Here is a 71,735-nt window from a genome sequence, read left to right on the forward strand (position 1 = left end):
GTTGCACTGCTTCTCTGTCAACTGGGCATCGATGAATCAACACTTTCCAGATACATTTCACAGAAATGTGATTTTTTTTATCTCTTAGTTTCTATACAGCCGTGGTGGGAGGGATTGTCCGAAGACTCCAGTTTTGACATTGTGTTGATATCTCATTTGCAGTCTCTAAAAATTTAATAGAATATATATAAATGTTTTGGGAGTTATACGAAAATGAAGTTAGTTTCTGAAACATACTAATTCGACCTAGAAGCCCGACTTGTCAATTTCGGTAACATTTTGTCAGCTCTAAGGAAAACATAGACAGATAGAATGCAAACTAGCAGTCCGAACTTTTAAAGGGGTCATGTCAACTCTTTACTGTTGAAGCCTCCGAAACCAACAGGAACCATGAAATAACTAATGGAAACATGAAATAACCCCTAAGCTTGGATTCACTTGTGCATGTGGTGCCCTTTACTCCCGAAGACACCTACTGGTCAATGTTGGCATTTCAAGGTGTAACATCCCTCTCAAGGAAAATACAAGAGGAAACGAACTAAATATATACATTTAGCTTTGAATCCAAAGAACCTAGAGGCATTATAGCTATGAGAAGCCTGCTGCAGCTATGCTAGGCTACTGAGAACCAGGTGTTCTTCTATCAGTGATGAGAACGCTTAATCATCCGATCATGTTGGGTAAAGCACTTGAATGCAACCAAGTCTGCACCCCCATGATCGATTGCCCCCGGGGGCTTGACTCAATTGAAAGACGGTCCACATAAGCTGTGTCTTTCATGTCATTGGCGACTTTTACAGTTCCGTTCACTATCTGACTTCTAATATGTACCTAGACTGTCTTGAAAAACGGAGGCCTAATACAGATTCAAGTTCAGTCAAAGATTCCCCTCACTTACCACACTCCCTTCACCCCAGAGAAGACATGAACCCAGCATTTGCTGAATCTAGCGGAAGGCCATCGTTTCTTTGTGGGAGCTAAGTATTCAATTCCTATCTATTTCATACGAGAGTATTTGACCTTTATGGGGTTCCCTGTTGTTCACAGAGGATGAAGCTAGAGGAACTCTGATTCTAGGAGGGGCTTGCTCTTCTCTTACTGGCTCCATTGCAGCTCAGGTACTGATCCCTCAAAATGGATGCCTGAGTGGAGGGGAGGGAAGAGCAAGTGCTTGATAGCTAGGCCCAAACCTGGGAAAAGGCTTACCTGGGCTTGGTGCATTTTGATCTGAATGGCTTGGAATTGCCCCTTGGGTCGTGTGGATTATCTGACCTCTTTCAAGAACATGAGCGTTTTTATCATCTCTGCCATCTCTTCTCTTTAGACGTCAGAGATCTTGGACCCGTTCTTGGAGCAGAGAATTGAGGAACTTCCTCCAGTCCACGGTGGCCCTCCGTATGTTTCTGCTAGTATCAGCGAGGTTCAATATGTCTCATGAATGCCTTTCGAGCCTGCTATCCTCTACAGCTGTCTCCAGGCCAGTATTCTCTATTGTAGCAGAACATCTCTCATCAATGTGTTCGCATCTCTCCTCAATCCGTGCAGCCATATTTTCGGCCAGCTTCTCTTCGTGTCTCCCATAAAGTCGACTTCAACAGGACTGGGCAAGTCTGAAAGGACCTCGGAGCCTCTCCAGTAAGCTGAAGACAGGCAGATCTTCCACTGTCTGCCCTTTCAGGTTCTGGAAACTGACCCGTGAACTCAGGTCTTTGGGCAGCAGCAGTATCTCGAACTGACACAGCTTCCCGGACCAAAGACCTAAGCCAAGCTCCACAGAGGGCGGCAGCCCCTCCATCGCACTGATCCACCCACAGAACTCTGCCCGGTTACCTAGGATCCACCAGCCACAACAAGCCTCGCGGTACACACCAACATTCCACCTGGAATCCAACCGCTAACTGCCATCCCCAATGGCTGCTGCATCTTGTCAGTGTTGGGGGAGGGGCTGCATCCGACGAGAGGTTCCTAAGGTAAATGTGATTCTACCCACTAGCGTCCCATGGGCCTTTGTTCTTCCCTCTTTCCTTTTGTTCAGATCTGTATGCACTGTAGCAACGGAGGGAAGTGTGTCCATTTTCAGTTGAATGTTTCACACGTCTTTAAACTTTCTAACAGTTCACAGTACACAGAGACCCACTAAGGGAAACTATTGTTCCTGTAATATGGGCACACCCGCAATACATAGCCGTCGGTTGATTTCTGCTGAAACACCCGCATTCACGGGACATCTATCCATTTGTTTCAAGGGGGCTGAAATTCCTAGGAATGATACAATCCCCAATGTGCACTTTACTGCCTGTCTCTTTTGATCTTAGTACACTTTTGCGGAGCTACTTTTCCTTGTTATAGGCTTGTGCCATTTCTTCTCGACGTAGTGTAGAATATGGCATTCATTCATCCTGTTGGAAGACTTGCAAGTCTATATCACGGACTAGGAATCCATTGGATTCCTAATCGGCATTTGGGTTAGGTCACGATATGCTCATATGAAACAATATTTACGAATATAAATGCACGCCTCTGATTTCCGAATACAGGTGTGCTGAGTACATTCAAGCCGCGATACTGGGTCGACGCGTACTGAATGATCCTTGACATCACCTTGAGTAATTTCTTTTGAATATTCATGTTACCCTACCCTTTTTGTGTTGTTTGTTTGTTTGATTCTTTCTTGGTCTGCTTCTCGTTTGTTTTGCAAACACGTCAGGCCATGCATCTCTCCGTTTGCTTCCAACAGAGAGTCATATAAGCTGACTCCCTTAAGATAGTGCTTCCAATCCCCTATGATTTCCTGCTTCCCTCTCCCATCTTTAGGGTTTTGATGTCCTCCTTGCTTTCTTCTTGTTTCTTCTTTTCCACTCATGCTCTTCTTGCATTTCCAATAAGGGTTTTCTTCTTTCCATTTCATCTTGCTGCTTATCCCTTCAGGGGAGAATTCTCAACCTTTCTTTTAGGATAAGTTTCGAACTGCTGAATTCTTTTAAGATTTGCAGGTCTGTGGCATTCTCTAGCTCTGCTGTTATTAGAAATGGTGGTCATGTGGCATAGGCTACCCTAGATGGCAGCATTTTGCCATTCAAGCTATGGTCTATGTCCTGGCACTCCTCCCTGTCCTGCAATATTGCTGCTGAGATAGCAGCTGAAACCCCTCTGGAGGTTCTCTTGTGACTATGTTGCTTTCCTCCAGGCGCATTTGAAATCACTGGGATGCTCATGAACTTTGTTGATTTGGATCATACAGCTGCTGCTAAGTCTATTGGGATTCCACCTCTTTTGGACGCTGTGTACTTCCTGAATTCGCCTAGATGATTCTATCTTGGCTTTCAGCAAGTTTCAGTCTGATTTTTCTACACATAACTTTTCAAACATTGTTTGTTTCTTTATCTCTTGCTTTTCCATCTGGGACTCTTTCGAATTTTAGTCTTTCATGCCTTGTCTTAAACCAGGATTCAACAGCAATGTTTTCAATGGTTTGCACTTGCTTTCCTATGTGTGCTTCTGACCGAGGGATTTCTGTTCCCCTGTCTTCAAAAACTTTCACGCGTCCCTCTGCAATATCTAGTCTGCTTAGGACGGAATGTTAGCCCTGATATTTTCTCATCCACTGAGTTTTCTGATATTATTTGGCTCGTCTTTAGGCTTTCTCTTCCCCTTTTCTGGTATTCTGCCTTTTGTGATTCAGAGACACTGTTGTTCTTCAGTGTTTCCCTCACCTCCATTTTCAATACTTGCTCTGGAGAGCGTTTTGCAGTCTAGTTGTCTGAAAGCTTATCTTTAGGGCCTTCAATCTCTTTGGAACTGAAAATGGTACTTCATTTTCCTTTTACTGTATTTCTTCATCTCTACTGGTCAGGTAATTTCGGGTATCTAATGTAGACTTCTAGGGCTTGGTTAAGTGAAAACTTTAGACTCTTGGCTCTACACAATTGCATGGGATTTCTGTGAGGACAAATTTTCCTAGACATTGATGCCATGTCCTGTTCCTGTGTGTGTTGTCTGGTCTATCTCCAATTGCTGGTGTTGCCTTTGTTGTGATGAACCCCCCATACTATTTTGATTAGGATAACCTCATTTTGATTACGCTTATCTCACAAATCTGAAAGAGCACAGGACACTTCCTCTGGTGGAAATGGAGCTTCTAAAGGTTCTCAGCTCTGCATTCTACTCTATGTTATTTTGGAGTGTTTCCAGAAGAGCAGAGTGTGAGTGCGCTTGTGCTTTGGAGTGCCACGGGAATGTCCCACTGAAACCAGTTCTTCCAAGAGCTTCTCTGTCTACAGAAACACCAGTGGAAGCATATCTATGGATGTCACACATCAGGGCCTGCTGGAATGATCCCGCAGCCCGAACTTGGTGTCCTCGCTGCCGAACCGTGCCGGTGCCATCCAAAATGTAGCATCCGCTTTTGAGCGATAAACTGAAGGAAATCCTTCCTCTTCTCACGCTGTGGTCTTGGACCACACTTCCTTGTCCTCTCATCCTTGTGGTACGGGTGCACGAAGGCAACCACAGAGCTGTTGCACATCCTGTGCCTCAAACCAAACCATAATCACAGCCCAGGTTTTGAATGTAGCAGATCCTAAGGCTTTTCATTCTGAATTCAAACCCAAGGCCCCCTGGATCCCTCAGACCCGATGCACAATATCTCTGATTCAGCCCCACACATGCTCTATTGGCAAAATGCCAAATTGGTCTCTGGTCCTGCAGATGCACTGGGTGTGGCCATGGGACAGATCGATAATTTCAACTGCGTGCGCCAGGGTGGTTGCTTGCTCATTGGGGTCACAGGTCTGTTTGCTCTCTTGATAGGACCCACCACATCCCACAACGCACTCCAGATCCCTGAGACTCAGCGTGTGCCATCATCTGTAGCCCTATCCCTCCCTGAACGCTGCCTCTGCTACCTCAAATTTGGCAGCTCGGAGCTTGGTCTCAGAATCAACTGTGGGGATATTTTGCACTGGATTCTTTGCGTTCTGTCAGCCAAGCATCTGCTGTGCACTCTTCTAACACTCAGCGCATCACCTTCAATCCCATGTCTCCTGTCCGCTTGAGAGTGTGCGTCCAAGTTAAAGAGAGTTTCACCTTTACTGCTCCATCAACAGGGCTCAGACCATGCACTGGTATCCATTCCCTGCTTTTCCTTCTCCTGCTTCCAGGTGTTCTGAGGCCTCATCCTGTCTTTGGAAGTAACAGGCCTCTCTTCGGCAAGTGTCCTGTGCCAAGGGCTGGGTGAGTGGATGTTTCCATTGCTGTGTTCATGGGAGCGAGTGAGCGCAGGTTGCACTGCTTCTCTGTCAACTGGGCATCGATGAATCAACACTTTCCAGATACATTTCACAGAAATGTGATTTTTTTTATCTCTTAGTTTCTATACAGCCGTGGTGGGAGGGATTGTCCGAAGACTCCAGTTTTGACATTGTGTTGATATCTCATTTGCAGTCTCTAAAAATTTAATAGAATATATATAAATGTTTTGGGAGTTATACGAAAATGAAGTTAGTTTCTGAAACATACTAATTCGACCTAGAAGCCCGACTTGTCAATTTCGGTAACATTTTGTCAGCTCTAAGGAAAACATAGACAGATAGAATGCAAACTAGCAGTCCGAACTTTTAAAGGGGTCATGTCAACTCTTTACTGTTGAAGCCTCCGAAACCAACAGGAACCATGAAATAACTAATGGAAACATGAAATAACCCCTAAGCTTGGATTCACTTGTGCATGTGGTGCCCTTTACTCCCGAAGACACCTACTGGTCAATGTTGGCATTTCAAGGTGTAACATCCCTCTCAAGGAAAATACAAGAGGAAACGAACTAAATATATACATTTAGCTTTGAATCCAAAGAACCTAGAGGCATTATAGCTATGAGAAGCCTGCTGCAGCTATGCTAGGCTACTGAGAACCAGGTGTTCTTCTATCAGTGATGAGAACGCTTAATCATCCGATCATGTTGGGTAAAGCACTTGAATGCAACCAAGTCTGCACCCCCATGATCGATTGCCCCCGGGGGCTTGACTCAATTGAAAGACGGTCCACATAAGCTGTGTCTTTCATGTCATTGGCGACTTTTACAGTTCCGTTCACTATCTGACTTCTAATATGTACCTAGACTGTCTTGAAAAACGGAGGCCTAATACAGATTCAAGTTCAGTCAAAGATTCCCCTCACTTACCACACTCCCTTCACCCCAGAGAAGACATGAACCCAGCATTTGCTGAATCTAGCGGAAGGCCATCGTTTCTTTGTGGGAGCTAAGTATTCAATTCCTATCTATTTCATACGAGAGTATTTGACCTTTATGGGGTTCCCTGTTGTTCACAGAGGATGAAGCTAGAGGAACTCTGATTCTAGGAGGGGCTTGCTCTTCTCTTACTGGCTTCATTGCAGCTCAGGTACTGATCCCTCAAAATGGATGCCTGAGTGGAGGGGAGGGAAGAGCAAGTGCTTGATAGCTAGGCCCAAACCTGGGAAAAGGCTTACCTGGGCTTGGTGCACTTTGATCTGAATGGCTTGGAATTGCCCCTTGGGTCGTGTGGATTATCTGACCTCTTTCAAGAACATGAGCGTTTTTATCATCTCTGCCATCTCTTCTCTTTAGACGTCAGAGATCTTGGACCCGTTCTTGGAGCAGAGAATTGAGGAACTTCCTCCAGTCCACGGTGGCCCTCCGTATGTTTCTGCTAGTATCAGCGAGGTTCAATATGTCTCATGAATGCCTTTCGAGCCTGCTATCCTCTACAGCTGTCTCCAGGCCAGTATTCTCTATTGTAGCAGAACATCTCTCATCAATGTGTTCGCATCTCTCCTCAATCCGTGCAGCCATATTTTCGGCCAGCTTCTCTTCGTGTCTCCCATAAAGTCGACTTCAACAGGACTGGGCAAGTCTGAAAGGACCTCGGAGCCTCTCCAGTAAGCTGAAGACAGGCAGATCTTCCACTGTCTGCCCTTTCAGGTTCTGGAAACTGACCCGTGAACTCAGGTCTTTGGGCAGCAGCAGTATCTCGAACTGACACAGCTTCCCGGACCAAAGACCTAAGCCAAGCTCCACAGAGGGCGGCAGCCCCTCCATCGCACTGATCCACCCACAGAACTCTGCCCGGTTACCTAGGATCCACCAGCCACAACAAGCCTCGCGGTACACACCAACATTCCACCTGGAATCCAACCGCTAACTGCCATCCCCAATGGCTGCTGCATCTTGTCAGTGTTGGGGGAGGGGCTGCATCCGACGAGAGGTTCCTAAGGTAAATGTGATTCTACCCACTAGCGTCCCATGGGCCTTTGTTCTTCCCTCTTTCCTTTTGTTCAGATCTGTATGCACTGTAGCAACGGAGGGAAGTGTGTCCATTTTCAGTTGAATGTTTCACACGTCTTTAAACTTTCTAACAGTTCACAGTACACAGAGACCCACTAAGGGAAACTATTGTTCCTGTAATATGGGCACACCCGCAATACATAGCCGTCGGTTGATTTCTGCTGAAACACCCGCATTCACGGGACATCTATCCATTTGTTTCAAGGGGGCTGAAATTCCTAGGAATGATACAATCCCCAATGTGCACTTTACTGCCTGTCTCTTTTGATCTTAGTACACTTTTGCGGAGCTACTTTTCCTTGTTATAGGCTTGTGCCATTTCTTCTCGACGTAGTGTAGAATATGGCATTCATTCATCCTGTTGGAAGACTTGCAAGTCTATATCACGGACTAGGAATCCATTGGATTCCTAATCGGCATTTGGGTTAGGTCACGATATGCTCATATGAAACAATATTTACGAATATAAATGCACGCCTCTGATTTCCGAATACAGGTGTGCTGAGTACATTCAAGCCGCGATACTGGGTCGACGCGTACTGAATGATCCTTGACATCACCTTGAGTAATTTCTTTTGAATATTCATGTTACCCTACCCTTTTTGTGTTGTTTGTTTGTTTGATTCTTTCTTGGTCTGCTTCTCGTTTGTTTTGCAAACACGTCAGGCCATGCATCTCTCCGTTTGCTTCCAACAGAGAGTCATATAAGCTGACTCCCTTAAGATAGTGCTTCCAATCCCCTATGATTTCCTGCTTCCCTCTCCCATCTTTAGGGTTTTGATGTCCTCCTTGCTTTCTTCTTGTTTCTTCTTTTCCACTCATGCTCTTCTTGCATTTCCAATAAGGGTTTTCTTCTTTCCATTTCATCTTGCTGCTTATCCCTTCAGGGGAGAATTCTCAACCTTTCTTTTAGGATAAGTTTCGAACTGCTGAATTCTTTTAAGATTTGCAGGTCTGTGGCATTCTCTAGCTCTGCTGTTATTAGAAATGGTGGTCATGTGGCATAGGCTACCCTAGATGGCAGCATTTTGCCATTCAAGCTATGGTCTATGTCCTGGCACTCCTCCCTGTCCTGCAATATTGCTGCTGAGATAGCAGCTGAAACCCCTCTGGAGGTTCTCTTGTGACTATGTTGCTTTCCTCCAGGTGCATTTGAAATCACTGGGATGCTCATGAACTTTGTTGATTTGGATCATACAGCTGCTGCTAAGTCTATTGGGATTCCACCTCTTTTGGACGCTGTGTACTTCCTGAATTCGCCTAGATGATTCTATCTTGGCTTTCAGCAAGTTTCAGTCTGATTTTTCTACACATAACTTTTCAAACATTGTTTGTTTCTTTATCTCTTGCTTTTCCATCTGGGACTCTTTCGAATTTTAGTCTTTCATGCCTTGCCTTAAACCAGGATTCAACAGCAATGTTTTCATTGGTTTGAACTTGCTTTCCTATGTGTGCTTCTGACCGAGGGATTTCTGTTCCCCTGTCTTCAAAAAATTTCACGCGTCCCTCTGCAATATCTAGTCTGCTTAGGACGGAATGTTAGCCCTGATATTTTCTCATCCACTGAGTTTTCTGATATTATTTAGCTCGTCTTTAGGCTTTCTCTTCCCCTTTTCTGGTATTCTGCCTTTTGTGATTCTGAGACACTGTTGTTCTTCAGTGTTTCCCTCACCTCCATTTTCAACACTTGCTCTGGAGAGCGTTTTGCAGTCTAGTTGTCTGAAAGCTTATCTTTAGGGCCTTCAATCTCTTTGGAACTGAAAATGGTACTTCCTTTTCCTTTCACTGTATTTCTTCATCTCTACTGGTCAGTTAATATCGGGTATCTAATGTAGACTTCTATGGCTTGGTTAAGTGAAAACTTAAGACTCTTATCTCTACACAATTGCATGGGATTTCTGTGAGGACAAATTTTCCTAGACATTGATGCCATGTCCTTTTCCTGTGTGTGTTGTCTGGTCTATCTCCAATTGCTGGTGTTGCCTTTGTTGTGATGAACCCCCCATACTATTTCGATTAGGATAACCTCATTTTGATTACGCTTATCTCACAAATCTGAAAGAGCACAGGACACTTCCTCTGGTGGAAATGGAGCTTCTAAAGGTTCTCAGCTCTGCATTCTACTCTATGTTATTTTGGAGTGTTTCCAGAAGAACAGACTGTGAGTGCGCTTGTGCTTTGTAGTGCCACGGGAATGTCCCACAGAAACCAGTTCTTCCAAGAGCTTCTCTGTCTAAAGAAACACCAGTGGAAGCATATCCATGGATGTCACACATCAGGGCCTGCTGGAATGATCCCGCAGCCCGAACTTGGTGTCCTCGCTGCCGAACTGTGCCGGTGCCTTTCAAAATGTAGCATCCGCTTTTGAGCGATAAACTGAAGGAAATCCTTCCTCTTCTCACGCTGTGGTCTTGGACCACACTTCCTTGTCCTCTCATCCTTGTGGCACGGGTTCACGAAGGCAACCACAGAGCTGTTGCCCATCCTGTGCCTCAAACCAAACCATAATCACAGCCCAGGTTATGAATGTAGCAGATCCTAAGGCTTTTCATTCTGAATTCAAACCCAAGGCCCCCTGGATCCCTCAGACCCGATGCACAATATCTCTGATTCAGCCCCACACATGCTCTATTGGCAAAATGCCAAATTGGTCTCTGGTCCTGCAGATGCACTGGGTGTGGCCATGGGACAGATCGATAATTTCAACTGCGTGCGCCAGGGTGGTTGCTTGCTCATTGGGGTCACAGGTCGGTTTGCTCTCTTGATAGGAACCACCACATCCCACAGCGCACTCCAGATCCCTGAGACTCAGCGTGTGCCATCATCCGTAGCCCTATCCCTCCCTGAACGCTGCCTCTGCTACCTCAAATTTGGCAGCTCGGAGCTTGGTCTCAGAATCAACTGTGGGGATATTTTGCACTGGATTCTTTGCGTTCTGTCAGCCAAGCATCTGCTGTGCACTCTTCTAACACTCAGCGCATCACCTTCAATCCCATGTCTCCTGTCCGCTTGAGAGTGTGCGTCCAAGTTAAAGAGAGTTTCACCTTTACTGCTCCATCAACAGGGCTCAGACCATGCACTGGTATCCATTCCCTGCTTTTCCTTCTCCTGCTTCCAGGTGTTCTGAGGCCTCATCCTGTCTTTGGAAGTAACAGGCCTCTCTTCGGCAAGTGTCCTGTGCCAAGGGCTGGGTGAGTGGATGTTTCCATTGCTGTGTTCATGGGAGCGAGTGAGCGCAGGTTGCACTGCTTCTCTGTCAACTGGGCATCGATGAATCAACACTTTCCAGATACATTTCACAGAAATGTGATTTTTTTTTATCTCTTTGTTTCTATACAGCCGTGGTGGGAGGGATTGTCCGAAGACTCCAGTTTTGACATTGTGTTGATATCTCATTTGCAGTCTCTAAAAATTTAATAGAATATATATAAATGTTTTGGGAGTTATACGAAAATGAAGTTAGTTTCTGAAACATACTAATTCGACCTAGAAGCCCGACTTGTCAATTTCGGTAACATTTTGTCAGCTCTAAGGAAAACATAGACAGATAGAATGCAAACTAGCAGTCCGAACTTTTAAAGGGGTCATGTCAACTCTTTACTGTTGAAGCCTCCGAAACCAACAGGAACCATGAAATAACTAATGGAAACATGAAATAACCCCCAAGCTTGGATTCACTTGTGCATGTGGTGCCCTTTACTCCCGATGACACCTACTGGTCAATGTTGGCATTTCAAGGTGTAACATCCCTCTCAAGGAAAATACAAGAGGAAACGAACTAAATATATACATTTAGCTTTGAATCCAAAGAACCTAGAGGCATTATAGCTATGAGAAGCCTGCTGCAGCTATGCTAGGCTACTGAGAACCAGGTGTTCTTCTATCAGTGATGAGAACGCTTAATCATCCGATCATGTTGGGTAAAGCACTTGAATGCAACCAAGTCTGCACCCCCATGATCGATTGCCCCCGGGGGCTTGACTCAATTGAAAGACGGTCCACATAAGCTGTGTCTTTCATGTCATTGGCGACTTTTACAGTTCCGTTCACTATCTGACTTCTAATATGTACCTAGACTGTCTTGAAAAACGGAGGCCTAATACAGATTCAAGTTCAGTCAAAGATTCCCCTCACTTACCACACTCCCTTCACCCCAGAGAAGACATGAACCCAGCATTTGCTGAATCTAGCGGAAGGCCATCGTTTCTTTGTGGGAGCTAAGTATTCAATTCCTATCTATTTCATACGAGAGTATTTGACCTTTATGGGGTTCCCTGTTGTTCACAGAGGATGAAGCTAGAGGAACTCTGATTCTAGGAGGGGCTTGCTCTTCTCTTACTGGCTCCATTGCAGCTCAGGTACTGATCCCTCAAAATGGATGCCTGAGTGGAGGGGAGGGAAGAGCAAGTGCTTGATAGCTAGGCCCAAACCTGGGAAAAGGCTTACCTGGGCTTGGTGCACTTTGATCTGAATGGCTTGGAATTGCCCCTTGGGTCGTGTGGATTATCTGACCTCTTTCAAGAACATGAGCGTTTTTATCATCTCTGCCATCTCTTCTCTTTAGACGTCAGAGATCTTGGACCCGTTCTTGGAGCAGAGAATTGAGGAACTTCCTCCAGTCCACGGTGGCCCTCCGTATGTTTCTGCTAGTATCAGCGAGGTTCAATATGTCTCATGAATGCCTTTCGAGCCTGCTATCCTCTACAGCTGTCTCCAGGCCAGTATTCTCTATTGTAGCAGAACATCTCTCATCAATGTGTTCGCATCTCTCCTCAATCCGTGCAGCCATATTTTCGGCCAGCTTCTCTTCGTGTCTCCCATAAAGTCGACTTCAACAGGACTGGGCAAGTCTGAAAGGACCTCGGAGCCTCTCCAGTAAGCTGAAGACAGGCAGATCTTCCACTGTCTGCCCTTTCAGGTTCTGGAAACTGACCCGTGAACTCAGGTCTTTGGGCAGCAGCAGTATCTCGAACTGACACAGCTTCCCGGACCAAAGACCTAAGCCAAGCTCCACAGAGGGCGGCAGCCCCTCCATCGCACTGATCCACCCACAGAACTCTGCCCGGTTACCTAGGATCCACCAGCCACAACAAGCCTCGCGGTACACACCAACATTCCACCTGGAATCCAACCGCTAACTGCCATCCCCAATGGCTGCTGCATCTTGTCAGTGTTGGGGGAGGGGCTGCATCCGACGAGAGGTTCCTAAGGTAAATGTGATTCTACCCACTAGCGTCCCATGGGCCTTTGTTCTTCCCTCTTTCCTTTTGTTCAGATCTGTATGCACTGTAGCAACGGAGGGAAGTGTGTCCATTTTCAGTTGAATGTTTCACACGTCTTTAAACTTTCTAACAGTTCACAGTACACAGAGACCCACTAAGGGAAACTATTGTTCCTGTAATATGGGCACACCTGCAATACATAGCCGTCGGTTGATTTCTGCTGAAACACCCGCATTCACGGGACATCTATCCATTTGTTTCAAGGGGGCTGAAATTCCTAGGAATGATACAATCCCCAATGTGCACTTTACTGCCTGTCTCTTTTGATCTTAGTACACTTTTGCGGAGCTACTTTTCCTTGTTATAGGCTTGTGCCATTTCTTCTCGACGTAGTGTAGAATATGGCATTCATTCATCCTGTTGGAAGACTTGCAAGTCTATATCACGGACTAGGAATCCATTGGATTCCAAATCGGCATTTGGGTTAGGTCACGATATGCTCATATGAATCAATATTTACGAATATAAATGCACGCCTCTGATTTCCGAATACAGGTGTGCTGAGTACATTGAAGCCGCGATACTGGGTCGATGCGTACTGAATGATCCTTGACATCACCTTGAGTAATTTCTTTTGAATATTCATGTTACCCTACCCTTTTTGTGTTGTTTGTTTGTTTGATTCTTTCTTGGTCTGCTTCTCGTTTGTTTTGCAAACACGTAAGGCCATGCATCTCTCCGTTTGCTTCCAACAGAGAGTCATATAAGCTGACTCCCTTAAGATAGTGCTTCCAATCCCCTATGATTTCCTGCTTCCCTCTCCCATCTTTAGGGTTTTGATGTCCTCCTTGCTTTCTTCTTGTTTCTTCTTTTCCACTCATGCTCTTCTTGCATTTCCAATAAGGGTTTTCTTCTTTCCATTTCATCTTGCTGCTTATCCCTTCAGGGGAGAATTCTCAACCTTTCTTTTAGGATAAGTTTCGAACTGCTGAATTCTTTTAAGATTTGCAGGTCTGTGGCATTCTCTAGCTCTGCTGTTATTAGAAATGGTGGTCATGTGGCATAGGCTACCCTAGATGGCAGCATTTTGCCATTCAAGCTATGGTCTATGTCCTGGCACTCCTCCCTGTCCTGCAATATTGCTGCTGAGATAGCAGCTGAAACCCCTCTGGAGGTTCTCTTGTGACTATGTTGCTTTCCTCCAGGTGCATTTGAAATCACTGGGATGCTCATGAACTTTGTTGATTTGGATCATACAGCTGCTGCTAAGTCTATTGGGATTCCACCTCTTTTGGACGCTGTGTACTTCCTGAATTCGCCTAGATGATTCTATCTTGGCTTTCAGCAAGTTTCAGTCTGATTTTTCTACACATAACTTTTCAAACATTGTTTGTTTCTTTATCTCTTGCTTTTCCATCTGGGACTCTTTCGAATTTTAGTCTTTCATGCCTTGCCTTAAACCAGGATTCAACAGCAATGTTTTCATTGGTTTGAACTTGCTTTCCTATGTGTGCTTCTGACCGAGGGATTTCTGTTCCCCTGTCTTCAAAAAATTTCACGCGTCCCTCTGCAATATCTAGTCTGCTTAGGACGGAATGTTAGCCCTGATATTTTCTCATCCACTGAGTTTTCTGATATTATTTAGCTCGTCTTTAGGCTTTCTCTTCCCCTTTTCTGGTATTCTGCCTTTTGTGATTCTGAGACACTGTTGTTCTTCAGTGTTTCCCTCACCTCCATTTTCAACACTTGCTCTGGAGAGCGTTTTGCAGTCTAGTTGTCTGAAAGCTTATCTTTAGGGCCTTCAATCTCTTTGGAACTGAAAATGGTACTTCCTTTTCCTTTTACTGTATTTCTTCATCTCTACTGGTCAGTTAATATCGGGTATCTAATGTAGACTTCTATGGCTTGGTTAAGTGAAAACTTAAGACTCTTATCTCTACACAATTGCATGGGATTTCTGTGAGGACAAATTTTCCTAGACATTGATGCCATGTCCTTTTCCTGTGTGTGTTGTCTGGTCTATCTCCAATTGCTGGTGTTGCCTTTGTTGTGATGAACCCCCCATACTATTTCGATTAGGATAACCTCATTTTGATTACGCTTATCTCACAAATCTGAAAGAGCACAGGACACTTCCTCTGGTGGAAATGGAGCTTCTAAAGGTTCTCAGCTCTGCATTCTACTCTATGTTATTTTGGAGTGTTTCCAGAAGAGCAGACTGTGAGTGCGCTTGTGCTTTGTAGTGCCACGGGAATGTCCCACAGAAACCAGTTCTTCCAAGAGCTTCTCTGTCTACAGAAACACCAGTGGAAGCATATCTATGGATGTCACACATCAGGGCCTGCTGGAATGATCCCGCAGCCCGAACTTGGTGTCCTCGCTGCCGAACCGTGCCGGTGCCTTTCAAAATGTAGCATCCGCTTTTGAGCGATAAACTGAAGGAAATCCTTCCTCTTCTCACGCTGTGGTCTTGGACCACACTTCCTTGTCCTCTCATCCTTGTGGTACGGGTGCACGAAGGCAACCACAGAGCTGTTGCACATCCTGTGCCTCAAACCAAACCATAATCACAGCCCAGGTTTTGAATGTAGCAGATCCTAAGGCTTTTCATTCTGAATTCAAACCCAAGGCCCCCTGGATCCCTCAGACCCGATGCACAATATCTCTGATTCAGCCCCACACATGCTCTATTGGCAAAATGCCAAATTGGTCTCTGGTCCTGCAGATGCACTGGGTGTGGCCATGGGACAGATCGATAATTTCAACTGCGTGCGCCAGGGTGGTTGCTTGCTCATTGGGGTCACAGGTCGGTTTGCTCTCTTGATAGGACCCACCACATCCCACAACGCACTCCAGATCCCTGAGACTCAGCGTGTGCCATCATCCGTAGCCCTATCCCTCCCTGAACGCTGCCTCTGCTACCTCAAATTTGGCAGCTCGGAGCTTGGTCTCAGAATCAACTGTGGGGATATTTTGCACTGGATTCTTTGCGTTCTGTCAGCCAAGCATCTGCTGTGCACTCTTCTAACACTCAGCGCATCACCTTCAATCCCATGTCTCCTGTCCGCTTGAGAGTGTGCGTCCAAGTTAAAGAGAGTTTCACCTTTACTGCTCCATCAACAGGGCTCAGACCATGCACTGGTATCCATTCCCTGCTTTTCCTTCTCCTGCTTCCAGGTGTTCTGAGGCCTCATCCTGTCTTTGGAAGTAACAGGCCTCTCTTCGGCAAGTGTCCTGTGCCAAGGGCTGGGTGAGTGGATGTTTCCATTGCTGTGTTCATGGGAGCGAGTGAGCGCAGGTTGCACTGCTTCTCTGTCAACTGGGCATCGATGAATCAACACTTTCCAGATACATTTCACAGAAATGTGATTTTTTTTTATCTCTTTGTTTCTATACAGCCGTGGTGGGAGGGATTGTCCGAAGACTCCAGTTTTGACATTGTGTTGATATCTCATTTGCAGTCTCTAAAAATTTAATAGAATATATATAAATGTTTTGGGAGTTATACGAAAATGAAGTTAGTTTCTGAAACATACTAATTCGACCTAGAAGCCCGACTTGTCAATTTCGGTAACATTTTGTCAGCTCTAAGGAAAACATAGACAGATAGAATGCAAACTAGCAGTCCGAACTTTTAAAGGGGTCATGTCAACTCTTTACTGTTGAAGCCTCCGAAACCAACAGGAACCATGAAATAACTAATGGAAACATGAAATAACCCCCAAGCTTGGATTCACTTGTGCATGTGGTGCCCTTTACTCCCGATGACACCTACTGGTCAATGTTGGCATTTCAAGGTGTAACATCCCTCTCAAGGAAAATACAAGAGGAAACGAACTAAATATATACATTTAGCTTTGAATCCAAAGAACCTAGAGGCATTATAGCTATGAGAAGCCTGCTGCAGCTATGCTAGGCTACTGAGAACCAGGTGTTCTTCTATCAGTGATGAGAACACTTAATCATCCGATCATGTTGGGTAAAGCACTTGAATGCAACCAAGTCTGCACCCCCATGATCGATTGCCCCCGGGGGCTTGACTCAATTGAAAGACGGTCCACATAAGCTGTGTCTTTCATGTCATTGGCGACTTTTACAGTTCCGTTCACTATCTGACTTCTAATATGTACCTAGACTGTCTTGAAAAACGGAGGCCTAATACAGATTCAAGTTCAGTCAAAGATTCCCCTCACTTACCACACTCCCTTCACCCCAGAGAAGACATGAACCCAGCATTTGCTGAATCTAGCGGAAGGCCATCGTTTCTATGTGGGAGCTAAGTATTCAATTCCTATCTATTTCATACGAGAGTATTTGACCTTTATGGGGTTCCCTGTTGTTCACAGAGGATGAAGCTAGAGGAACTCTGATTCTAGGAGGGGCTTGCTCTTCTCTTACTGGCTTCATTGCAGCTCAGGTACTGATCCCTCAAAATGGATGCCTGAGTGGAGGGGAGGGAAGAGCAAGTGCTTGATAGCTAGGCCCAAACCTGGGAAAAGGCTTACCTGGGCTTGGTGCACTTTGATCTGAATGGCTTGGAATTGCCCCTTGGGTCGTGTGGATTATCTGACCTCTTTCAAGAACATGAGCGTTTTTATCATCTCTGCCATCTCTTCTCTTTAGACGTCAGAGATCTTGGACCCGTTCTTGGAGCAGAGAATTGAGGAACTTCCTCCAGTCCACGGTGGCCCTCCGTATGTTTCTGCTAGTATCAGCGAGGTTCAATATGTCTCATGAATGCCTTTCGAGCCTGCTATCCTCTACAGCTGTCTCCAGGCCAGTATTCTCTATTGTAGCAGAACATCTCTCATCAATGTGTTCGCATCTCTCCTCAATCCGTGCAGCCATATTTTCGGCCAGCTTCTCTTCGTGTCTCCCATAAAGTCGACTTCAACAGGACTGGGCAAGTCTGAAAGGACCTCGGAGCCTCTCCAGTAAGCTGAAGACAGGCAGATCTTCCACTGTCTGCCCTTTCAGGTTCTGGAAACTGACCCGTGAACTCAGGTCTTTGGGCAGCAGCAGTATCTCAAACTGACACAGCTTCCTGGACCAAAGACCTAAGCCAAGCTCCACAGAGGGCGGCAGCCCCTCCATCGCACTGATCCACCCACAGAACTCTGCCCGGTTACCTAGGATCCACCAGCCACAACAAGCCTCGCGGTACACATCAACATTCCACCTGGAATCCAACCGCTAACTGCCATCCCCAATGGCTGCTGCATCTTGTCAGTGTTGGGGGAGGGGCTGCATCCGACGAGAGGTTCCTAAGGTAAATGTGATTCTACCCACTAGCGTCCCATGGGCCTTTGTTCTTCCCTCTTTCCTTTTGTTCAGATCTGTATGCACTGTAGCAACGGAGGGAAGTGTGTCCATTTTCAGTTGAATGTTTCACACGTCTTTAAACTTTCTAACAGTTCACAGTACACAGAGACCCACTAAGGGAAACTATTGTTCCTGTAATATGGGCACACCCGCAATACATAGCCGTCGGTTGATTTCTGCTGAAACACCCGCATTCACGGGACATCTATCCATTTGTTTCAAGGGGGCTGAAATTCCTAGGAATGATACAATCCCCAATGTGCACTTTACTGCCTGTCTCTTTTGATCTTAGTACACTTTTGCGGAGCTACTTTTCCTTGTTATAGGCTTGTGCCATTTCTTCTCGACGTAGTGTAGAATATGGCATTCATTCATCCTGTTGGAAGACTTGCAAGTCTATATCACGGACTAGGAATCCATTGGATTCCAAATCGGCATTTGGGTTAGGTCACGATATGCTCATATGAATCAATATTTACGAATATAAATGCACGCCTCTGATTTCCGAATACAGGTGTGCTGAGTACATTCAAGCCGCGATACTGGGTCGATGCGTACTGAATGATCCTTGACATCACCTTGAGTAATTTCTTTTGAATATTCATGTTACCCTACCCTTTTTGTGTTGTTTGTTTGTTTGATTCTTTCTTGGTCTGCTTCTCGTTTGTTTTGCAAACACGTCAGGCCATGCATCTCTCCGTTTGCTTCCAACAAAGAGTCATATAAGCTGACTCCCTTAAGATAGTGCTTCCAATCCCCTATGATTTCCTGCTTCCCTCTCCCATCTTTAGGGTTTTGATGTCCTCCTTGCTTTCTTCTTGTTTCTTCTTTTCCACTCATGCTCTTCTTGCATTTCCAATAAGGGTTTTCTTCTTTCCATTTCATCTTGCTGCTTATCCCTTCAGGGGAGAATTCTCAACCTTTGTTTTAGGATAAGTTTCGAACTGCTGAATTCTTTTAAGATTTGCAGGTCTGTGGCATTCTCTAGCTCTGCTGTTATTAGAAATGGTGGTCATGTGGCATAGGCTACCCTAGATGGCAGCATTTTGCCATTCAAGCTATGGTCTATGTCCTGGCACTCCTCCCTGTCCTGCAATATTGCTGCTGAGATAGCAGCTGAAACCCCTCTGGAGGTTCTCTTGTGACTATGTTGCTTTCCTCCAGGCGCATTTTAAATCACTGGGATGCTCATGAACTTTGTTGATTTGGATCATACAGCTGCTGCTAAGTCTATTGGGATTCCACCTCTTTTGGACGCTGTGTACTTCCTGAATTCGCCTAGATGATTCTATCTTGGCTTTCAGCAAGTTTCAGTCTGATTTTTCTACACATAACTTTTCAAACATTGTTTGTTTCTTTATCTCTTGCTTTTCCATCTGGGACTCTTTCGAATTTTAGTCTTTCATGCCTTGCCTTAAACCAGGATTCAACAGCAATGTTTTCATTGGTTTGAACTTGCTTTCCTATGTGTGCTTCTGACCGAGGGATTTCTGTTCCCCTGTCTTCAAAAAATTTCACGCGTCCCTCTGCAATATCTAGTCTGCTTAGGACGGAATGTTAGCCCTGATATTTTCTCATCCACTGAGTTTTCTGATATTATTTAGCTCGTCTTTAGGCTTTCTCTTCCCCTTTTCTGGTATTCTGCCTTTTGTGATTCTGAGACACTGTTGTTCTTCAGTGTTTCCCTCACCTCCATTTTCAACACTTGCTCTGGAGAGCGTTTTGCAGTCTAGTTGTCTGAAAGCTTATCTTTAGGGCCTTCAATCTCTTTGGAACTGAAAATGGTACTTCCTTTTCCTTTTACTGTATTTCTTCATCTCTACTGGTCAGTTAATATCGGGTATCTAATGTAGACTTCTATGGCTTGGTTAAGTGAAAACTTAAGACTCTTATCTCTACACAATTGCATGGGATTTCTGTGAGGACAAATTTTCCTAGACATTGATGCCATGTCCTTTTCCTGTGTGTGTTGTCTGGTCTATCTCCAATTGCTGGTGTTGCCTTTGTTGTGATGAACCCCCCATACTATTTCGATTAGGATAACCTCATTTTGATTACGCTTATCTCACAAATCTGAAAGAGCACAGGACACTTCCTCTGGTGGAAATGGAGCTTCTAAAGGTTCTCAGCTCTGCATTCTACTCTATGTTATTTTGGAGTGTTTCCAGAAGAGCAGACTGTGAGTGCGCTTGTGCTTTGTAGTGCCACGGGAATGTCCCACAGAAACCAGTTCTTCCAAGAGCTTCTCTGTCTACAGAAACACCAGTGGAAGCATATCTATGGATGTCACACATCAGGGCCTGCTGGAATGATCCCGCAGCCCGAACTTGGTGTCCTCGCTGCCGAACCGTGCCGGTGCCTTTCAAAATGTAGCATCCGCTTTTGAGCGATAAACTGAAGGAAATCCTTCCTCTTCTCACGCTGTGGTCTTGGACCACACTTCCTTGTCCTCTCATCCTTGTGGTACGGGTGCACGAAGGCAACCACAGAGCTGTTGCACATCCTGTGCCTCAAACCAAACCATAATCACAGCCCAGGTTTTGAATGTAGCAGATCCTAAGGCTTTTCATTCTGAATTCAAACCCAAGGCCCCCTGGATCCCTCAGACCCGATGCACAATATCTCTGATTCAGCCCCACACATGCTCTATTGGCAAAATGCCAAATTGGTCTCTGGTCCTGCAGATGCACTGGGTGTGGCCATGGGACAGATCGATAATTTCAACTGCGTGCGCCAGGGTGGTTGCTTGCTCATTGGGGTCACAGGTCGGTTTGCTCTCTTGATAGGACCCACCACATCCCACAACGCACTCCAGATCCCTGAGACTCAGCGTGTGCCATCATCCGTAGCCCTATCCCTCCCTGAACGCTGCCTCTGCTACCTCAAATTTGGCAGCTCGGAGCTTGGTCTCAGAATCAACTGTGGGGATATTTTGCACTGGATTCTTTGCGTTCTGTCAGCCAAGCATCTGCTGTGCACTCTTCTAACACTCAGCGCATCACCTTCAATCCCATGTCTCCTGTCCGCTTGAGAGTGTGCGTCCAAGTTAAAGAGAGTTTCACCTTTACTGCTCCATCAACAGGGCTCAGACCATGCACTGGTATCCATTCCCTGCTTTTCCTTCTCCTGCTTCCAGGTGTTCTGAGGCCTCATCCTGTCTTTGGAAGTAACAGGCCTCTCTTCGGCAAGTGTCCTGTGCCAAGGGCTGGGTGAGTGGATGTTTCCATTGCTGTGTTCATGGGAGCGAGTGAGCGCAGGTTGCACTGCTTCTCTGTCAACTGGGCATCGATGAATCAACACTTTCCAGATACATTTCACAGAAATGTGATTTTATTTTATCTCTTTGTTTCTATACAGCCGTGGTGGGAGGGATTGTCCGAAGACTCCAGTTTTGACATTGTGTTGATATCTCATTTGCAGTCTCTAAAAATTTAATAGAATATATATAAATGTTTTGGGAGTTATACGAAAATGAAGTTAGTTTCTGAAACATACTAATTCGACCTAGAAGCCCGACTTGTCAATTTCGGTAACATTTTGTCAGCTCTAAGGAAAACATAGACAGATAGAATGCAAACTAGCAGTCCGAACTTTTAAAGGGGTCATGTCAACTCTTTACTGTTGAAGCCTCCGAAACCAACAGGAACCATGAAATAACTAATGGAAACATGAAATAACCCCCAAGCTTGGATTCACTTGTGCATGTGGTGCCCTTTACTCCCGATGACACCTACTGGTCAATGTTGGCATTTCAAGGTGTAACATCCCTCTCAAGGAAAATACAAGAGGAAACGAACTAAATATATACATTTAGCTTTGAATCCAAAGAACCTAGAGGCATTATAGCTATGAGAAGCCTGCTGCAGCTATGCTAGGCTACTGAGAACCAGGTGTTCTTCTATCAGTGATGAGAACACTTAATCATCCGATCATGTTGGGTAAAGCACTTGAATGCAACCAAGTCTGCACCCCCATGATCGATTGCCCCCGGGGGCTTGACTCAATTGAAAGACGGTCCACATAAGCTGTGTCTTTCATGTCATTGGCGACTTTTACAGTTCCGTTCACTATCTGACTTCTAATATGTACCTAGACTGTCTTGAAAAACGGAGGCCTAATACAGATTCAAGTTCAGTCAAAGATTCCCCTCACTTACCACACTCCCTTCACCCCAGAGAAGACATGAACCCAGCATTTGCTGAATCTAGCGGAAGGCCATCGTTTCTATGTGGGAGCTAAGTATTCAATTCCTATCTATTTCATACGAGAGTATTTGACCTTTATGGGGTTCCCTGTTGTTCACAGAGGATGAAGCTAGAGGAACTCTGATTCTAGGAGGGGCTTGCTCTTCTCTTACTGGCTTCATTGCAGCTCAGGTACTGATCCCTCAAAATGGATGCCTGAGTGGAGGGGAGGGAAGAGCAAGTGCTTGATAGCTAGGCCCAAACCTGGGAAAAGGCTTACCTGGGCTTGGTGCACTTTGATCTGAATGGCTTGGAATTGCCCCTTGGGTCGTGTGGATTATCTGACCTCTTTCAAGAACATGAGCGTTTTTATCATCTCTGCCATCTCTTCTCTTTAGACGTCAGAGATCTTGGACCCGTTCTTGGAGCAGAGAATTGAGGAACTTCCTCCAGTCCACGGTGGCCCTCCGTATGTTTCTGCTAGTATCAGCGAGGTTCAATATGTCTCATGAATGCCTTTCGAGCCTGCTATCCTCTACAGCTGTCTCCAGGCCAGTATTCTCTATTGTAGCAGAACATCTCTCATCAATGTGTTCGCATCTCTCCTCAATCCGTGCAGCCATATTTTCGGCCAGCTTCTCTTCGTGTCTCCCATAAAGTCGACTTCAACAGGACTGGGCAAGTCTGAAAGGACCTCGGAGCCTCTCCAGTAAGCTGAAGACAGGCAGATCTTCCACTGTCTGCCCTTTCAGGTTCTGGAAACTGACCCGTGAACTCAGGTCTTTGGGCAGCAGCAGTATCTCGAACTGACACAGCTTCCCGGACCAAAGACCTAAGCCAAGCTCCACAGAGGGCGGCAGCCCCTCCATCGCACTGATCCACCCACAGAACTCTGCCCGGTTACCTAGGATCCACCAGCCACAACAAGCCTCGCGGTACACATCAACATTCCACCTGGAATCCAACCGCTAACTGCCATCCCCAATGGCTGCTGCATCTTGTCAGTGTTGGGGGAGGGGCTGCATCCGACGAGAGGTTCCTAAGGTAAATGTGATTCTACCCACTAGCGTCCCATGGGCCTTTGTTCTTCCCTCTTTCCTTTTGTTCAGATCTGTATGCACTGTAGCAACGGAGGGAAGTGTGTCCATTTTCAGTTGAATGTTTCACACGTCTTTAAACTTTCTAACAGTTCACAGTACACAGAGACCCACTAAGGGAAACTATTGTTCCTGTAATATGGGCACACCCGCAATACATAGCCGTCGGTTGATTTCTGCTGAAACACCCGCATTCACGGGACATCTATCCATTTGTTTCAAGGGGGCTGAAATTCCTAGGAATGATACAATCCCCAATGTGCACTTTACTGCCTGTCTCTTTTGATCTTAGTACACTTTTGCGGAGCTACTTTTCCTTGTTATAGGCTTGTGCCATTTCTTCTCGACGTAGTGTAGAATATGGCATTCATTCATCCTGTTGGAAGACTTGCAAGTCTATATCACGGACTAGGAATCCATTGGATTCCAAATCGGCATTTGGGTTAGGTCACGATATGCTCATATGAATCAATATTTACGAATATAAATGCACGCCTCTGATTTCCGAATACAGGTGTGCTGAGTACATTCAAGCCGCGATACTGGGTCGATGCGTACTGAATGATCCTTGACATCACCTTGAGTAATTTCTTTTGAATATTCATGTTACCCTACCCTTTTTGTGTTGTTTGTTTGTTTGATTCTTTCTTGGTCTGCTTCTCGTTTGTTTTGCAAACACGTCAGGCCATGCATCTCTCCGTTTGCTTCCAACAAAGAGTCATATAAGCTGACTCCCTTAAGATAGTGCTTCCAATCCCCTATGATTTCCTGCTTCCCTCTCCCATCTTTAGGGTTTTGATGTCCTCCTTGCTTTCTTCTTGTTTCTTCTTTTCCACTCATGCTCTTCTTGCATTTCCAATAAGGGTTTTCTTCTTTCCATTTCATCTTGCTGCTTATCCCTTCAGGGGAGAATTCTCAACCTTTCTTTTAGGATAAGTTTCGAACTGCTGAATTCTTTTAAGATTTGCAGGTCTGTGGCATTCTCTAGCTCTGCTGTTATTAGAAATGGTGGTCATGTGGCATAGGCTACCCTAGATGGCAGCATTTTGCCATTCAAGCTATGGTCTATGTCCTGGCACTCCTCCCTGTCCTGCAATATTGCTGCTGAGATAGCAGCTGAAACCCCTCTGGAGGTTCTCTTGTGACTATGTTGCTTTCCTCCAGGCGCATTTTAAATCACTGAGATGCTCATGAACTTTGTTGATTTGGATCATACAGCTGCTGCTAAGTCTATTGGGATTCCACCTCTTTTGGACGCTGTGTACTTCCTGAATTCGCCTAGATGATTCTATCTTGGCTTTCAGCAAGTTTCAGTCTGATTTTTCTACACATAACTTTTCAAACATTGTTTGTTTCTTTATCTCTTGCTTTTCCATCTGGGACTCTTTCGAATTTTAGTCTTTCATGCCTTGCCTTAAACCAGAATTCAACAGCAATGTTTTCATTGGTTTGAACTTGCTTTCCTATGTGTGCTTCTGACCGAGGGATTTCTGTTCCCCTGTCTTCAAAAAATTTCACGCGTCCCTCTGCAATATCTAGTCTGCTTAGGACGGAATGTTAGCCCTGATATTTTCACATCCACTGAGTTTTCTGATATTATTTAGCTCGTCTTTAGGCTTTCTCTTCCCCTTTTCTTGTATTCTGCCTTTTGTGATTCTGAGACACTGTTGTTCTTCAGTGTTTCCCTCACCTCCATTTTCAACACTTGCTCTGGAGAGCGTTTTGCAGTCTGGTTCTCTGAAAGCTTATCTTTAGGGCCTTCAATCTCTTTGGAACTGAAAATGGTACTTCATTTTCCTTTTACTGTATTTCTTCATCTCTACTGGTCAGGTAATTTCGGGTATCTAATGTAGAATTCTAGGGCTTGGTTAAGTGAAAACTTTAGACTCTTGGCTCTACACAATTGCATGGGATTTCTGTGAGGACAAATTTTCCTAGACATTGATGGCATGTCCTGTTCCTGTGTGTGTTGTCTGGTCTATCTCCAATTGCTGGTGTTGCCTTTGTTGTGATGAACCCCCCATACTATTTCGATTAGGATAACCTCATTTTGATTACGCTTATCTCACAAATCTGAAAGAGCACAGGACACTTCCTCTGGTGGAAATGGAGCTTCTAAAGGTTCTCAGCTCTGCATTCTACTCTATGTTATTTTGGAGTGTTTCCAGAAGAGCAGAGTGTGAGTGCGCTTGTGCTTTGGAGTGCCACGGGAATGTCCCACTGAAACCAGTTCTTCCAAGAGCTTCTCTGTCTACAGAAACACCAGTGGAAGCATATCTATGGATGTCACACATCAGGGCCTGCTGGAATGATCCCGCAGCCCGAACTTCGTGTCCTCGCTGCCGAACCATGCCGGTGCCATCCAAAATGTAGCATCCGCTTTTGAGCGATAAACTGAAGGAAATCCTTCCTCTTCTCATGCTGTGGTCTTGGACCACACTTCCTTGTCCTCTCATCCTTGTGGCACGGGTGCACGAAAGCAACCACAGAGCTGTTGCCCATCCTGTGCCTCAAACCAAACCATTATCACAGCCCAGGTTTTGAATGTAGCAGATCCTAAGGCTTTTCATTCTGAATTCAAACCCAAGGCCCCCTGGATCCCTCAGACCCGATGCACAATATCTCTGATTCAGCCCCACACATGCTCTATTGGTAAAATGCCAAATTGGTCTCTGGTCCTGCAGATGCACTGGGTGTGGCCATGGGACAGATCGATAATTTCAACTGCGTGCGCCAGGGTGGTTGCTTGTTCATTGGGGTCACAGGTCGGTTTCCTCTCTTGATAGGACCCACCACATCCCACAACGCACTCCAGATCCCTGAGACTCAGCGTGTGCCATCATCCGTAGCCCTATCCCTCCCTGAACGCTGCCTCTGCTTCCTCAAATTTGGCAGCTCGGAGCTTGGTCTCAGAATCAACTGTGGGGATATTTTGCACTGGATTCTTTGCGTTCTGTCAGCCAAGCATCTGCTGTGCACTCTTCTAACACTCAGCGCATCACCTTCAATCCCATGTCTCCTGTCCGCTTGAGAGTGTGCGTCCAAGTTAAAGAGAGTTTCACCTTTACTGCTCCATCAACAGGGCTCAGACCATGCACTGGTATCCATTCCCTGCTTTTCCTTCTCCTGCTTCCAGGTGTTCTGAGGCCTCATCCTGTCTTTGGAAGTAACAGGCCTCTCTTCGGCAAGTGTCCTGTGCCAAGGGCTGGGTGAGTGGATGTTTCCATTGCTGTGTTCATGGGAGCGAGTGAGCGCAGGTTGCACTGCTTCTCTGTCAACTGGGCATCGATGAATCAACACTTTCCAGATACATTTCACAGAAATGTGATTTTTTTTTATCTCTTTGTTTCTATACAGCCGTGGTGGGAGGGATTGTCCGAAGACTCCAGTTTTGACATTGTGTTGATATCTCATTTGCAGTCTTTAAAAATTTAATAGAATTTATATAAATGTTTTGGGAGTTATACGAAAATGAAGTTAGTTTCTGAAACATACTAAATCGACCTAGAAGCCAGACTTGTCAATTTCGGTAACATTTTGTCAGCTCTAAGGAAAACATAGACAGATAGAATGCAAACTAGCAGTCCGAACTGTTAAAGGGGTCATGTCAACTCTTTACAGTTGAAGCCTCCGAAACCAACAGGAACCATGAAATAACTAATGGAAACATGAAATAACCCCAAGCTTCGATTCACTTGTGCATGTGGTGCCCTTTACTCCCGATGACACCTACTGGTCAATGTTGGCATTTCAAGGTGTAACATCCCTCTCAAGGAAAATTCAAGAGGAAACGAACTAAATATATACATTTAGCTTTGAATCCAAAGAACCTAGAGGCATTATAGCTATGAGAACCCTGCTGCAGCTATGCTAGGCTACTGAGAACCAGGTGTTCTTCTATCAGTGATGAGAACGCTTAATCATCCGATCATGTTGGGTAAAGCACTTGAATGCAACCAAGTCTGCACCCCCATGATCGATTGCCCCCGGGGGCTTGACTCAATTGAAAGACGGTCCACATAAGCTGTGTCTTTCATGTCATTGGCGACTTTTACAGTTCCGTTCACTATCTGACTTCTAATATGTACCTAGACTGTCTTGAAAAACGGAGGCCTAATACAGATTCAAGTTCAGTCAAAGATTCCCCTCACTTACCACACTCCCTTCACCCCAGAGAAGACATGAACCCAGCATTTGCTGAATCTAGCGGAAGGCCATCATTTCTTTGTGGGAGCTAAGTATTCAATTTCTATCTATTTCATACGAGAGTATTTGACCTTTATGGGGTTCCCTGTTGTTCACAGAGGATGAAGCTAGAGGAACTCTGATTCTAGGAGGGGCTTGCTCTTCTCTTACTGGCTTCATTGCAGCTCAGGTACTGATCCCTCAAAATGGATGCCTGAGTGGAGGGGAGGGAAGAGCAAGTGTTGGTAGCTAGGCCCAAAGCTGGGAAAAGGCTTACCTGGGCTTGGTGCACTTTGATCTGAATGGCTTGGAATTGCCCCTTGGGTCGTGTGGATTATCTGACCTCTTTCAAGAACATGAGCGTTTTTATCATCTCTGCCATCTCTTCTCTTTAGACGTCAGAGATCTTGGACCCGTTCTTGGAGCAGAGAATTGAGGAACTTCCTCCAGTCCACGGTGGCCCTCCGTATGTTTCTGCTAGTATCAGCGAGGTTCAATATGTCTCATGAATGCCTTTCGAGCCTGCTATCCTCTACAGCTGTCTCCAGGCCAGTATTCTCTATTGTAGCAGAACATCTCTCTTCAATGTGTTCGCATCTCTCCTCAATCCGTGCAGCCATATTTTCGGCCAGCTTCTCTTCGTGTCTCCCATAAAGTCAACTTCAACAGGACTGGGCAAGTCTGAAAGGACCTCGGAGCCTCTCCAGTAAGCTGAAGACAGGCAGATCTTCCACTGTCTGCCCTTTCAGGTTCTGGAAACTGACCCGTGAACTCAGGTCTTTGGGCAGCAGCAGTATCTCGAACTGACACAGCTTCCCGGACCAAAGACCAAAGCCAAGCTCCACAGAGGGCGGCAGCCCCTCCATCGCACTGATCCACCCACAGAACTCTGCCCGCTTACCTAGGATCCACCAGCCACAACAAGCCTCGTGGTACACACCAACATTCCACCTGGAATCTAACAGCTAACTGCCATCCCCAATGGCTGCTGCATCTTGTCAGTGTTGGGGGAGGGGCTGCATCCGACGAGAGGTTCCTAAGGTAAATGTGATTCTACCCACTAGCGTCCCATGGGCCTTTGTTCTTCCCTCTTTCCTTTTGTTCAGATCTGTATGCACTGTAGCAACGGAGGGAAGTGTGTCCATTTTCAGTTGAATGTTTCACACGTCTTTAAACTTTCTAACAGTTCACAGTACACAGAGACCCACTAAGGGAAACTATTGTTCCTGTAATATGGGCACACCCGCAATACATAGCCGTCGGTTGATTTCTGCTGAAACACCCGCATTCACGGGACATCTATCCATTTGTTTCAAGGGGGCTGAAATTCCTAGGAATGATACAATCCCCAATGTGCACTTTACTGCCTGTCTCTTTTGATCTTAGTACACTTTTGCGGAGCTACTTTTCCTTGTTATAGGCTTGTGCCATTTCTTCTCGACGTAGTGTAGAATATGGCATTCATTCATCCTGTTGGAAGACTTGCAAGTCTATATCACGGACTAGGAATCCATTGGATTCCAAATCGGCATTTGGGTTAGGTCACGATATGCTCATATGAATTAATATTTACGAATATAAATGCACGCCTCTGATTTCCGAATACAGGTGTGCTGAGTACATTCAAGCCGCGATACTGGGTCGATGCGTACTGAATGATCCTTGACATCACCTTGAGTAATTTCTTTTGAATATTCATGTTACCCTACCCTTTTTGTGTTGTTTGTTTGTTTGATTCTTTCTTGGTCTGCTTCTCGTTTGTTTTGCAAACACGTCAGGCCATGCATCTCTCCGTTTGCTTCCAACAGAGAGTCATATAAGCTGACTCCCTTAAGATAGTGCTTCCAATCCCCTATGATTTCCTGCTTCCCTCTCCCATCTTTAGGGTTTTGATGTCCTCCTTGCTTTCTTCTTGTTTCTTCTTTTCCACTCATGCTCTTCTTGCATTTCCAATAAGGGTTTTCTTCTTTCCATTTCATCTTGCTGCTTATCCCTTCAGGGGAGAATTCTCAACCTTTCTTTTAGGATAAGTTTCGAACTGCTGGATTCTTTTAAGATTTGCAGGTCTGTGGCATTCTCTAGCTCTGCTGTTATTAGAAATGGTGGTCATGTGGCATAGGCTACCCTAGATGGCAGCATTTTGCCATTCAAGCTATGGTCTATGTCCTGGCACTCCTCCCTGTCCTGCAATATTGCTGCTGAGATAGCAGCTGAAACCCCTCTGGAGGTTCTCTTGTGACTATGTTGCTTTCCTCCAGGCGCATTTTAAATCACTGGGATGCTCATGAACTTTGTTGATTTGGATCATACAGCTGCTGCTAAGTCTATTGGGATTCCACCTCTTTTGGACGCTGTGTACTTCCTGAATTCGCCTAGATGATTCTATCTTGGCTTTCAGCAAGTTTCAGTCTGATTTTTCTACACATAACTTTTCAAACATTGTTTGTTTCTTTATCTCAAGCTTTTCCATCTGGGACTCTTTCGAATTTTAGTCTTTCATGCCTGTCATAAACCAGGATTCAACAGTGATGTTTTCATTGGTTTGCACTTGCTTTCCTATGTGTGCTTCTGACCGAGGGATGTCTGTTCCCCTGTCTTCAAAGTCATTCACGCATCCCTCTGCAATATCTAGTCTGCTTAGGACGGAATGTAAGCCTGATATTTTCTCATCCACTGAGTTTTCTGATATTATTTGGCTCGTCTTTAGGCTTTCTCTTCCAGTTTTCTGGTATTTTGCCTTTTGTGATCCTGAGACACTGTTGTTCCTCAGTATTTCCCTCACCTCCATTTTCAATACTTGCTCTGGAGAGCGTTTTGCAGTCTAGTTGTCTGAAAGCTTATCTTTAGGGCCTTCAATCTCTTTGGAACTGAAAATGGTACTTCCTTTTCCTTTTACTGTATTTCTTCACCTCTACTGGTCAGGTAATTTCAGGTATCTAATGTAGACTTCAAAGGCTTGGTTAAGTGAAAAGTTTAGACTCTTGACTCTACACGATTGCATGGGATTTCTGTGAGGACAAATTTTCCTAGACATTGATGCCGTGTCCTGTTCCTGTGTGTGTTGTCTGGTCTATCTCCAATTGATGGTGTTGCCTTTGTTGTGATGAACACCCCATACTATTTCGATTAGGATAACCTCATTTTGATTACGCTTATCTCACAAATCTGAAAGAGCACAGGACACTTCCTCTGGTGGAAATGGAGCTTCTAAAGGTTCTCAGCTCTGCATTCTACTCTATGTTATTTTGGAGTGTTTCCAGAAGGGCAGAGTGTGAGTGCGCTTGTGCTTTGGAGTGCCACGGGAATGTCCCACTGAAACCAGTTCTTCCAAGAGCTTCTCTGTCTACAGAAACACCAGTGGAAGCATATCTATGGATGTCACACATCAGGGCCTGCTGGAATGATCCCGCAGCCCGAACTTGGTGTCCTCGCTGCCGAACCGTGCCGGTGCCATCCAAAATGTAGCATCCACTTTTGAGCGATAAACTGAAGGAAATCCTTCCTCTTCTCACACTGTGGTCTTGGACCACACTTCCTTGTCCTCTCATACTTGTGGTACGGGTGCACGAAGGCAACCACAAAGCTGTTTCACATCCTGTGCCTCAAACCAAACCATAATCACAGCCCAGGTTTTGAATGTAGCAGTTCCTAAGGCTTTTCATTCTGAATTCAAACCCAAGGGCCCCTGGATCCCTCAGACCCGATGCACAATATCTCTGATTCAGCCCCACACATGCTCTATTGGCAAAATGCCAGATTGGTCTCTGGTCCTGCAGATGCACTGGGTGTGGCCATGGGACAGTTCGATAATTTCAACTGCGTGCGCCAGGGTGGTTGCTTGCTCATTGGGGTCACATGTCGGTTTGCTCTCTTGATAGGACCCACCATATCCCACAACGCACTCCAGATCCCTGAGACTCAGCGTGTGCCATCATCCGTAGCCATATCCCTCCCTGAACGCTGCCTCTGCTACCTCAAATTTGGCAGCTCGGAGCTTGGTCTCAGAATCAACTGTGGGGATATTTTGCACTGGATTCTTTGAGTTCTGTCAGCCAAGCATCTGCTGTGCACTCTTCTAACACTCAGCGCATCACCTTCAATCCCATGTCTCCTGTCCGCTTGAGAGTGTGCGTCCAAGTTAAAGAGAGTTTCACCTTTACTGCTCCATCAACAGGGCTCAGACCATGCACTGGTATCCATTCCCTGCTTTTCCTTCTCCTGCTTCCAGGTGTTCTGAGGCCTCATCCTGTCTTTGGAAGTAACAGGCCTCTCTTCGGCAAGTGTCCTGTGCCAAGGGCTGGGTGAGTGGATGTTTCCATTGCTGTGTTCATGGGAGCGAGTGAGCGCAGGTTGCACTGCTTCTCTGTCAACTGGGCATCGATGAATCAACACTTTCCAGATACATTTCACAGAAATGTGATTTTTTTTATCTCTTTGTTTCTATACAGCCGTGGTGGGAGGGATTGTCCGAAGACTCCAGTTTTGACATTGTGTTGATATCTCACTTGCAGTCTCTAAAAATTTAATAGAATTTATATAAATGTTTAGGGAGTTATACGAAAATGAAGTTAGTTTCTGAAACATACTAAATCGACCTAGAAGCCAGACTTGTCAATTTCGGTAACATTTTGTCAGCTCTAAGGAAAACATAGACAGATAGAATGCAAACTAGCAGTCCGAACTGTTAAAGGGGTCATGTCAACTCTTTACTGTTGAAGCCTCCGAAACCAACAGGAACCATGAAATAACTAATGGAAACATGAAATAACCCCCGAGCTTGGATTCACTTGTGCATGTGGTGCCCTTTACTCCCGATGACACCTACTGGTCAATGTTGGCATTTCAAGGTGTAACATCCCTCTCAAGGAAAATACAAGAGGAAACGAACTAAATATATACATTTAGCTTTGAATCCAAAGAACCTAGAGGCATTATAGCTATGAGAAGCCTGCTGCAGCTATGCTAGGCTACTGAGAACCAGGTGTTCTTCTGTCAGTGATGAGAACGCTTAATCATCCGATCATGTTGGGTAAAGCACTTGAATGCAACCAAGTCTGCACCCCCATGATCTATTGCCCCCGGGGGTTTGACTCAATTGAAAGATGGTCCACATAAGCTGTGTCTTTCATGTCATTGGCGACTTTTACAGTTCCGTTCACTATCTGACTTCTAATATGTACCTAGACTGTCTTGAAAAACGGAGGCCTAATACAGATTCAAGTTCAGTCAAAGATTCCCCTCACTTACCACACTCCCTTCACCCCAGAGAAGACATGAACCCAGCATTTGCTGAATCTAGCGGAAGGCCATCGTTTCTTTGTGGGAGCTAAGTATTCAATTCCTATCTATTTCATACGAGAGTATTTGACCTTTATGGGGTTCCCTGTTGTTCACAGAGGATGAAGCTAGAGGAACTCTGATTCTAGGAGGGGCTTGCTCTTCTCTTACTGGCTCCATTGCAGCTCAGGTACTGATCCCTCAAAATGGATGCCTGAGTGGAGGGGAGGGAAGAGCAAGTGCTTGATAGCTAGGCCCAAACCTGGGAAATGGCTTACCTGGGCTTGGTGCACTTTGATCTGAATGGCTTGGAATTGCCCCTTGGGTCGTGTGGATTATCTGACCTCTTTCAAGAACATGAGCGTTTTTATCATCTCTGCCATCTCTTCTCTTTAGACGTCAGAGATCTTGGACCCGTTCTTGGAGCAGAGAATTGAGGAACTTCCTCCAGTCCACGGTGGCCCTCCGTATGTTTCTGCTAGTATCAGCGAGGTTCAATATGTCTCATGAATGCCTTTCGAGCCTGCTATCCTCTACAGCTGTCTCCAGGCCAGTATTCTCTATTGTAGCAGAACATCTCTCATCAATGTGTTCGCATCTCTCCTCAATCCGTGCAGCCATATTTTCGGCCAGCTTCTCTTCGTGTCTCCCATAAAGTCGACTTCAACAGGACTGGGCAAGTCTGAAAGGACCTCAGAGCCTCTCCAGTAAGCTGAAGACAGGCAGATCTTCCACTGTCTGCCCTTTCAGGTTCTGGAAACTGACCCGTGAACTCAGGTCTTTGGGCAGCAGCAGTATCTCGAACTGACACAGCTTCCCGGACCAAAGACCTAAGCCAAGCTCCACAGAGGGCGGCAGCCCCTCCATCGCACTGATCCACCCACAGAACTCTGCCCGGTTACCTAGGATCCACCAGCCACAACAAGCCTCGCGGTACACACCAACATTCCACCTGGAATCTAACCGCTAACTGCCATCCCCAATGGCTGCTGCATCTTGTCAGTGTTGGGGGAGGGGCTGCATCCGACGAGAGGTTCCTAAGGTAAATGTGATTCTACCCACTAGCGTCCCATGGGCCTTTGTTCTTCCCTCTTTCCTTTTGTTCAGATCTGTATGCACTGTAGCAACGGAGGGAAGTGTGTCCATTTTCAGTTGAATGTTTCACACGTCTTTAAACTTTCTAACAGTTCACAGTACACAGAGACCCACTAAGGGAAAGTATTATTCCTGTAATATGGGCACACCCGCAATACATAGCCGTCGGTTGATTTCTGCTGAAACACCCGCATTCACGGGACATCTATCCATTTGTTTCAAGGGGGCTGAAATTCCTAGGAATGATACAATCCCCAATGTGCACTTTACTGCCTGTCTCTTTTGATCTTAGTACACTTTTGCGGAGCTACTTTTCCTTGTTATAGGCTTGTGCCAATTCTTCTCGACGTAGTGTAGAATATGGCATTCATTCATCCTGTTGGAAGACTTGCAAGTCTATATCACGGACTAGGAATCCATTGGATTCCAAATCGGCATTTGGGTTAGGTCACGATATGCTCATATGAATCAATATTTACGAATATAAATGCACGCCTCTGATTTCCGAATACAGGTGTGCTGAGTACATTCAAGCCGCGATACTGGGTCGATGCGTACTGAATGATCCTTGACATCACCTTGAGTAATTTCTTTTGAATATTCATGTTACCCTACCCTTTTTGTGTTGTTTGTTTGTTTGTTTGATTCTTTCTTGGTCTGCTTCTCGTTTGTTTTGCAAACACGTCAGGCCATGCATCTCTCCGTTTGCTTCCAACAGAGAGTCATATAAGCTGACTCCCTTAAGATAGTGCTTCCAATCCCCTATGATTTCCTGCTTCCCTCTCCCATCTTTAGGGTTTTGATGTCCTCCTTGCTTTCTTCTTGTTTCTTCTTTTCCACTCATGCTCTTCTTGCATTTCCAATAAGGGTTTTCTTCTTTCCATTTCATCTTGCTGCTTATCCCTTCAGGGGAGAATTCTCAACCTTTCTTTTAGGATAAGTTTCGAACTGCTGAATTCTTTTAAGATTTGCAGGTCTGTGGCATTCTCTAGCTCTGCTGTTATTAGAAATGGTGGTCATGTGGCATAGGCTACCCTAGATGGCAGCATTTTGCCATTCAAGCTATGGTCTATGTCCTGGCACTCCTCCCTGTCCTGCAATATTGCTGCTGAGATAGCAGCTGAAACCCCTCTGGAGGTTCTCTTGTGACTATGTTGCTTTCCTCCAGGCGCATTTTAAATCACTGGGATGCTCATGAACTTTGTTGATTTGGATCATACAGCTGCTGCTAAGTCTATTGGGATTCCACCTCTTTTGGACGCTGTGTACTTCCTGAATTCGCCTAGATGATTCTATCTTGGCTTTCAGCAAGTTTCAGTCTGATTTTTCTACACATAACTTTTCAAACATTGTTTGTTTCTTTATCTCAAGCTTTTCCATCTGGGACTCTTTCGAATTTTAGTCTTTCATGCCTGTCATAAACCAGGATTCAACAGTGATGTTTTCATTGTTTTGCACTTGCTTTCCTATGTGTGCTTCTGACCGAGGGATGTCTGTTCCCCTGTCTTCAAAGTCATTCACGCATCCCTCTGCAATATCTAGTCTGCTTAGGATGGAATGTAAGCCTGATATTTTCACATCCACTGAGTTTTCTGATATTATTTGGCTCGTCTTTAGGCTTTCTCTTCCCCTTTTCTGGTACTTTGCCTTTTGTGATTCTGAGACACTGTTGTTCGTCAGTGTTTCCCTCACCTCCATTTTCAATACTTGCTCTGGAGAGCGTTTTTCAGTCTAGTTGTCTGAAAGCTTATCTTTAGGGCCTTCAATCTCTTTGGAACTGAAAATGGTACTTCCTTTTCCTTTTACTGTATTTCTTCATCTCTACTGGTCAGGTAATTTCAGGTATCTAATGTAGACTCTAGGGCTTGGTTAAGTGAAGACTTTAGACTCTTGGCTCTACACAATTGCATGGGATTTCTGTGAGGACAAATTTTCCTAGACATTGATGGCATGTCCTGTTCCTGTGTGTGTTGTCTGGTCAATCTCCAATTGCTGGTGTTGCCTTTGTTGTGATGAACACCCCATACTATTTCGATTAGGATAACCTCATTTTGATTACGCTTATCTCACAAATCTGAAAGAGCACAGGACACTTCCTCTGGTGGAAATGGAGCTTCTAAAGGTTCTCAGCTCTGCATTCTACTCTATGTTATTTTGGAGTGTTTCCAGAAGAGCAGAGTGTGAGTGCGCTTGTGCTTTGGAGTGCCACGGGAATGTCCCACTGAAACCAGTTCTTCCAAGAGCTTCTCTGTCTACAGAAACACCAGTGGAAGCATATCTATGGATGTCACACATCAGGGCCTGCTGGAATGATCCCGCAGCCCGAACTTGGTGTCCTCGCTGCCGAACCATGCCGGTGCCATCCAAAATGTAGCATCCGCTTTTGAGCGATAAACTGAAGGAAATCCTTCCTCTTCTCACGCTGTGGTCTTGGACCACACTTCCTTGTCCTCTCATCCTTGTGGCACGGGTGCACGAAGGCAACCACAGAGCTGTTGCACATCCTGTGCCTCAAACCAAACCATAATCACAGCCCAGGTTATGAATGTAGCAGATCCTAAGGCTTTTCATTCTGAATTCAAACCCAATTCCCCCTGGATCCCTCAGACCCGATGCACAATATCTCTCATTCAGCCCCACACATGCTCTATTGGTAAAATGCCAAATTGGTCTCTGGTCCTGCAGATGCACTGGGTGTGGCCATGGGACAGATCGATAATTTCAACTGCGTGCGCCAGGGTGGTTGCTTGCTCATTGGGGTCACAGGTCGGTTTCCTCTCTTGATAGGACCCACCACATCCCACAACGCACTCCAGATCCCTGAGACTCAGCGTGTGCCATCATCCGTAGCCCTATCCCTCCCTGAACGCTGCCTCTGCTTCCTCAAATTTGGCAGCTCGGAGCTTGGTCTCAGAATCAACTGTGGGGATATTTTGCACTGGATTCTTTGCGTTCTGTCAGCCAAGCATCTGCTGTGCACTCTTCTAACACTCAGCGCATCACCTTCAATCCCATGTCTCCTGTCCGCTTGAGAGTGTGCGTCCAAGTTAAAGAGAGTTTCACCTTTACTGCTCCATCAACAGGGCTCAGACCATGCACTGGTATCCATTCCCTGCTTTTCCTTCTCCTGCTTCCAGGTGTTCTGAGGCCTCATCCTGTCTTTGGAAGTAACAGGCCTCTCTTCGGCAAGTGTCCTGTGCCAAGGGCTGGGTGAGTGGATGTTTCCATTGCTGTGTTCATGGGAGCGAGTGAGCGCAGGTTGCACTGCTTCTCTGTCAACTGGGCATCGATGAATCAACACTTTCCAGATACATTTCACAGAAATGTGATTTTTTTTTATCTCTTTGTTTCTATACAGCCGTGGTGGGAGGGATTGTCCGAAGACTCCAGTTTTGACATTGTGTTGATATCTCATTTGCAGTCTCTAAAAATTTAATAGAATTTATATAAATGTTTTGGGAGTTATACGAAAATGAAGTTAGTTTCTGAAACATACTAAATCGACCTAGAAGCCAGACTTGTCAATTTCGGTAACATTTTGTCAGCTCTAAGGAAAACATAGACAGATAGAATGCAAACTTGCAGTCCGAACTGTTAAAGTGGTCATGTCAACTCTTTACAGTTGAAGCCTCCGAAACCAACAGGAACCATGAAATAACTAATGGAAACATGAAATAACCCCAAGCTTGGATTCACTTGTGCATGTGGTGCCCTTTACTCCCGATGACACCTACTGGTCAATGTTGGCATTTCAAGGTGTAACATCCCTCTCCAGGAAAATTCAAGAGGAAACGAACTAAATATATACATTTAGCTTTGAATCCAAAGAACCTAGAGGCATTATAGCTATGAGAAGCCTGCTGCAGCTATGCTAGGCTACTGAGAACCAGGTGTTCTTCTATCAGTGATGAGAACGCTTAATCATCCGATCATGTTGGGTAAAGCACTTGAATGCAACCAAGTCTGCACCCCCATGATCGATTGCCCCCGGGGGCTTGACTCAATTGAAAGACGGTCCACATAAGCTGTGTCTTTCATGTCATTGGCGACTTTTACAGTTCCGTTCACTATCTGACTTCTAATATTTACCTAGACTGTCTTGAAAAACGGAGGCCTAATACAGATTCAAGTTCAGTCAAAGATTCCCCTCACTTACCACACTCCCTTCACCCCAGAGAAGACATGAACCCAGCATTTGCTGAATCTAGCGGAAGGCCATCATTTCTTTGTGGGAGCTAAGTATTCAATTTCTATCTATTTCATACGAGAGTATTTGACCTATATGGGGTTCCCTGTTGTTCACAGAGGGTGAAGCTAGAGGAACTCTGATTCTAGGAGGGGCTTGCTCTTCTCTTACTGGCTCCATTGCAGCTCAGGTACTGATCCCTCAAAATGGATGCCTGAGTGGAGGGGAGGGAAGAGCAAGTGCTTGATAGCTAGGCCCAAACCTGGGAAAAGGCTTACCTGGGCTTGGTGCACTTTGATCTGAATGGCTTGGAATTGCCCCTTGGGTCGTGTGGATTATCTGACCTCTTTCAAGAACATGAGCGTTTTTATCATCTCTGCCATCTCTTCTCTTTAGACGTCAGAGATCTTGGACCCGTTCTTGGAGCAGAGAATTGAGGAACTTCCTCCAGTCCACGGTGGCCCTCCGTATGTTTCTGCTAGTATCAGCGAGGTTCAATATGTCTCATGAATGCCTTTCGAGCCTGCTATCCTCTACAGCTGTCTCCAGGCCAGTATTCTCTATTGTAGCAGAACATCTCTCATCAATGTGTTCGCATCTCTCCTCAATCCGTGCAGCCATATTTTCGGCCAGCTTCTCTTCGTGTCTCCCATAAAGTCGACTTCAACAGGACTGGGCAAGTCTGAAAGGACCTCAGAGCCTCTCCAGTAAGCTGAAGACAGGCAGATCTTCCACTGTCTGCCCTTTCAGGTTCTGGAAACTGACCCGTGAACTCAGGTCTTTGGGCAGCAGCAGTATCTCGAACTGACACAGCTTCCCGGACCAAAGACCTAAGCCAAGCTCCACAGAGGGCGGCAGCCCCTCCATCGCACTGATCCACCCACAGAACTCTGCCCGGTTACCTAGGATCCACCAGCCACAACAAGCCTCGCGGTACACACCAACATTCCACCTGGAATCTAACCGCTAACTGCCATCCCCAATGGCTGCTGCATCTTGTCAGTGTTGGGGGAGGGGCTGCATCCGACGAGAGGTTCCTAAGGTAAATGTGATTCTACCCACTAGTGTCCCATGGGCCTTTGTTCTTCCCTCTTTCCTTTTGTTCAGATCTGTATGCACTGTAGCAACGGAGGGAAGTGTGTCCATTTTCAGTTGAATGTTTCACACGTCTTTAAACTTTCTAACAGTTCACAGTACACAGAGACCCACTAAGGGAAAGTATTGTTCCTGTAATATGGGCACACCCGCAATACATAGCCGTCGGTTGATTTCTGCTGAAACACCCGCATTCACGGGACATCTATCCATTTGTTTCAAGGGGGCTGAAATTCCTAGGAATGATACAATCCCCAATGTGCACTTTACTGCCTGTCTCTTTTGATCTTAGTACACTTTTGCGGAGCTACTTTTCCTTGTTATAGGCTTGTGCCAATTCTTCTCGACATATGGCATTCATTCATCCTGTTGGAAGACTTGCAAGTCTATATCACGGACTAGGAATCCATTGGATTCCAAATCGGCATTTGGGTTAGGTCACGATATGCTCATATGAATCAATATTTACGAATATAAATGCACGCCTCTGATTTCCGAATACAGGTGTGCTGAGTACATTCAAGCCGCGATACTGGGTCGATGCGTACTGAATGATCCTTGACATCACCTTGAGTAATTTCTTTTGAATATTCATGTTACCCTACCCTTTTTGTGTTGTTTGTTTGTTTGATTCTTTCTTGGTCTGCTTCTCGTTTGTTTTGCAAACACGTCAGGCCATGCATCTCTCCGTTTGCTTCCAACAGAGAGTCATATAAGCTGACTCCCTTAAGATAGTGCTTCCAATCCCCTATGATTTCCTGCTTCCCTCTCCCATCTTTAGGGTTTTGATGTCCTCCTTGCTTTCTTCTTGTTTCTTCTTTTCCACTCATGCTCTTCTTGCATTTCCAATAAGGGTTTTCTTCTTTCCATTTCATCTTGCTGCTTATCCCTTCAGGGGAGAATTCTCAACCTTTCTTTTAGGATAAGTTTCGAACTGCTGAATTCTTTTAAGATTTGCAGGTCTGTGGCATTCTCTAGCTCTGCTGTTATTAGAAATGGTGGTCATGTGGCATAGGCTACCCTAGATGGCAGCATTTTGCCATTCAAGCTATGGTCTATGTCCTGGCACTCCTCCCTGTCCTGCAATATTGCTGCTGAGATAGCAGCTGAAACCCCTCTGGAGGTTCTCTTGTGACTATGTTGCTTTCCTCCAGGCGCATTTTAAATCACTGGGATGCTCATGAACTTTGTTGATTTGGATCATACAGCTGCTGCTAAGTCTATTGGGATTCCACCTCTTTTGGACGCTGTGTACTTCCTGAATTCGCCTAGATGATTCTATCTTGGCTTTCAGCAAGTTTCAGTCTGATTTTTCTACACATAACTTTTCATACATTGTTTGTTTCTTTATCTCTTGCTTTTCCATCTGGGACTCTTTCGAATTTTAGTCTTTCATGCCTGTCATAAACCAGGATTCAACAGTGATGTTTTCATTGATTTGCACTTGCTTTCCTATGTGTGCTTCTGACCGAGGGATGTCTGTTCCCCTATCTTCAAAGTCATTCACGCATCCCTCTGCAATATCTAGTCTGCTTAGGACGGAATGTAAGCCTGATATTTTCTCATCCACTGAGTTTTCTGATATTATTTGGCTCGTCTTTAGGCTTTCTCTTCCAGTTTTCTGGTATTTTGCCTTTTGTGATTCTGAGACACTGTTGTTCGTCAGTGTTTCCCTCACCTCCATTTTCAATACTTGCTCTGGAGAGCGTTTTGCAGTCTAGTTGTCTGAAAGCTTATCTTTAGGTCCTTCAATCTCTTTGGAACTGAAAATGGTACTTCCTTTTCCTTTTACTGTATTTCTTCATCTCTAATGGTCAGGTAATTTCAGGTATCTAATGTAGACTCTAGGGCTTGGTTAAGTGAAAACTTTAGACTCTTGGCTCTACACAATTGCATGGGATTTCTGTGAGGACAAATTTTCCTAGACATTGATGGCATGTCCTGTTCCTGTGTGTGTTGTCTGGTCTATCTCCAATTGCTGGTGTTGCCTTTGTTGTGATGAACACCCCATACTATTTCGATTAGGATAACCTCATTTTGATTACGCTTATCTCAGAAATCTGAAAGAGCACAGGACACTTCCTCTGGTGGAAATGGAGCTTCTAAAGGTTCTCAGCTCTGCATTCTACTCTATGTTATTTTGGAGTGTTTCCAGAAGAGCAGAGTGTGAGTGCGCTTGTGCTTTGTAGTGCCACGGGAATGTCCCACTGAAACCAGTTCTTCCAAGAGCTTCTCTGTCTACAGAAACACCAGTGGAAGCATATCTATGGATGTCACACATCAGGGCCTGCTGGAATGATCCCGCAGCCCGAACTTGTTGTCCTCGCTGCCGAACCATGCCGGTGCCATCCAAAATGTAGCATCCGCTTTTGAGCGATAAACTGAAGGAAATCCTTCCTCTTCTCATGCTGTGGTCTTGGACCACACTTCCTTGTCCTCTCATCCTTGTGGCACGGGTGCACGAAGGCAACCACAGAGCTGTTGCACATCCTGTGCCTCAAACCAAACCATAATCACAGCCCAGGTTTTGAATGTAGCAGATCCTAAGGCTTTTCATTCTGAATTCAAACCCAAGGCCCCCTGGATCCCTCAGACCCGATGCACAATATCTCTGATTCAGCCCCACACATGCTCTATTGGCAAAATGCCAACTTGGTCTCTGGTCCTGCAGATGCACTGGGTGTGGCCATGGGACAGATCGATAATTTCAACTGCGTGCGCCAGGGTGGTTGCTTGCTCATTGGGGTCACAGGTCGGTTTGCTCTCTTGATAGGACCCACCACATCCCACAACGCACTCCAGATCCCTGAGACTCAGCGTGTACCATCATCCGTAGCCCTATCCCTCCCTGAACGCTGCCTCTGCTACCTCAAATTTGGCAGCTCGGATCTCGGTCTCAGAATCAACTGTGGGGATATTTTGCACTGGATTCTTTGAGTACTGTCAGCCAAGCATCTGCTGTGCACTCTTCTAACACTCAGCGCATCACCTTCAGTCCCATGTCTCCTGTCCGCTTGAGGGTGTGCGTCCAAGTTAAAGAGAGTTTCACCTTTACTGCTCCATCAACAGGGCTCAGACCATGCACTGGTTTCCATTACCTGCTTTTCCTTCTCCTGCTTCCAGGTGTTCTGAGGCCTCATCCTGTCTTTGGAAGTAACAGACCTCTCTTCGGCAAGTGTCCTGTGCCAAGGGCTGGGTGAGTGGATGTTTCCATTGCTGTGTTCATGGGAGCGAGTGAGCGCAGGTTGCACTGCTTCTCTGTCAACTGGGCATCGATGAATCAACACTTTCCAGATACATTTCACAGAAATGTGATTTTTTTATCTCTCTGTTTCTATACAGCAGTGGTGGGAGGGATTGTCCGAAGACTCCAGTTTTGAAATTGTGTTGATATCTCATTTGCAGTCTTTAAAAATTTAATAGAATTTATATAAATGTTTTGGGAGTTATACGAAAATGAAGTTAGTTTCTGAAACATACTAAATCGACCTAGAAGCCAGACTTGTCAATTTCGGTAACATTTTGTCAGCTCTAAGGAAAACATAGACAGATAGAATGCAAACTAGCAGTCCGAACTGTTAAAGGGGTCATGTCAACTCTTTACTGTTGAAGCCTCCGAAACCAACAGGAACCATGAAATAACTAATGGAAACATGAAATAACCCCCAAGCTTGGATTCCCTTGTGCATGTGGTGCCCTTTACTCCCGATGACACCTACTGGTCAATGTTGGCATTTCAAGGTGTAACATCCCTCTCAAGGAAAATACAAGAGGAAACGAACTAAATATATACATTTAGCTTTGAATCCAAAGAACCTAGAGGCATTATAGCTATGAGAACCCTGCTGCAGCTATGCTAGGCTACTGAGAACCAGGTGTTCTTCTATCAGTGATGAGAACGCTTAATCATCCGATCATGTTGGGTAAAGCACTTGAATGCAACCAAGTCTGCACCCCCATGATCGATTGCCCCCGGGGGCTTGACTCAATTGAAAGACGGTCCACATAAGCTGTGTCTTTCATGTCATTGGCGACTTTTACAGTTCACTTCACTATCTGACTTCTAATATGTACCTAGACTGTCTTGAAAAACGGAGGCCTAATACAGATTCAAGTTCAGTCAAAGATTCCCCTCACTTACCACACTCCCTTCACCCCAGAGAAGACATAAACCCAGCATTTGCTGAATCTAGCGGAAGGCCATCGTTTCTTTGTGGGAGCTAAGTATTCAATTCCTATCTATTTCATACGGGAGTATTTGACCTTTATGGGGTTCCCTGTTGTTCACAGAGGATGGAGCTAGAGGAACTCTGATTCTAGGAGGGGCTTGCTCTTCTCTTACTGGCTTCATTGCAGCTCAGGTACTGATCCCTCAAAATGGATGCCTGAGTGGAGGGGAGGGAAGAGCAAGTGCTTGATAGCTAGGCCCAAACCTGGGAAAAGGCTTACCTGGGCTTGGTGCACTTTGATCTGAATGGCTTGGAATTGCCCCTTGGGTCGTGTGGATTATCTGACCGCTTTCAAGAACATGAGCGTTTTTATCATCTCTGCCATCTCTTCTCTTTAGACGTCAGGTATCTTGGACCCGTTCTTGGAGCAGAGAATTGAGGAACTTCCTCCAGTCCACGGTGGCCCTCCGTATGTTTCTGCTAGTATCAGCGAGGTTCAATATGTCTCATGAATGCCTTTCGAGCCTGCTATCCTCTACAGCTGTCTCCAGGCCAGTATTCTCTATTGTAGCAGAACATCTCTCATCAATGTGTTCGCATCTCTCCTCAATCCGTGCAGCCATATTTTCGGCCAGCTTCTCTTCGTGTCTCCCATAAAGTCGACTTCAACAGGACTGGGCAAGTCTGAAAGGACCTCGGAGCCTCTCCAGTAAGCTGAAGACAGGCAGATCTTCCACTGTCTGCCCTTTCAGGTTCTGGAAACTGACCCGTGAACTCAGGTCTTTGGGCAGCAGCAGTATCTCGAACTGACACAGCTTCCCGGACCAAAGACCTAAGCCAAGCTCCACAGAGGGCGGCAGCCCCTCCATCGCACTGATCCACCCACAGAACTCTGCCCGGTTACCTAGGATCCACCAGCCACAACAAGCCTCGCGGTACACACCAACATTCCACCTGGAATCCAACCGCTAACTGCCATCCCCAATGGCTGCTGCATCTTGTCAGTGTTGGGGGAGGGGCTGCATCCGACGAGAGGTTCCTAAGGTAAATGTGATTCTACCCACTAGCGTCCCATGGGCCTTTGTTCTTCCCTCTTTCCTTTTGTTCAGATCTGTATGCACTGTAGCAACGGAGGGAAGTGTGTCCATTTTCAGTTGAATATTTCACACGTCTTTAAACTTTCTAACAGTTCACAGTACACAGAGACCCACTAAGGGAAAGTATTGTTCCTGTAATATGGGCACACCCGCAATACATAGCCGTCGGTTGATTTCTGCTGAAACACCCGCATTCACGGGACATCTATCCATTTGTTTCAAGGGGGCTGAAATTCCTAGGAATGATACAATCCCCAATGTGCACTTTACTGCCTGTCTCTTTTGATCTTAGTACACTTTTGCGGAGCTACTTTTCCTTGTTATAGGCTTGTGCCAATTCTTCTCGACGTAGTGTAGAATATGGCATTCATTCATCCTGTTGGAAGACTTGCAAGTCTATATCACGGACTAGGAATCCATTGGATTCCAAATCGGCATTTGGGTTAGGTCACGATATGCTCATATGAATCAATATTTACGAATATAAATGCACGCCTCTGATTTCCAAATACAGGTGTGCTGAGTACATTCAAGCCGCGATACTGGGTCGATGCGTACTGAATGATCCTTGACATCACCTTGAGTAATTTCTTTTGAATATTCATGTTACCCTACCCTTTTTGTGTTGCTTGTTTGTTTGATTCTTTCTTGGTCTGCTTCTCGTTTGTTTTGCAAACACGTCAGGCCATGCATCTCTCCGTTTGCTTCCAACAGAGAGTCATATAAGCTGACTCCCTTAAGAAAGTGCTTCCAATCCCCTGTGATTTCCAGCTTCCCTCTCCCATCTTTAGGGTTTTGATGTCCTCCTTGCTTTCTTCTTGTTTCTTCTTTTCCACTCATGCTATTCTTGCATTTCCAATAAGGGTTTTCTTCTTTCCATTTCATCTTGCTGCTTATCCCTTCAGGGGAGAATTCTCAACCTTTCTTTTAGGATAAGTTTCGAACTGCTGGATTCTTTTAAGATTTGCAGGTCTGTGGCATTCTCTAGCTCTGCTGTTATTAGAAATGGTGGTCATGTGGCATAGGCTACCCTAGATGGCAGCATTTTGCCATTCAAGCTATGGTCTATGTCCTGGCACTCCTCCCTGTCCTGCAATATTGCTGCTGAGATAGCAGCTGAAACCCCTCTGGAGGTTCTCTTGTGACTATGTTGCTTTCCTCCAGGCGCATTTTAAATCACTGGGATGCTCATGAACTTTGTTGATTTGGATCATACAGCTGCTGCTAAGTCTATTGGGATTCCACTTCTTTTGGACGCTGTGTACTTCCTGAATTCGCCTAGATGATTCTATCTTGGCTTTCAGCAAGTTTCAGTCTGATTTTTCTACACATAACTTTTCAAACATTGTTTGTTTCTTTATCTCTTGCTTTTCCATCTGGGACTCTTTCGAATTTTAGTCTTTCATGCCTTGTCTTCAACCAGGATTCAACAGCAATGTTTTCATTGTTTTGCACTTGATTTCCTATGTGTGCTTCTGACCGAGGGATTTCTGTTCCCCTGTCTTCAAAGTCATTCACGCGTCCCTCTGCAAAATCTAGTCTGCTTAGGATGGAATGTTAGCCCTGATATTTTCTCATCCACTGAGTTTTCTGATATTATTTGGCTCGTCTTTAGGCTTTCTCTTCCCCTTTTCTGGTATTCTGCCTTTTGTGATTCTGAGACACTGTTGTTCTTCAGTGTTTCCCTCACCTCCATTTTCAATACTTGCTCTGGAGAGCGTTTTGCAGTCTAATTGTCTGAAAGCTTATCTTTAGGGCCTTCAATCTCTTTGGAACTGAAAATGGTACTTCCTTTTCCTTTTACTGTATTTCTTCATCTCTACTGGTCAGGTAATTTCAGGAATCTAATGTAGACTTCTAGGGCTTGGTTAAGTGAAAACTTTAGACTCTTGGCTCTACACAATTGCGTGGGATTTCTGTGAGGACAAATTTTCCTAGACATTGATGCCATGTCCTGTTCCTGTGTGTGTTGTCTGGTCTATCTCCAATTGCTGGTGTTACCTTTGTTGTGATGAACCCCCCCATACTATTTCGATTAGGATTACCTCATTTTGATTACGCTTATCTCACAAATCTGAAAGAGCACAGGACACTTCCTCTGGTGGAAATGGAGCTTCTAAAGGTTCTCAGCTCTGCATTCTACTCTATGTTATTTTGGAGTGTTTCCAGAAGAGCAGAGTGTGAGTGCGCTTGTGCTTTGTAGTGCCACGGGAATGTCCCACTGAAACCAGTTCTTCCAAGAGCTTCTCTGTCTACAGAAACACCAGTGGAAGCATATCTATGGATGTCACACATCAGGGCCTGCTGGAATGATCCCGCAGCCCGAACTTGGTGTCCTCGCTGCCGAACCATGCCGGTGCCATCCAAAATGTAGCATCCGCTTTTGAGCGATAAACTGAAGGAAATCCTTCCTCTTCTCACGCTGTGGTCTTGGACCACACTTCCTTGTCCTCTCATATTGTGGTACGGGTGCACGAAGGCAACCACAGAGCTGTTGCACATCCTGTGCCTCAATCCAAACCATAATCACAGCCCAGGTTTTGAATGTAGCAGATCCTAAGGCTTTTCATTCTGAATTCAAAACCAAGGCCTCCTGGATCCCTCAGACCCGATGCACAATATCTCTGATTCAGCCCCACACATGCTCTATTGGCAAAATGCCAAATTGGTCTCTGGTCCTGCAGATGCACTGGGTGTGGCCATGGGACAGATCGATAATTTCAACTGCGTGCGCCAGGGTGGTTGCTTGCTCATTGGGGTCACAGGTCGGTTTCCTCTCTTGATAGGACCCACCACATCCCACAACGCACTCCAGATCCCTGAGACTCAGTGTGTGCCATCATCCGTAGCCCTATCCCTCCCTGAACGCTGCCTCTGCTTCCTCAAATTTGGCAGCTCGGAGCTTGGTCTCAGAATCAACTGTGGGGATATTTTGCACTGGATTCTTTGCGTTCTGTCAGCCAAGCATCTGCTGTGCACTCTTCTAACACTCAGCGCATCACCTTCAATCCCATGTCTCCTGTCCGCTTGAGAGTGTGCGTCCAAGTTAAAGAGAGTTTCACCTTTACTGCTCCATCAACAGGGCTCAGACCATGCACTGGTATCCATTCCCTGCTTTTCCTTCTCCTGCTTCCAGGTGTTCTGAGGCCTCATCCTGTCTTTGGAAGTAACAGGCCTCTCTTCGGCAAGTGTCCTGTGCCAAGGGCTGGGTGAGTGGATGTTTCCATTGCTGTGTTCATGGGAGCGAGTGAGCGCAGGTTGCACTGCTTCTCTGTCAACTGGGCATCGATGAATCAACACTTTCCAGATACATTTCACAGAAATGTGATTTTTTTTTATCTCTTTGTTTCTATACAGCCGTGGTGGGAGGGATTGTCCGAAGACTCCAGTTTTGACATTGTGTTGATATCTCATTTGCAGTCTCTAAAAATTTAATAGAATTTATATAAATGTTTTGGGAGTTATACGAAAATGAAGTTAGTTTCTGAAACATACTAAATCGACCTAGAAGCCAGACTTGTCAATTTCGGTAACATTTTGTCAGCTCTAAGGAAAACATAGACAGATAGAATGCAAACTAGCAGTCCGAACTGTTAAAGTGGTCATGTCAACTCTTTACAGTTGAAGCCTCCGAAACCAACAGGAACCATGAAATAACTAATGGAAACATGAAATAACCCCAAGCTTGGATTCACTTGTGCATGTGGTGCCCTTTACTCCCGATGACACCTACTGGTCAATGTTGGCATTTCAAGGTGTAACATCCCTCTCAAGGAAAATTCAAGAGGAAACGAACTAAATATATACATTTAGCTTTGAATCCAAAGAACCTAGAGGCATTATAGCTATGAGAAGCCTGCTGCAGCTATGCTAGGCTACTGAGAACCAGGTTTTCTTCTATCAGTGATGAGAACGCTTAATCATCCGATCATGTTGGGTAAAGCACTTGAATGCAACCAAGTCTGCACCCCCATGATCGATTGCCCCCGGGGGCTTGACTCAATTGAAAGACGGTCCACATAAGCTGTGTCTTTCATGTCATTGGCGACTTTTACAGTTCCGTTCACTATCTGACTTCTAATATTTACCTAGACTGTCTTGAAAAACGGAGGCCTAATACAGATTCAAGTTCAGTCAAAGATTCCCCTCACTTACCACACTCCCTTCACCCCAGAGAAGACATGAACCCAGCATTTGCTGAATCTAGCGGAAGGCCATCATTTCTTTGTGGGAGCTAAGTATTCAATTTCTATCTATTTCATACGAGAGTATTTGACCTATATGGGGTTCCCTGTTGTTCACAGAGGGTGAAGCTAGAGGAACTCTGATTCTAGGAGGGGCTTGCTCTTCTCTTACTGGCTCCATTGCAGCTCAGGTACTGATCCCTCAAAATGGATGCCTGAGTGGAGGGGAGGGAAGAGCAAGTGCTTGATAGCTAGGCCCAAACCTGGGAAAAGGCTTACCTGGGCTTGGTGCACTTTGATCTGAATGGCTTGGAATTGCCCCTTGGGTCGTGTGGATTATCTGACCTCTTTCAAGAACATGAGCGTTTTTATCATCTCTGCCATCTCTTCTCTTTAGACGTCAGAGATCTTGGACCCGTTCTTGGAGCAGAGAATTGAGGAACTTCCTCCAGTCCACGGTGGCCCTCCGTATGTTTCTGCTAGTATCAGCGAGGTTCAATATGTCTCATGAATGCCTTTCGAGCCTGCTATCCTCTACAGCTGTCTCCAGGCCAGTATTCTCTATTGTAGCAGAACATCTCTCATCAATGTGTTCGCATCTCTCCTCAATCCGTGCAGCCATATTTTCGGCCAGCTTCTCTTCGTGTCTCCCATAAAGTCGACTTCAACAGGACTGGGCAAGTCTGAAAGGACCTCAGAGCCTCTCCAGTAAGCTGAAGACAGGCAGATCTTCCACTGTCTGCCCTTTCAGGTTCTGGAAACTGACCCGTGAACTCAGGTCTTTGGGCAGCAGCAGTATCTCGAACTGACACAGCTTCCCGGACCAAAGACCTAAGCCAAGCTCCACAGAGGGCGGCAGCCCCTCCATCGCACTGATCCACCCACAGAACTCTGCCCGGTTACCTAGGATCCACCAGCCACAACAAGCCTCGCGGTACACACCAACATTCCACCTGGAATCTAACCGCTAACTGCCATCCCCAATGGCTGCTGCATCTTGTCAGTGTTGGGGGAGGGGCTGCATCCGACGAGAGGTTCCTAAGGTAAATGTGATTCTACCCACTAGTGTCCCATGGGCCTTTGTTCTTCCCTCTTTCCTTTTGTTCAGATCTGTATGCACTGTAGCAACGGAGGGAAGTGTGTCCATTTTCAGTTGAATGTTTCACACGTCTTTAAACTTTCTAACAGTTCACAGTACACAGAGACCCACTAAGGGAAAGTATTGTTCCTGTAATATGGGCACACCCGCAATACATAGCCGTCGGTTGATTTCTGCTGAAACACCCGCATTCACGGGACATCTATCCATTTGTTTCAAGGGGGCTGAAATTCCTAGGAATGATACAATCCCCAATGTGCACTTTACTGCCTGTCTCTTTTGATCTTAGTACACTTTTGCGGAGCTACTTTTCCTTGTTATAGGCTTGTGCCAATTCTTCTCGACATATGGCATTCATTCATCCTGTTGGAAGACTTGCAAGTCTATATCACGGACTAGGAATCCATTGGATTCCTAATCGGCATTTGGGTTAGGTCACGATATGCTCATATGAATCAATATTTACGAATATAAATGCACGCCTCTGATTTCCGAATACAGGTGTGCTGAGTACATTCAAGCCGCGATACTGGGTCGATGCGTACTGAATGATCCTTGACATCACCTTGAGTAATTTCTTTTGAATATTCATGTTACCCTACCCTTTTTGTGTTGTTTGTTTGTTTGATTCTTTCTTGGTCTGCTTCTCGTTTGTTTTGCAAACACGTCAGGCCATGCATCTCTCCGTTTGCTTCCAACAGAGAGTCATATAAGCTGACTCCCTTAAGATAGTGCTTCCAATCCCCTATGATTTCCTGCTTCCCTCTCCCATCTTTAGGGTTTTGATGTCCTCCTTGCTTTCTTCTTGTTTCTTCTTTTCCACTCATGCTCTTCTTGCATTTCCAATAAGGGTTTTCTTCTTTCCATTTCATCTTGCTGCTTATCCCTTCAGGGGAGAATTCTCAACCTTTCTTTTAGGATAAGTTTCGAACTGCTGAATTCTTTTAAGATTTGCAGGTCTGTGGCATTCTCTAGCTCTGCTGTTATTAGAAATGGTGGTCATGTGGCATAGGCTACCCTAGATGGCAGCATTTTGCCATTCAAGCTATGGTCTATGTCCTGGCACTCCTCCCTGTCCTGCAATATTGCTGCTGAGATAGCAGCTGAAACCCCTCTGGAGGTTCTCTTGTGACTATGTTGCTTTCCTCCAGGCGCATTTTAAATCACTGGGATGCTCATGAACTTTGTTGATTTGGATCATACAGCTGCTGCTAAGTCTATTGGGATTCCACCTCTTTTGGACGCTGTGTACTTCCTGAATTCGCCTAGATGATTCTATCTTGGCTTTCAGCAAGTTTCAGTCTGATTTTTCTACACATAACATTTCAAACATTGTTTGTTTCTTATCTCAAGCTTTTCCATCTGGGACTCTTTCGAATTTTAGTCTTTCATGCCTGTCATAAACCAGGATTCAACAGTGATGTTTTCATTGATTTGCACTTGCTTTCCTATGTGTGCTTCTGACCGAGGGATGTCTGTTCCCCTATCTTCAAAGTCATTCACGCATCCCTCTGCAATATCTAGTCTGCTTAGGACGGAATGTAAGCCTGATATTTTCTCATCCACTGAGTTTTCTGATATTATTTGGCTCGTCTTTAGGCTTTCTCTTCCAGTTTTCTGGTATTTTGCCTTTTGTGATTCTGAGACACTGTTGTTCGTCAGTGTTTCCCTCACCTCCATTTTCAATACTTGCTCTGGAGAGCGTTTTGCAGTCTAGTTGTCTGAAAGCTTATCTTTAGGTCCTTCAATCTCTTTGGAACTGAAAATGGTACTTCCTTTTCCTTTTACTGTATTTCTTCATCTCTAATGGTCAGGTAATTTCAGGTATCTAATGTAGACTCTAGGGCTTGGTTAAGTGAAAACTTTAGACTCTTGGCTCTACACAATTGCATGGGATTTCTGTGAGGACAAAATTTCCTAGACATTGATGGCATGTCCTGTTCCTGTGTGTGTTGTCTGGTCTATCTCCAATTGCTGGTGTTGCCTTTGTTGTGATGAACACCCCATACTATTTCGATTAGGATAACCTCATTTTGATTACGCTTATCTCAGAAATCTGAAAGAGCACAGGACACTTCCTCTGGTGGAAATGGAGCTTCTAAAGGTTCTCAGCTCTGCATTCTACTCTATGTTATTTTGGAGTGTTTCCAGAAGAGCAGAGTGTGAGTGCGCTTGTGCTTTGTAGTGCCACGGGAATGTCCCACTGAAACCAGTTCTTCCAAGAGCTTCTCTGTCTACAGAAACACCAGTGGAAGCATATCTATGGATGTCACACATCAGGGCCTGCTGGAATGATCCCGCAGCCCGAACTTGTTGTCCTCGCTGCCGAACCATGCCGGTGCCATCCAAAATGTAGCATCCGCTTTTGAGCGATAAACTGAAGGAAATCCTTCCTCTTCTCATGCTGTGGTCTTGGACCACACTTCCTTGTCCTCTCATCCTTGTGGCACGGGTGCACGAAGGCAACCACAGAGCTGTTGCACATCCTGTGCCTCAAACCAAACCATAATCACAGCCCAGGTTTTGAATGTAGCAGATCCTAAGGCTTTTCATTCTGAATTCAAACCCAAGGCCCCCTGGATCCCTCAGACCCGATGCACAATATCTCTGATTCAGCCCCACACATGCTCTATTGGCAAAATGCCAAATTGGTCTCTGGTCCTGCAGATGCACTGGGTGTGGCCATGGGACAGATCGATAATTTCAACTGCGTGCGCCAGGGTGGTTGCTTGCTCATTGGGGTCACAGGTCGGTTTGCTCTCTTGATAGGACCCACCACATCCCACAACGCACTCCAGATCCCTGAGACTCAGCGTGTACCATCATCCGTAGCCCTATCCCTCCCTGAACGCTGCCTCTGCTACCTCAAATTTGGCAGCTCGGATCTCGGTCTCAGAATCAACTGTGGGGATATTTTGCACTGGATTCTTTGAGTTCTGTCAGCCAAGCATCTGCTGTGCACTCTTCTAACACTCAGCGCATCACCTTCAGTCCCATGTCTCCTGTCCGCTTGAGAGTGTGCGTCCAAGTTAAAGAGAGTTTCACCTTTACTGCTCCATCAACAGGGCTCAGACCATGCACTGGTATCCATTCCCTGCTTTTCCTTCTCCTGCTTCCAGGTGTTCTGAGGCCTCATCCTGTCTTTGGAAGTAACAGGCCTCTCTTCGGCAAGTGTCCTGTGCCAAGGGCTGGGTGAGTGGATGTTTCCATTGCTGTGTTCATGGGAGCGAGTGAGCGCAGGTTGCACTGCTTCTCTGTCAACTGGGCATCGATGAATCAACACTTTCCAGATACATTTCACAGAAATGTGATTTTTTTATCTCTCTGTTTCTATACAGCAGTGGTGGGAGGGATTGTCCGAAGACTCCAGTTTTGAAATTGTGTTGATATCTCATTTGCAGTCTTTAAAAATTTAATAGAATTTATATAAATGTTTTGGGAGTTATACGAAAATGAAGTTAGTTTCTGAAACATACTAAATCGACCTAGAAGCCAGACTTGTCAATTTCGGTAACATTTTGTCAGCTCTAAGGAAAACATAGACAGATAGAATGCAAACTAGCAGTCCGAACTGTTAAAGGGGTCATGTCAACTCTTTACTGTTGAAGCCTCCGAAACCAAAAGGAACCATGAAATAACTAATGGAAACATGAAATAACCCCCAAGCTTGGATTCCCTTGTGCATGTGGTGCCCTTTACTCCCGATGACACCTACTGGTCAATGTTGGCATTTCAAGGTGTAACATCCCTCTCAAGGAAAATACAAGAGGAAACGAACTAAATATATACATTTAGCTTTGAATCCAAAGAACCTAGAGGCATTATAGCTATGAGAACCCTGCTGCAGCTATGCTAGGCTACTGAGAACCAGGTGTTCTTCTATCAGTGATGAGAACGCTTAATCATCCGATCATGTTGGGTAAAGCACTTGAATGCAACCAAGTCTGCACCCCCATGATCGATTGCCCCCGGGGGCTTGACTCAATTGAAAGACGGTCCACATAAGCTGTGTCTTTCATGTCATTGGCGACTTTTACAGTTCACTTCACTATCTGACTTCTAATATGTACCTAGACTGTCTTGAAAAACGGAGGCCTAATACAGATTCAAGTTCAGTCAAAGATTCCCCTCACTTACCACACTCCCTTCACCCCAGAGAAGACATAAACCCAGCATTTGCTGAATCTAGCGGAAGGCCATCGTTTCTTTGTGGGAGCTAAGTATTCAATTCCTATCTATTTCATACGGGAGTATTTGACCTTTATGGGGTTCCCTGTTGTTCACAGAGGATGGAGCTAGAGGAACTCTGATTCTAGGAGGGGCTTGCTCTTCTCTTACTGGCTTCATTGCAGCTCAGGTACTGATCCCTCAAAATGGATGCCTGAGTGGAGGGGAGGGAAGAGCAAGTGCTTGATAGCTAGGCCCAAACCTGGGAAAAGGCTTACCTGGGCTTGGTGCACTTTGATCTGAATGGCTTGGAATTGCCCCTTGGGTCGTGTGGATTATCTGACCTCTTTCAAGAACATGAGCGTTTTTATCATCTCTGCCATCTCTTCTCTTTAGACGTCAGAGATCTTGGACCCGTTCTTGGAGCAGAGAATTGAGGAACTTCCTCCAGTCCACGGTGGCCCTCCGTATGTTTCTGCTAGTATCAGCGAGGTTCAATATGTCTCATGAATGCCTTTCGAGCCTGCTATCCTCTACAGCTGTCTCCAGGCCAGTATTCTCTATTGTAGCAGAACATCTCTCATCAATGTGTTCGCATCTCTCATAAATCCGTGCAGCCATAATTTCGGCCAGCTTCTCTTCGTGTCTCCCATAAAGTCGACTTCAACAGGACTGGGCAAGTCTGAAAGGACCTCGGAGCCTCTCCAGTAAGCTGAAGACAGGCAGATCTTCCACTGTCTGCCCTTTCAGGTTCTGGAAACTGACCCGTGAACTCAGGTCTTTGGGCAGCAGCAGTATCTCGAACTGACACAGCTTCCCGGACCAAAGACCTAAGCCAAGCTCCACAGAGGGCGGCAGCCCCTCCATCGCACTGATCCACCCACAGAACTCTGCCCGGTTACCTAGGATCCACCAGCCACAACAAGCCTCGCGGTACACACCAACATTCCACCTGGAATCCAACCGCTAACTGCCATCCCCAATGGCTGCTGCATCTTGTCAGTGTTGGGGGAGGGGCTGCATCCGACGAGAGGTTCCTAAGGTAAATGTGATTCTACCCACTAGCGTCCCATGGGCCTTTGTTCTTCCCTCTTTCCTTTTGTTCAGATCTGTATGCACTGTAGCAACGGAGGGAAGTGTGTCCATTTTCAGTTGAATGTTTCACACGTCTTTAAACTTTCTAACAGTTCACAGTACACAGAGACCCACTAAGGGAAAGTATTGTTCCTGTAATATGGGCACACCCGCAATGCATAGCCGTCGGTTGATTTCTGCTGAAACACCCGCATTCACGGGACATCTATCCATTTGTTTCAAGGGGGCTGAAATTCCTAGGAATGATACAATCCCCAATGTGCACTTTACTGCCTGTCTCTTTTGATCTTAGTACACTTTTGCGGAGCTACTTTTCCTTGTTATAGGCTTGTGCCATTTCTTCTCGACGTAGTGTAGAATATGGCATTCATTCATCCTGTTGGAAGACTTGCAAGTCTATATCACGGACTAGGAATCCATTGGATTCCAAATCGGCATTTGGGTTAGGTCACGATATCCTCATATGAATCAATATTTACGAATATAAATGCACGCCTCTGATTTCCGAATACAGGTGTGCTGAGTACATTCAAGCCGCGATACTGGGTCGATGCGTACTGAATGATCCTTGACATCACCTTGAGTAATTTCTTTTGAATATTCATGTTACCCTACCCTTTTTGTGTTGCTTGTTTGTTTGATTCTTTCTTGGTCTGCTTCTCGTTTGTTTTGCAAACACGTCAGGCCATGCATCTCTCCGTTTGCTTCCAACAGAGAGTCATATAAGCTGACTCCCTTAAGATAGTGCTTCCAATCCCCTGTGATTTCCAGCTTCCCTCTCCCATTTTTAGGGTTTTGATGTCCTCCTTGCTTTCTTCTTGTTTCTTCTTTTCCACTCATGCTCTTCTTGCATTTCCAATAAGGGTTTTCTTCTTTCCATTTCATCTTGCTGCTTATCCCTTCAGGGGAGAATTCTCAACCTTTCTTTTAGGATACGTTTCGAACTGCTGAATTCTTTTAAGATTTGCAGGTCTGTGGCATTCTCTAGCTCTGCTGTTATTAGAAATGGTGGTCATGTGGCATAGGCTACCCTAGATGGCAGCATTTTGCCATTCAAGCTATGGTCTATGTCCTGGCACTCCTCCCTGTCCTGCAATATTGCTGCTGAGATAGCAGCTGAAACCCCTCTGGAGGTTCTCTTGTGACTATGTTGCTTTCCTCCAGGCGCATTTTAAATCACTGGGATGCTCATGAACTTTGTTGATTTGGATCATAAAGCTGCTGCTAAGTCTATTGGGATTCCACCTCTTTTGGACGCTGTGTACTTCCTGAATTCGCCTAGATGATTCTATCTTGGCTTTCAGCAAGTTTCAGTCTGATTTTTCTACACATAAATTTTCAAACATTGTTTGTTTCTTTATCTCTTGCTTTTCCATCTGGGACTCTTTCGAATTTTAGTCTTTCATGCCTTGTCTTCAACCAGGATTCAACAGCAATGTTTTCATTGGTTTGCACTTGCTTTCCTATGTGTGCTTCTGACCGAGGGATTTCTGTTCCCCTGTCTTCAAAGTCATTCAGGCATCCCCCTGCAAAATCTAGTCTGCTTAGGATGGAATGTTAGCCCTGATATTTTCTCATCCACTGAGTTTTCTGATATTATTTGGCTCGTCTTTAGGCTTTCTCTTCCCCTTTTCTGGTATTCTGCCTTTTGTGATTCTGAGACACTGTTGTTCTTCAGTGTTTCCCTCACCTCCATTTTCAATACTTGCTCTGGAGAGCGTTTTGCAGTCTAATTGTCTGAAAGCTTATCTTTAGGGCCTTCAATCTCTTTGGAACTGAAAATGGTACTTCCTTTTCCTTTTACTGTATTTCTTCATCTCTACTGGTCAGGTAATTTCAGGAATCTAATGTAGACTTCTAGGGCTTGGTTAAGTGTAAACTTTAGACTCTTGGCTCTACACAATTGCGTGGGATTTCTGTGAGGACAAATTTTCCTAGACATTGATGCCATGTCCTGTTCCTGTGTGTGTTGTCTGGTCTATCTCCAATTGCTGGTGTTGCCTTTGTTGTGATGAACCCCCCCATACTATTTCGATTAGGATTACCTCATTTTGATTACGCTTATCTCACAAATCTGAAAGAGCACAGGACACTTCCTCTGGTGGAAATGGAGCTTCTAAAGGTTCTCAGCTCTGCATTCTACTCTATGTTATTTTGGAGTGTTTCCAGAAGAGCTGAGTGTGAGTGCGCTTGTGCTTTGTAGTGCCACGGGAATGTCCCACTGAAACCAGTTCTTCCAAGAGCTTCTCTGTCTACAGAAACACCAGTGGAAGCATATCTATGGATGTCACACATCAGGGCCTGCTGGAATGATCCCGCAGCCCGAACTTGGTGTCCTCGCTGCCGAACCGTGCCGGTGCCATCCAAAATGTAGCATCCGCTTTTGAGCGATAAACTGAAGGAAATCCTTCCTCTTCTCACGCTGTGTTCTTGGACCACACTTCCTTGTCCTCTCATCCTTGTGGCACGGGTGCACGAAGGCAACCACAGAGCTGTTGCACATCCTGTGCCTCAAACCAAACCATAATCACAGCCCAGGTTTTGAATGTAGCAGATCCTAAGGCTTTTCATTCTGAATTCAAACCCAAGGCCCCCTGGATCCCTCAGACCCGATGCACAATATCTCTGATTCAGCCCCACACATGCTCTATTGGCAAAATGCCAAATTGGTCTCTGGTCCTGCAGATGCACTGGGTGTGGCCATGGGACAGATCGATAATTTCAACTGCGTGCGCCAGGGTGGTTGCTTGCTCATTGGGGTCACAGGTCGGTTTGCTCTCTTGATAGGACCCACCACATCCCACAACGCACTCCAGATCCCTGAGACTCAGCGTGTGCCATCATCCGTAGCCCTATCCCTCCCTGAACGCTGCCTCTGCTACCTCAAATTTGGCAGCTCGGATCTCGGTCTCAGAATCAACTGTGGGGATATTTTGCACTGGATTCTTTGAGTTCTGTCAGCCAAGCATCTGCTGTGCACTCTTCTAACACTCAGCGCATCACCTTCAGTCCCATGTCTCCTGTCCGCTTGAGATTGTGCGTCCAAGTTAAAGAAAGTTTCACCTATACTGCTCCATCAACAGGGCTCAGACCATGCACTGGTTTCCATTACCTGCTTTTCCTTCTCCTGCTTCCAGGTGTTCTGAGGCCTCATCCTGTCTTTGGAATTAACAGACCTCTCTTCGGCAAGTGTCCTGTGCCAAGGGCTGGGTGAGTGGATGTTTCCATTGCTGTGTTCATGGGAGCGAGTGAGCGCAGGTTGCACTGCTTCTCTGTCAACTGGGCATCGATGAATCAACACTTTCCAGATACATTTCACAGAAATGTGATTTTTTTTATCTCTCTGTTTCTATACAGCAGTGGTGGGAGGGATTGTCCGAAGACTCCAGTTTTGAAATTGTGTTGATATCTCATTTGCAGTCTTTAAAAATTTAATAGAATTTATATAAATGTTTTGGGAGTTATACGAAAATGAAGTTAGTTTCTGAAACATACTAAATCGACCTAGAAGCCAGACTTGTCAATTTCGGTAACATTTTGTCAGCTCTAAGGAAAACATAGACAGATAGAATGCAAACTAGCAGTCCGAACTGTTAAAGGGGTCATGTCAACTCTTTACTGTTGAAGCCTCCGAAACCAACAGGAACCATGAAATAACTAATGGAAACATGAAATAACCCCCAAGCTTGGATTCCCTTGTGCATGTGGTGCCCTTTACTCCCGATGACACCTACTGGTCAATGTTGGCATTTCAAGGTGTAACATCCCTCTCAAGGAAAATACAAGAGGAAACGAACTAAATATATACATTTAGCTTTGAATCCAAAGAACCTAGAGGCATTATAGCTATGAGAAGCCTGCTGCAGCTATGCTAGGCTACTGAGAACCAGGTGTTCTTCTATCAGTGATGAGAACGCTTAATCATCCGATCATGTTGGGTAAAGCACTTGAATGCAACCAAGTCTGCACCCCCATGATCGATTGCCCCCGGGGGCTTGACTCAATTGAAAGACGGTCCACATAAGCTGTGTCTTTCATGTCATTGGCGACTTTTACTGTTCACTTCACTATCTGACTTCTAATATGTACCTAGACTGTCTTGAAAAACGGAGGCCTAATACAGATTCAAGTTCAGTCAAAGATTCCCCTCACTTACCACACTCCCTTCACCCCAGAGAAGACATAAACCCAGCATTTGCTGAATCTAGCGGAAGGCCATCGTTTCTTTGTGGGAGCTAAGTATTCAATTCCTATCTATTTCATACGGGAGTATTTGACCTTTATGGGGTTCCCTGTTGTTCACAGAGGATGGAGCTAGAGGAACTCTGATTCTAGGAGGGGCTTGCTCTTCTCTTACTGGCTTCATTGCAGCTCAGGTACTGATCCCTCAAAATGGATGCCTGAGTGGAGGGGAGGGAAGGGCAAGTGCTTGATAGCTAGGCCCAAACCTGGGAAAAGGCTTACCTGGGCTTGGTGCACTTTGATCTGAATGGCTTGGAATTGCCCCTTGGGTCGTGTGGATTATCTGACCGCTTTCAAGAACATGAGCGTTTTTATCATCTCTGCCATCTCTTCTCTTTAGACGTCAGGTATCTTGGACCCGTTCTTGGAGCAGAGAATTGAGGAACTTCCTCCAGTCCACGGTGGCCCTCCGTATGTTTCTGCTAGTATCAGCGAGGTTCAATATGTCTCATGAATGCCTTTTGAGCCTGCTACCCTCTACAGCTGTCTCCAGGCCAGTATTCTCTATTGTAGCAGAACATCTCTCATCAATGTGTTCGCATCTCTCCTCAATCCGTGCAGCCATATTTTCGGCCAGCTTCTCTTCGTGTCTCCCATAAAGTCGACTTCAACAGGACTGGGCAAGTCTGAAAGGACCTCGGAGCCTCTCCAGTAAGCTGAAGACAGGCAGATCTTCCACTGTCTGCCCTTTCAGGTTCTGGAAACTGACCCGTGAACTCAGGTCTTTGGGCAGCAGCAGTATCTCGAACTGACACAGCTTCCCGGACCAAAGACCTAAGCCAAGCTCCACAGAGGGCGGCAGCCCCTCCATCGCACTGATCCACCCACAGAACTCTGCCCGGTTACCTAGGATCCACCAGCCACAACAAGCCTCGCGGTACACACCAACATTCCACCTGGAATCCAACCGCTAACTGCCATCCCCAATGGCTGCTGCATCTTGTCAGTGTTGGGGGAGGGGCTGCATCCGACGAGAGGTTCCTAAGGTAAATGTGATTCTACCCACTAGCGTCCCATGGGCCTTTGTTCTTCCCTCTTTCCTTTTGTTCAGATCTGTATGCACTGTAGCAACGGAGGGAAGTGTGTCCATTTTCAGTTGAATGTTTCACACGTCTTTAAACTTTCTAACAGTTCACAGTACACAGAGACCCACTAAGGGAAACTATTGTTCCTGTAATATGGGCACACCCGCAATACATAGCCGTCGGTTGATTTCTGCTGAAACACCCGCATTCACGGGACATCTATCCATTTGTTTCAAGGGGGCTGAAATTCCTAGGAATGATACAATCCCCAATGTGCACTTTACTGCCTGTCTCTTTTGATCTTAGTACACTTTTGCGGAGCTACTTTTCCTTGTTATAGGCTTGTGCCATTTCTTCTCGACGTAGTGTAGAATATGGCATTCATTCATCCTGTTGGAAGACTTGCAAGTCTATATCACGGACTAGGAATCCATTGGATTCCTAATCGGCATTTGGGTTAGGTCACGATATGCTCATATGAAACAGTATTTACGAATATAAATGCACGCCTCTGATTTCCGAATACAGGTGTGCTGAGTACATTCAAGCCGCGATACTGGGTCGATGCGTACTGAATGATCCTTGACATCACCTTGAGTAATTTCTTTTGAATATTCATGTTACCCTACCCTTTTTGTGTTGTTTGTTTGTTTGATTCTTTCTTGGTCTGCTTCTCGTTTGTTTTGCAAACACGTCAGGCCATGCATCTCTCCGTTTGCTTCCAACAGAGAGTCATATAAGCTGACTCCCTTAAGATAGTGCTTCCAATCCCCTATGATTTCCTGCTTCCCTCTCCCATCTTTAGGGTTTTGATGTCCTCCTTGCTTTCTTCTTGTTTCTTCTTTTCCACTCATGCTCTTCTTGCATTTCCAATAAGGGTTTTCTTCTTTCCATTTCATCTTGCTGCTTATCCCTTCAGGGGAGAATTCTCAACCTTTCTTTTAGGATACGTTTCGAACTGCTGAATTCTTTTAAGATTTGCAGGTCTGTGGCATTCTCTAGCTCTGCTGTTATTAGAAATGGTGGTCATGTGGCATAGGCTACCCTAGATGGCAGCATTTTGCCATTCAAGCTATGGTCTATGTCCTGGCACTCCTCCCTGTCCTGCAATATTGCTGCTGAGATAGCAGCTGAAACCCCTCTGGAGGTTCTCTTGTGACTATGTTGCTTTCCTCCAGGCGCATTTTAAATCACTGGGATGCTCATGAACTTTGTTGATTTGGATCATACAGCTGCTGCTAAGTCTATTGGGATTCCACCTCTTTTGGACGCTGTGTACTTCCTGAATTCGCCTAGATGATTCTATCTTGGCTTTCAGCAAGTTTCAGTCTGATTTTTCTACACATAAATTTTCAAACATTGTTTGTTTCTTTATCTCTTGCTTTTCCATCTGGGACTCTTTCGAATTTTAGTCTTTCATGCCTTGTCTTCAACCAGGATTCAACAGCAATGTTTTCATTGGTTTGCACTTGCTTTCCTATGTGTGCTTCTGACCGAGGGATTTCTGTTCCCCTGTCTTCAAAGTCATTCAGGCATCCCCCTGCAAAATCTAGTCTGCTTAGGATGGAATGTTAGCCCTGATATTTTCTCATCCACTGAGTTTTCTGATATTATTTGGCTCGTCTTTAGGCTTTCTCTTCCCCTTTTCTGGTATTCTGCCTTTTGTGATTCTGAGACACTGTTGTTCTTCAGTGTTTCCCTCACCTCCATTTTCAATACTTGCTCTGGAGAGCGTTTTGCAGTCTAATTGTCTGAAAGCTTATCTTTAGGGCCTTCAATCTCTTTGGAACTGAAAATGGTACTTCCTTTTCCTTTTACTGTATTTCTTCATCTCTACTGGTCAGGTAATTTCAGGAATCTAATGTAGACTTCTAGGGCTTGGTTAAGTGTAAACTTTAGACTCTTGGCTCTACACAATTGCGTGGGATTTCTGTGAGGACAAATTTTCCTAGACATTGATGCCATGTCCTGTTCCTGTGTGTGTTGTCTGGTCTATCTCCAATTGCTGGTGTTGCCTTTGTTGTGATGAACCCCCCCATACTATTTCGATTAGGATTACCTCATTTTGATTACGCTTATCTCACAAATCTGAAAGAGCACAGGACACTTCCTCTGGTGGAAATGGAGCTTCTAAAGGTTCTCAGCTCTGCATTCTACTCTATGTTATTTTGGAGTGTTTCTAGAAGAGCAGAGTGTGAGTGCGCTTGTGCTTTGTAGTTCCACGGGAATGTCCCACTGAAACCAGTTCTTCCAAGAGCTTCTCTGCCTACAGAAACACCAGTGGAAGCATATCTATGGATGTCACACATCAGGGCCTGCTGGAATGATCCCGCAGCCCGAACTTGGTGTCCTCGCTGCCGAACCGTGCCGGTGCCATCCAAAATGTAGCATCCGATTTTGAGCGATAAACTGAAGGAAATCCTTATTCTTCTCACGCTGTGGTCTTGGACCACACTTCCTTGTCCACTCATACTTGTGGTACGGGTGCACGAAGGCAACCACAGAGCTGTTGCACATCCTGTGCCTCAAACCAAACCGTAATCACAGCCCAGGTTTTGAATGTAGCAGATCCTAAGGCTTTTCATTCTGAATTCAAACCCAAGGCCCCCTGGATCCCTCAGACCCGATGCACAATATCTCTGATTCAGCCCCACACATGCTCTATTGGCAAAATGCCAAATTGGTCTCTGGTCCTGCAGATGCACTGGGTGTGGCCATGGGACAGATCGATAATTTCAACTGCGTGCGCCAGGGTGGTTGCTTGCTCATTGGGGTCACAGGTCGGTTTGCTCTCTTGATAGGACCCACCACATCCCACAACGCACTCCAGATCCCTGAGACTCAGCGTGTGCCATCATCCGTAGCCCTATCCCTCCCTGAACGCTGCCTCTGCTACCTCAAATTTGACAGCTCGGAGCTTGGTCTCAGAATCAACTGTGGGGATATTTTGCACTGGATTCTTTGCGTTCTGTCAGCCAAGCATCTGCTGTGCACTCTTCTAACACTCAGCGCATCACCTTCAATCCCATGTCTCCTGTCCGCTTGAGAGTGTGCGTCCAAGTTAAAGAGAGTTTCACCTTTACTGCTCCATCAACAGGGCTCAGACCATGCACTGGTATCCATTCCCTGCTTTTCCTTCTCCTGCTTCCAGGTGTTCTGAGGCCTCATCCTGTCTTTGGAAGTAACAGGCCTCTCTTCGGCAAGTGTCCTGTGCCAAGGGCTGGGTGAGTGGATGTTTCCATTGCTGTGTTCATGGGAGCGAGTGAGCGCAGGTTGCACTGCTTCTCTGTCAACTGGGCATCGATGAATCAACACTTTCCAGATACATTTCACAGAAATGTGATTTTTTTTTATCTCTTTGTTTCTATACAGCCGTGGTGGGAGGGATTGTCCGAAGACCCCAGTTTTGACATTGTGTTGATATCTCATTTGCAGTCTCTAAAAATTTAATAGAATTTATATAAATGTTTTGGGAGTTATACGAAAATGAAGTTAGTTTCTGAAACATACTAAATCGACCTAGAAGCCAGACTTGTCAATTTCGGTAACATTTTGTCAGCTCTAAGGAAAACATAGACAGATAGAATGCAAACTAGCAGTCCGAACTGTTAAAGGGGTCATGTCAACTCTTTACTGTTGAAGCCTCCGAAACCAACAGGAACCATGAAATAACTAATGGAAACATGAAATAACCCCCAAGCTTGGATTCCCTTGTGCATGTGGTGCCCTTTACTCCCGATGACACCTACTGGTCAATGTTGGCATTTCAAGGTGTAACATCCCTCTCAAGGAAAATACAAGAGGAAACGAACTAAATATATACATTTAGCTTTGAATCCAAAGAACCTAGAGGCATTATAGCTATGAGAAGCCTGCTGCAGCTATGCTAGGCTACTGAGAACCAGGTGTTCTTCTATCAGTGATGAGAACGCTTAATCATCCGATCATGTTGGGTAAAGCACTTGAATGCAACCAAGTCTGCACCCCCATGATCAATTGCCCCCGGGGGCTTGACTCAATTGAAAGACGGTCCACATAAGCTGTGTCTTTCATGTCATTGGCGACTTTTACAGTTCCGTTCACTATCTGACTTCTAATATTTACCTAGACTGTCTTGAAAAACGGAGGCCTAATACAGATTCAAGTTCAGTCAAAGATTCCCCTCACTTACCACACTCCCTTCACCCCAGAGAAGACATAAACCCAGCATTTGCTGAATCTAGCGGAAGGCCATCGTTTCTTTGTGGGAGCTAAGTATTCAATTCCTATCTATTTCATACGGGAGTATTTGACCTTTATGGGGTTCCCTGTTGTTCACAGAGGATGGAGCTAGAGGAACTCTGATTCTAGGAGGGGCTTGCTCTTCTCTTACTGGCTTCATTGCAGCTCAGGTACTGATCCCTCAAAATGGATGCCTGAGTGGAGGGGAGGGAAGAGCAAGTGCTTGATAGCTAGGCCCAAACCTGGGAAAAGGCTTACCTGGGCTTGGTGCACTTTGATCTGAATGGCTTGGAATTGCCCCTTGGGTCGTGTGGATTATCTGACCTCTTTCAAGAACATGAGCGTTTTTATCATCTCTGCCATCTCTTCTCTTTAGACGTCAGAGATCTTGGACCCGTTCTTGGAGCAGAGAATTGAGGAACTTCCTCCAGTCCACGGTGGCCCTCCGTATGTTTCTGCTAGTATCAGCGAGGTTCAATATGTCTCATGAATGCCTTTCGAGCCTGCTATCCTCTACAGCTGTCTCCAGGCCAGTATTCTCTATTGTAGCAGAACATCTCTCATCAATGTGTTCGCATCTCTCCTCAATCCGTGCAGCCATATTTTCGGCCAGCTTCTCTTCGTGTCTCCCATAAAGTCGACTTCAACAGGACTGGGCAAGTCTGAAAGGACCTCGGAGCCTCTCCAGTAAGCTGAAGACAGGCAGATCTTCCACTGTCTGCCCTTTCAGGTTCTGGAAACTGACCCGTGAACTCAGGTCTTTGGGCAGCAGCAGTATCTCGAACTGACACAGCTTCCCGGACCAAAGACCTAAGCCAAGCTCCACAGAGGGCGGCAGCCCCTCCATCGCACTGATCCACCCACAGAACTCTGCCCGGTTACCTAGGATCCACCAGCCACAACAAGCCTCGCGGTACACACCAACATTCCACCTGGAATCCAACCGCTAACTGCCATCCCCAATGGCTGCTGCATCTTGTCAGTGTTGGGGGAGGGGCTGCATCCGACGAGAGGTTCCTAAGGTAAATGTGATTCTACCCACTAGCGTCCCATGGGCCTTTGTTCTTCCCTCTTTCCTTTTGTTCAGATCTGTATGCACTGTAGCAACGGAGGGAAGTGTGTCCATTTTCAGTTGAATGTTTCACACGTCTTTAAACTTTCTAACAGTTCACAGTACACAGAGACCCACTAAGGGAAACTATTGTTCCTGTAATATGGGCACACCCGCAATACATAGCCGTCGGTTGATTTCTGCTGAAACACCCGCATTCACGGGACATCTATCCATTTGTTTCAAGGGGGCTGAAATTCCTAGGAATGATACAATCCCCAATGTGCACTTTACTGCCTGTCTCTTTTGATCTTAGTACACTTTTGCGGAGCTACTTTTCCTTGTTATAGGCTTGTGCCATTTCTTCTCGACGTAGTGTAGAATATGGCATTCATTCATCCTGTTGGAAGACTTGCAAGTCTATATCACGGACTAGGAATCCATTGGATTCCTAATCGGCATTTGGGTTAGGTCACGATATGCTCATATGAAACAGTATTTACGAATATAAATGCACGCCTCTGATTTCCGAATACAGGTGTGCTGAGTACATTCAAGCCGCGATACTGGGTCGATGCGTACTGAATGATCCTTGACATCACCTTGAGTAATTTCTTTTGAATATTCATGTTACCCTACCCTTTTTGTGTTGTTTGTTTGTTTGATTCTTTCTTGGTCTGCTTCTCGTTTGTTTTGCAAACACGTCAGGCCATGCATCTCTCCGTTTGCTTCCAACAGAGAGTCATATAAGCTGACTCCCTTAAGATAGTGCTTCCAATCCCCTATGATTTCCTGCTTCCCTCTCCCATCTTTAGGGTTTTGATGTCCTCCTTGCTTTCTTCTTGTTTCTTCTTTTCCACTCATGCTCTTCTTGCATTTCCAACAAGGGTTTTCTTCTTTCCATTTCATCTTGCTGCTTATCCCTTCAGGGGAGAATTCTCAACCTTTCTTTTAGGATAAGTTTCGAACTGCTGAATTCTTTTAAGATTTGCAGGTCTGTGGCATTCTCTAGCTCTGCTGTTATTAGAAATGGTGGTCATGTGGCATAGGCTACCCTAGATGGCAGCATTTTGCCATTCAAGCTATGGTCTATGTCCTGGCACTCCTCCCTGTCCTGCAATATTGCTGCTGAGATAGCAGCTGAAACCCCTCTGGAGGTTCTCTTGTGACTATGTTGCTTTCCTCCAGGCGCATTTTAAATCACTGGGATGCTCATGAACTTTGTTGATTTGGATCATACAGCTGCTGCTAAGTCTATTGGGATTCCACCTCTTTTGGACGCTGTGTACTTCCTGAATTCGCCTAGATGATTCTATCTTGGCTTTCAGCAAGTTTCAGTCTGATTTTTCTACACATAACTTTTCAAACATTGTTTGTTTCTTTATCTCTTGCTTTTCCATCTGGGACTCTTTCGAATTTTAGTCTTTCATGCCTTGTCTTAAACCAGGATTCAACAGCAATGTTTTCAATGGTTTGCACTTGCTTTCCTATGTGTGCTTCTGACCGAGGGATTTCTGTTCCCCTGTCTTCAAAAACTTTCACGCGTCCCTCTGCAATATCTAGTCTGCTTAGGACGGAATGTTAGCCCTGATATTTTCTCATCCACTGAGTTTTCTGATATTATTTAGCTCGTCTTTAGGCTTTCTCTTCCCCTTTTCTGGTATTCTGCCTTTTGTGATGCTGAGACACTGTTTTTCTTCAGTGTTTCCCTCACCTCCATTTTCAATACTTGCTCTGGAGAGCGTTTTGCAGTCTAGTTGTCTGAAAGCTTATCTTTAGGGCCTTCAATCTCTTTGGAACTGAAAATGGTACTTCATTTTCCTTTTACTGTATTTCTTCATCTCTACTGCTCAGGTAATTTCGGGTATCTAATGTAGACTTCTAGGGCTTGGTTAAGTGAAAACTTTAGACTCTTGGCTCTACACAATTGCATGGGATTTCTGTGAGGACAAATTTTCCTAGACATTGATGCCATGTCCTGTTCCTGTGTGTGTTGTCTGGTCTATCTCCAATTGCTGGTGTTGCCTTTGCTGTGATGATCCCCCCATACTATTTCGATTAGGATAACCTCATTTTGATTACGCTTATCTCACAAATCTGAAAGAGCACAGGACACTTCCTCTGGTGGAAATGGAGCTTCTAAAGGTTCTCAGCTCTGCATTATACTCTATGTTATTTTGGAGTGTTTCCAGAAGAGCATAGTGTGAGTGCGCTTGTGCTTTGTAGTGCCACGGGAATGTCCCACTGAAACCAGTTCTTCCAAGAGCTTCTCTGTCTACAGAAACACCAGTGGAAGCATATCTATGGATGTCACACATCAGGGCCTGCTGGAATGATCCCGCAGCCCGAACTTGGTGTCCTCGCTACCGAACCGTGCCGGTGCCATTCAAAATGTAGCATCCGCTTTTGAGCGATAAACTGAAGGAAATCCTTCCTCTTCTCACGCTGTGGTCTTGGACCACACTTCCTTGTCCTCTCATACTTGTGGTACGGGTGCACGAAGGCAACCACAGAGCTGTTGCACATCCTGTGCCTCAAACCAAACCATAATCACAGCCCAGGTTTTGAATGTAGCAGATCCTAAGGCTTCTCATTCTGAATTCAAACCCAAGGCCCCCTGGATCCCTCAGACCCGATGCACAATATCTCTGATTCAGCCCCACACATGCTCTATTGGCAAAATGCCAATTGGTCTCTGGTCCTGCAGATGCACTGGGTGTGGCCATGGGACAGATCGATAATTTCAACTGCGTGCGCCAGGGTGGTTGCTTGCTCATTGGGGTCACAGGTCGGTTTGATCTCTTGATAGGACCCACCACATCCCACAACGCACTCCAGATCCCTGAGACTCAGCGTGTGCCATCATCTGTAGCCCTAACCCTCCCTGAACGCTGCCTCTGCTACCTCAAATTTGGCAGCACGGAGCTTGATCTCAGAATCAACTGTGGGGATATTTTGCACTGGATTCTTTGCGTTCTGTCAGCCAAGCATCTGCTGTGCACTCTTCTAACACTCAGCGCATCACCTTCAATCCCATGTCTCCTGTCCGCTTGAGAGTGTGCGTCCAAGTTAAAGAGAGTTTCACCCTTACTGCTCCATCAACAGGGCTCAGACCATGCACTGGTTTCCATTCCCTGCTTTTCCTTCTCCTGCTTCCAGGTGTTCTGAGGCCTCATCCTGTCTTTGGAAGTAACAGACCTCTCTTCGGCAAGTGTCCTGTGCCAAGGGCTGGGTGAGTGGATGTTTCCATTGCTGAGTTCATGGGAGCGAGTGAGCGCAGGTTGCACTGCTTCTCTGTCAACTGGGCATCGATGAATCAACACTTTCCAGATACATTTCACAGAAATGTGATTTTTTTTTATCTCTCTGTTTCTATACAGCAGTGGTGGGAGGGATTGTCCGAAGACTCCAGTTTTGACATTGTGTTGATATCTCATTTGCAGTCTTTAAAAATTTAATAGAATTTATATAAATGTTTTGGGAGTTATACGAAAATGAAGTTAGTTTCTGAAACATACTAAATCGACCTAGAAGCCAGACTTGTCAATTTCGGTAACATTTTGTCAGCTCTAAGGAAAACATAGACAGATAGAATGCAAACTAGCAGTCCGAACTGTTAAAGGGGTCATGTCAACTCTTTACTGTTGAAGCCTCCGAAACCAACAGGAACCATGAAATAACTAATGGAAACATGAAATAACCCCCAAGCTTGGATTCCCTTGTGCATGTGGTGCCCTTTACTCCCGATGACACCTACTGGTCAATGTTGGCATTTCAAGGTGTAACATCCCTCTCAAGGAAAATACAAGAGGAAACGAACTAAATATATACATTTAGCTTTGAATCCAAAGAACCTAGAGGCATTATAGCTATGAGAAACCTGCTGCAGCTATGCTAGGCTACTGAGAACCAGGTGTTCTTCTATCAGTGATGAGAACGCTTAATCATCCGATCATGTTGGGTAAAGCACTTGAATGCAACCAAGTCTGCACCCCCATGATCGATTGCCCCCGGGGGCTTGACTCAATTGAAAGACGGTCCACATAAGCTGTGTCTTTCATGTCATTGGCGACTTTTACTGTTCAGTTCACTATGTGACTTCTAATATGTACCTAGACTGTCTTGAAAAACGGAGGCCTAATACAGATTCAAGTTCAGTCAAAGATTCCCCTCACTTACCACACTCCCTTCACCCCAGAGAAGACATAAACCCAGCATTTGCTGAATCTAGCGGAAGGCCATCGTTTCTTTGTGGGAGCTAAGTATTCAATTCCTATCTATTTCATACGGGAGTATTTGACCTATATGGGGTTCCCTGTTGTTCACAGAGGATGGAGCTAGAGGAACTCTGATTCTAGGAGGGGCTTGCTCTTCTCTTACTGGCTTCATTGCAGGTCAGGTACTGATCCCTCAAAATGGATGCCTGAGTGGAGGGGAGGGAAGAGCAAGTGCTTGATAGCTAGGCCCAAACCTGGGAAAAGGCTTACCTGGGCTTGGTGCACTTTGATCTGAATGGCTTGGAATTGCCCCTTGGGTCGTGTGGATTATCTGACCTCTTTCAAGAACATGAGCGTTTTTATCATCTCTGCCATCTCTTCTCTTTAGACGTCAGAGATCTTGGACCCGTTCTTGGAGCAGAGAATTGAGGAACTTCCTCCAGTCCACGGTGGCCCTCCGTATGTTTCTGCTAGTATCAGCGAGGTTCAATATGTCTCATGAATGCCTTTCGAGCCTGCTATCCTCTACAGCTGTCTCCAGGCCAGTATTCTCTATTGTAGCAGAACATCTCTCATCAATGTGTTCGCATCTCTCCTCAATCCGTGCAGCCATATTTTCGGCCAGCTTCTCTTCGTGTCTCCCATAAAGTCGACTTCAACAGGACTGGGCAAGTCTGAAAGGACCTCGGAGCCTCTCCAGTAAGCTGAAGACAGGCAGATCTTCCACTGTCTGCCCTTTCAGGTTCTGGAAACTGACCCGTGAACTCAGGTCTTTGGGCAGCAGCAGTATCTCGAACTGACACAGCTTCCCGGACCAAAGACCTAAGCCAAGCTCCACAGAGGGTGGCAGCCCCTCCATCGCACTGATCCACCCACAGAACTCTGCCCGGTTACCTAGGATCCACCAGCCACAACAAGCCTCGCGGTACACACCAACATTCCACCTGGAATCCAACCGCTAACTGCCATCCTCAATGGCTGCTGCATCTTGTCAGTGTTGGGGGAGGGGCTGCATCCGACGAGAGGTTCCTAAGGTAAATGTGATTCTACCCACTAGCGTCCCATGGGCCTTTGTTCTTCCCTCTTTCCTTTTGTTCATATCTGTATGCACTGTAGCAACGGAGGGAAGTGTGTCCATTTCCAGTTGAATGTTTCACACGTCTTTAAACTTTCTAACAGTTCACAGTACACAGAGACCCACTAAGGGAAAGTATTGTTCCTGTAATATGGGCACACCCGCAATACATAGCCGTCGGTTGATTTCTGCTGAAACACCCGCATTCACGGGACATCTATCCATTTGTTTCAAGGGGGCTGAAATTCCTAGGAATGATACAATCCCCAATGTGCACTTTACTGCCTGTCTCTTTTGATCTTAGTACACTTTTGCGGAGCTACTTTTCCTTGTTATAGGCTTGTGCCATTTCTTCTCGACGTAGTGTAGAATATGGCATTCATTCATCCTGTTGGAAGACTTGCAAGTCTATATCACGGACTAGGAATCCATTGGATTCCAAATCGGCATTTGGGTTAGGTCACGATATGCTCATATGAATCAATATTTACGAATATAAATGCACGCCTCTGATTTCCGAATACAGGTGTGCTGAGTACATTCAAGCCGCGATACTGGGTCGATGCGTACTGAATGATCCTTGACATCACCTTGAGTAATTTCTTTTGAATATTCATGTTACCCTACCCTTTTTGTGTTGTTTGTTTGTTTGATTCTTTCTTGGTCTGCTTCTCGTTTGTTTTGCAAACACGTCAGGCCATGCATCTCTCCGTTTGCTTCCAACAGAGAGTCATATAAGCTGACTCCCTTAAGATAGTGCTTCCAATCCCCTATGATTTCCTGCTTCCCTCTCCCATCTTTAGGGTTTTGATGTCCTCCTTGCTTTCTTCTTGTTTCTTCTTTTCCACTCATGCTCTTCTTGCATTTCCAACAAGGGTTTTCTTCTTTCCATTTCATCTTGCTGCTTATCCCTTCAGGGGAGAATTCTCAACCTTTCTTTTAGGATAAGTTTCGAACTGCTGAATTCTTTTAAGATTTGCAGGTCTGTGGCATTCTCTAGCTCTGCTGTTATTAGAAATGGTGGTCATGTGGCATAGGCTACCCTAGATGGCAGCATTTTGCCATTCAAGCTATGGTCTATGTCCTGGCACTCCTCCCTGTCCTGCAAT

The 71,735-nt window shown here is 45.5% G+C and overlaps 6 long non-coding RNA genes across 6 annotated transcripts in view; all 6 read left to right on the forward strand.

Moving 5' to 3' along the window:
* Window positions 1-17,630: 17,630 nt before the first annotated feature.
* On the forward strand, window positions 17,631-22,565 carry LOC140693391 (uncharacterized). Its single transcript, XR_012069127.1, has 3 exons — window positions 17,631-17,812; window positions 21,002-21,074; window positions 22,448-22,565. It is a non-coding gene; the product is annotated as an uncharacterized lncRNA (long non-coding RNA).
* Window positions 22,566-22,848: 283 nt separating this feature from the next.
* On the forward strand, window positions 22,849-27,944 carry LOC140693387 (uncharacterized). The gene is made up of 3 exons (XR_012069123.1): window positions 22,849-23,093; window positions 26,283-26,355; window positions 27,727-27,944. It is a non-coding gene; the product is annotated as an uncharacterized lncRNA (long non-coding RNA).
* A 5,478-nt stretch (window positions 27,945-33,422) lies between these two features.
* LOC140693396 (uncharacterized) lies at window positions 33,423-38,415 on the forward strand. The gene is made up of 3 exons (XR_012069132.1): window positions 33,423-33,650; window positions 36,841-36,913; window positions 38,286-38,415. It is a non-coding gene; the product is annotated as an uncharacterized lncRNA (long non-coding RNA).
* Window positions 38,416-38,762: 347 nt separating this feature from the next.
* On the forward strand, window positions 38,763-48,949 carry LOC140693400 (uncharacterized). The gene is made up of 3 exons (XR_012069136.1): window positions 38,763-38,931; window positions 47,387-47,459; window positions 48,832-48,949. It is a non-coding gene; the product is annotated as an uncharacterized lncRNA (long non-coding RNA).
* Window positions 48,950-49,249: 300 nt separating this feature from the next.
* Window positions 49,250-54,226, forward strand: LOC140693393 (uncharacterized). The gene is made up of 3 exons (XR_012069129.1): window positions 49,250-49,477; window positions 52,653-52,725; window positions 54,097-54,226. It is a non-coding gene; the product is annotated as an uncharacterized lncRNA (long non-coding RNA).
* A 16,149-nt stretch (window positions 54,227-70,375) lies between these two features.
* LOC140693397 (uncharacterized) overlaps window positions 70,376-71,735 on the forward strand; it is a 5,001-nt gene continuing 3,641 nt past the window's right edge. The window contains exon 1 of the long non-coding RNA XR_012069133.1: window positions 70,376-70,585. This is a non-coding gene — a long non-coding RNA (uncharacterized lncRNA). The remainder of the gene's footprint in view (window positions 70,586-71,735) is intronic.

The sequence above is a fragment of the Vicugna pacos genome, unplaced genomic scaffold (assembly GCF_048564905.1).
Source record: "Vicugna pacos unplaced genomic scaffold, VicPac4 scaffold_19, whole genome shotgun sequence".
Classification (NCBI taxonomy): domain Eukaryota; kingdom Metazoa; phylum Chordata; class Mammalia; order Artiodactyla; family Camelidae; genus Vicugna; species Vicugna pacos.